The 72,089-nt window shown below is 40.4% G+C and overlaps 1 protein-coding gene across 2 annotated transcripts; it reads right to left on the reverse strand.

Annotated features, from left to right (window-relative positions):
- Positions 1 to 23,069: 23,069 nt before the first annotated feature.
- Positions 23,070 to 41,995, reverse strand: hs2st1b (heparan sulfate 2-O-sulfotransferase 1b). 2 transcript variants are annotated; one of them, XM_061737544.1, is made up of 8 exons: positions 41,819 to 41,995; positions 40,685 to 40,906; positions 33,995 to 34,236; positions 29,549 to 29,634; positions 29,207 to 29,345; positions 29,017 to 29,114; positions 26,934 to 27,091; positions 23,070 to 24,193 (listed from the first exon to the last, which is right to left on the reverse strand). In XM_061737544.1, exons 2-8 carry the CDS (start codon positions 40,806 to 40,808, stop codon positions 23,967 to 23,969), a joined length of 1,074 nt encoding a protein of 357 aa, XP_061593528.1. In that variant the 5' UTR covers positions 40,809 to 40,906; positions 41,819 to 41,995; the 3' UTR covers positions 23,070 to 23,966. The 2 variants fall into 2 exon arrangements, with proteins under 2 accessions (XP_061593528.1, XP_061593527.1); XM_061737543.1 differs by having other exon boundaries at positions 41,805 to 41,995.
- Between the last annotated feature and the right edge of the window lie 30,094 nt (positions 41,996 to 72,089).

Below are 72,089 nucleotides of genomic sequence, written 5' to 3' on the forward strand. Positions count from 1 at the left end.
TTCCTCTTGAGCTGCCATTATTAATGCCCTCTGTGCTTTTAGACTAGCTTTTTCTAGCCACTGGTAGAACAGTAGCAGCCACTCCTTCAATCTGCCTGAGACATACAGCAGTTCATCACTGGGGCCCATCTTTCTCATGTACTCATGGATATTTCATTATCAAAGGTGGTTTCGATACTCACTAGGCCTTACTCTTTCTACTTGGTGTATAGGTGAGTGCTGGTCTTGAGAATGAAATTCATGGGTTCATCAATGACTTCCATCAGTTCCTGTGGCTAGATGTATGTCCGTATGAGATATTCAACTATTGGCAGAGGTTATGTGTTAATGGCTCAGACTTCCTCCAGTTGAGCTGGGTCCTCAGGAAATGGCCTTACTCTGTGTCAGTAGCTACTTGGTTGATGCTGCTTTCTTTGTGGTCTGCTCATCACGTAACAAAGTAATGTTATGCTAGTAAAATCTGTATGAATTCAAATGGATGTAACATGAATGCCTGTCATGTACTGAAACATTTTTGTAGACCGGCCACACCTCTCCATGTGGCAGCCATACTCAACTACAGTCACACTGCAACCCAAAAAGACCCCATAACCCAGAGAAGCCAGAGGATCTATGAGATATTCCTGGGACTATATACATAAAATACTGTGCAATTGTATCTTTAAAACTGTGTGGACACAAAAAGGCAGAAATGTGCATACGTTTAATTTATGTAAGAACTAAAGCTGTGTTTTTTGTTTTTTTTTCAATTATCTTGAAATGAAGCCCATGCACGGGCTAAATTGTAAGCCAATCTCCTTTGTTGTCATTTGTAGTAAGAACCCCGGCTCTCTAGCACTTTGCATTTATAATCAAGCAAAATTGAATCTGTTCCTTGTAATTTTCCACTTTCTTTCTGCTTTCATAAAAAATAATTTTATAAAAACGTCTTTGTTGCTGGGTGTTTCTCTTAATGAAGACGCATGCATATGTGATTGGCAAAGGGTAAAATCCAAAGCCCGACGGACTTACCACCATTGCTAAGCCATCTAGCAAATGATAGGTTGTGCAATGTCAGGATCATCTATTAAAATGGAAGTCCCGCTTTTTGTATGTGCTATCAAATCTAACATTAATCTATTCCTTCAGAAAAAAAAAAATCTGCTTATGAATTAAAAAGGCAGTCAGTGCCAGCCCATTCCTCATAATGTTTTATGCATTGGGAAGCTTATTTTTATGATTTATCTGTATGGATTTGGCTAATCTCCTCTGTCCAAATCAAGCTCGGTAGAAAATGGGAAAAAGGTCTGGATTTGGCTGGATAATGTTGTAGATGTATATCCACTTTGGCCACATATAATAAACTCTTGTGCATTAGAAGTCGAAGGTAAAGCCTAATACTTGAAATATCGGAAATCATATCTGCCGTCAAATTAATACGCCAAGCTTTGCGAATTAAAAACCTTTTAAACTTTCAGTATTTTGAGCCGTATACTTTTGTGGTGGTTCACACTGACCACATGCATGAAAAAGAAAGACTATGAAAGATGTCATGCTGCTTTCAGCTTAGCACAGGTTTGGTGTTGATGACGTGCAAAGAACAAAGCTGTAACATGTGCCGCATTAAGCACTAAATTAAAATGTCCTGTTACTTCCCTCAAAGATTTCACCTCAAAACTTTGATGTCTGACCTGTGAGTAAGGAGTGTAATGAAGCTGCACGCTTTGTGTTATTACAGCATGTGTGTGTGTGTAGGTGCATGTGTGTGTGTGTAGGTGCGTGTGTGTGGGTGTCTATGTGTGTGTGTAGTTATCTCATTAGAGAATTTTACCCATGCGAAAGATTTCACAATAAGGAAAACAAGGGTGATAAAGAAAATGAAAGAAGGGGAGAAAGCAGGAGGAAATCCAGAGGTTAAGAGAACTGGGGATATTGTAATTAGTTGCACCTGTTTCCTTTAACCCAGCTCCAATTTCCCCCTACAATCGCATGCAGATTATCCATCAAAGCCCCTCTTCACTGCCTCTGCTCAATGGATCCTTTGTTGCCAGTTGTCAGGGAGGCGGCCCACAAAAGTATGTAACACAAGCAGGCCACATTGCTCTGGAACTTACAGTACATGTAAGCCTCTGCCAGCCACGGCAGCGGCTACGGGGAGTGTTAGCAGACGTGAAGTCTGCAGCACTCCTGTTTGCATGCACTGGTGGTACTTTTTCAGGAAGATGTGACCACAACAGTTGCATCATCTGTCAACACTCTGAAATAGGCCTATATCTGCTTTGGTACACAACCAATGCCAGCAGTGGAAAGATGACTTTCCTGTTTGATTGCTCACTGAAACACATCAAATATACTATTATTATCACCAGCAGTGCACAAGGATGACCTTTGTTCCATAAATGCATATAAAACATTTTAATAAAGATATTGTGCCACTGTTGGTAAAATTTACTCCCAAACAGTCCAACTGAAACGTAAATATGATTCAGATGAACCGTGACGGAGGATTGGACTCTCGTTATTTTATAAAGAGATTTTACTTCTTTTTTCAACCAATTTATCAAAAAAGAGATAAAATCAAAATGTATTAAATCCAACCAAGATAGGAACAAGTAATTACACATGCATAATGTATCATACATCTATAATATTTATTTAAAACATGCTCTGTGTCAAATTATGAAAAATAAACATTACTTTTATACATCCATTATATATATATATATATATATATATATATATATATATATATATATATATATATATATATATATATATATTGTTAGCACTGTAAACGTCAAACAGCTCCAATAGAGCTGGAGAAAGTCAACAAAGGTCATAAATGACACAATCAGAACAGTATTTATGACAATCATGCAGAGCGGTGCTGGGTGACGGAGATGACCAGGTGTGTATCCGAGGGGAGTGAAGCAGACGGAGGGTAGAGCAGACTGGGATGCAGTGGTATGCTAAGACAACCTCGTCACAAGGCTTGTGACGGGACGGACAGGACTGAGTCTTGGAACTGGAGTTCCTGGTCAGAGAACAGAGGCTCTCAGCGATACTATTTCTGAGGCCAGAACAGAGACTAACTCAGCAGGAGACTTTACGATCCAGCGCCGGCTGGAAGTCTCACCGGAGTTCTTGTCGGCTGAGGTTGATTACCGGCTGAGGAGCAGGTGTGGAGTTGAGGCCCAGCCTCCAGCAGGCCGACGCCACAGTGCCATGACAGTATAAACTATACATACATACATATATACATATATATATACAGTATATAAAAATCATATATGAACATCTATACATATATAATCACCTATAGACAGTATATATAATCAGAAGTATCATCAGAAGTAGAGAAGAAATCAATCAGGCCCACTAGGTAGGGACTGTGGGCATTTCTTCAGCTTTAGCGACTTCCTTAGGCTCTGACTTGACTCTAGACTGTGTTGTTCCTGTAGACCTCCCTTAGCTGACCTCAGTTGTCAATAGAGCTTAAGCATCCACGTGTTTGTTAGACCCCATCGCTACTCGACTATTCAAAAAGGTTTTCTCTTAAGCCGGGCAGACACTGTGCGATTGTCGGCTTGTTTTGAACTGATTTTCCAGTCGTGCGACTATTTTGTGGATTGGGCCAGATTTCGACCCAATCGTGTGCTCGCAAGAAAATCAAACGTGTTTGAAATCCTGGTCACTCCTCGTAAAGGTATCGCACAGTTGATGCAGTGCTACGACCCGATTGGACTCATCTTTTGGCAGAGAGCATGTGCAATCTCTGATGTCACATCAAAAACTATTGTTTGTAGTTTAAAGTGTTGCAAATTCACATTACAAATCATGTTTTAATAGCAGAAAAAGAAGACAGCATTTCCCACGTCTGCCCAGCCAATTCCTTGTCCAATCATGACGTTGTCTAATCTTTTTTCATTTATCGCCACACAGAATGGCACAAATAGCTAAAGGCTGATTTATGGTTCCCCGTTACACCAACGCAGAGCTTACGGCGTAGGTTACGGCGTTGATTTAACGCAGAACCATAATTCAGGCTTAAGGCAGTGCGTTTGTTTTTGCTGAGCATCTTTGGTGTCTCCCACTTCGGGGCTCCTCCTCTTCCACTTCTTTTTGAAGTTGCAGTTCCAGTAACAGAAGTCCGACGTGAGGATTATGAACGTATAGTGTGAGCAGACGGAGCATCAGAGCATCGGGTCGCACAGTGAGACCATAAATTGTGGGCCGTGAACTTTTGAACTCAGCGATCTAGTCGTGCAGTGTGAGATGGGGCTGAATCAAACCATTTAAAATATCGCACAGTGCATGCCCAGCTTTATTGGTACGACAATATTGGACCAGATGAACTTATCCCTAAACTTAGGATGTGTACCACAGGTTTTCAAAGTTGCAGTAATTAAACCTTTACTTGAAAAACCTTCTCTTGACCCATACATTTCAGCTAATTACAGAACAATTTCCAAACTTCTAATTGTATCTAAAATTCTGGAAAAGGCAGTTTCAAGCCAGCTATGTGACCATTTGTATAGAAATGACCTGTTTGAAGTTTTTAAAGTCAGGGTTCAGAATGCATCATAACACAGAGACAGCACTGGTTCGAGTCACGAATGACCTTCTTATGGCCTCAGATAAGGGATTAGTGTCCATACTGGTTCTACTGGACTTCAGATAAGGGATTAGTGTCCATACTGGTTCTACTGGACCTCAGTGCTGCTTTTGACACTGTAGATCAGCATTTTCTATCATCTATCTGACATATTCCAGTTTGTTCATGTACATGAGGTTTCTTCAGAACAGTCAAGGGTCTGTTATGGTGTTCCGCAGGGTTCAGTGCTCTTGAATCTTGTTCAGTTTATACATGCAGCCCTTGGGAAGTATAATCCAGAATCACGGCATACACTTTCATTGCTATGCTGATGATACGCAGCTCTATTTGTCTATGAAGCCGGATGAGACAGAACCCTTAGCTAAACTTCAGACGTGTCTTAGGGACGTCAAGGCCTGGATGTCCATTAACCTTTTTCTGGTAAATTCTGATAAAACCGAGGTTATTGTCTTTGGTCCCAAACACCTTAGAAGGAGATGATGTTGCAAATGCCTCCAGTACTGTGCGAAACCTTGGGGTTGTTTTCGATCAGGATTTGTCGTTTAAACAGCATATTAATCTGGTTTGTAAAACAGCATTTTTCCATCTCCGTAATATCGCAAAGATTAGGAACATCCTCTTGCAGAGTGATGTGGAAAAACTAATTTGTGCGTTTGTATCTTCTAGACTAGATTACTGTAATGTGTTATTAGCAGGATGTCCAAGTAATTCTCTGAATATCCTCCAACTGATCCAAAATGTAGCAGCACGAACACTTACAGAAATCAACAAGAGAGACCATGTCTCTCCTGTGTTAGCTTCGCTCCATTAGCTCCCTGTAAAACTAAGAATCCAATTGAAAAATCTTATTTCTTGCGTATAAAGCCCAAAACGGCCTAGCTCTGCGATACTTGCAAGACTTGATAGTGCCTTATGTTCCTGTCAGAGCTCTCCGTTCTCAGAGTGCAGGTTTACTCATAGTTCCTAGAGTATCCAAATGTAGATTTGGAGGGCGGGCCTTCTGCTATCAGGAAGCGTTACTATGGAACCTTCCAATCTGAGTTAAGGAGGCTGGCACCACCTCCACCTTTAAAACCAAACGTAAAACCTTTCTGTTCAGTAAAGCCTATAATTAGTGTTTATTAAACCTCTAGTTAGTGTAAACTCTCATGTGTTAGGGCCAATAGTCATAGCTGCAGCTGCAGGACCAGACTAGAGCAGCTGGTCTGAAACAGCTTCATCCTAGATATGCTGCTATAGAGCTACGCTGCAGGGAGGACACAACATGATCCACTGAACGCTGCCCCTCACCCCTTTTGCTCTCCTCTCCTCTCCCTTTCTTCAGCTCAGTCCACAGTTATTAATTAGAAGTATCTCGTTAGCATAATTGCGCTCCATTGTTCTTGTTTGTTGTGCTGGTCTGCCCCCCCTTCCTTTTATCTTCTGTGCATGTTTGCAGGCCAGAGCTTCAGGAGCTGCATGCCCTCTGATCACCTCTGCTGTCTACATCTGTTTATATCAGGTATTATAACCAGGTATCAGTCATATGTACATAGAACTCTTAGTTCTCCAGTTAACAAATCATTAATAGTAATATATAATTTTGTTTGTACCATTGACAATATATCTACACCTCTCCTCTCTATGTTCTTCATTCTCCCTGTATGTTATCTCTTTTCCTGCTCTGCCCAGCTGGCCTCCGGCAGGAGGTTCCCCCCTTATGATCCAGGTCCTGCTCAAGGTTTCTTCCCTCCTATAGGGGAAGTTTTCTTGCCACTATTTGCCATGAGGTTTTTCTCCCACTAAAAGAGTTTTTATCTGCCATTGTTTATGCAATAATTGGTCAGGTTTCATGTTCTGGGTCTCTGGAAAGTGCTCATATACATGGCTCTTCTCCGATGAAAGATATTGTTGCATCTTAAACAGGTTGCCAATGAATTGCAGGGTGTCTTTTACCAACCTTTTTTGCTAAAATAAAAAAAACAGTTTTCATTTCAGCTGCACAATTACCTCATTTTCATTCAGCAACACTATTACAATATACTTTTCAAGTTGCTTTAATTTTCATTTCAACTTTTTTTTGTAGGATGTTTATAATACTGATAACTTCTCATTCCAAATCAATTCACCTTGTGGTGCACTTCTTTTCCCTTTGCTGAAACTTAACTGCCGTTCTATATAGATGAAGGTACTGGATCGACGGTTTCATTTTCCCATTTTCAAAATAGATGTGCATGATGGTCTTCATTATCACTAATATGTGTACATTTGTCCATTATCCCATGCGTACACCACATAATTGAAAACATCTTGTGGAGTGACACATTGGTTAGTGGCTCTAATCCCAGTTCAGCAAATCCTTTGCACAGCTGCTGCAGTCTAATTTCTTTCTTTAAAGAACTCATCCTTGATTAGATTATTATCAAGATCATTTAGCATTTCAATGAGAGGAGCAAAGGTGGGCGTGACGTTGCTGCGATGGCACGGTGGTATTTTCTGCCACTGAATGTCATGCTCGTAGGTTCACATGCTCATCTCATGGAATGCATTAGACAATGAACAGCAGCATGGAGGCAGGCCGTAAAGAGAGGAGAGACCGTTCTGCATTCAAGCACTAATTAGAAAAATTAGATCTATGAAAGGCAGCGAGTGATCTAGGCCTCCAACCTATGTCTGTGTACCGCTGCAGCTGCACAAAGAAGAGGCAACAATGAGCACAGGGGAGGAGGAGGGGGGGATAAATAATTTAATCCATTATCTACTCTGCAAAGCTCATCAGCACTGCTACACAATGGCCACGATTGAATTGCTGATTGCATTTCTCTCCTACCCTCCAGGAGAAAATGCCCATGCTCCACTATGTTCTCTCGGCCTGCCAGCACAACCAAGAGCGAGAGAAAGACCGAACGGGAGGGAGGGAGAGACAGAGGAGTGTAGAGTGTCTTCCACCAAGGTCAAACTACAATACAGCAATCTAATTAAGAGTATCAGAGAGTTTCCTGTACGGGGTCAACCTCCCTGTTGTGCTCACAAGCACATATTGGCCATTATGTATTACACTGTGTACTTTTACATGTACATGATGGGCGTGAAGCTAATTCAATCTTTGTATTTCATCTTCATGCTAATATTTGTCTAAATGATCTATAAAAAGAAAATAGCATTATCGTTATACCATAGTTTAGCGAGATTACCACTCAGATGAAGAGTTCCAGAGCGAAATTCATCCAAAACTTTAGTGTGAAATTACCATGGAATTAGTTTTCAGATATTCATCATCCCCACTGGATGAATCCTTTTCAGCCTACTTGGCTGATTCCTCTATTGCTAATATAGGTCAATATTTTTTCCTTGACTCTTTAAGTAATTGTTTGTTAAATCTGTTTTAAATTGTGTAGCAAATTATTCTGTAGTTTGTTTCTTATTCTGTTAAACATCTGGAGAGACGCGGATGGTGTGAGGAAGATGAATCCTACTAATTTAGCATATGTCCTTAAATCATCTTTGTGTTTTTGCCATTTCGGAAACATGTGTAGCAAATTTTTACGTGCACTTCAGCAGTCAAGAAAATGTTGGTTGTGTGAAACTTTTTGAAGGTACGAACAAAATCTACTCCTGTGTCCGACCAGACGGGGAGCTTCTGTAAATAAGAAGTACACATAATTAATGCTCATCATTATCAGACTTTACAACATTAATGCCTTTTATAAATAAATGTATATATATATATATATATATATATATATATATATATATATATATATATATATATATATATATATATATATATATATATATACATATATATACATACAAATATACACATATATATATTAGGACTGTCCAACGATTAATTTTTTAAATCGCGATTAATCGCATGTTGTCCATAGTTAACTCGCGATTAATTGCACATTTATTCACACATTTTATGCTGTTCTAAATTACCTTCAGGTATTTTAAAAATGTTTTTAATACTGTCAACAACATGAAATATGCTTGCTTTATGCAAAAAAAGCTTTTGACCTGAATGTAACATTCCTTCATAAATACAAAGACAATGTAGTCCCAACTTTACACTTGTAAAGACTAACTTAAGATTCCTTGTTTTTTTAAGCAGCTCAATGTAAAACAATGAACCATATGCATCACAAACATTGTACAAGAAGTGCATTGGTCAGTTCAATTTTCCATGTACCGTAATTACGTCTAACCTCATATGGAGGAAAATAAAAGGCTCAAAAAATATTTGATCTCCTAAGTGGGATCAAAACAGGGTGACAAAGAATAAATCAAAAACAAATAAAGTGCAGATGTAACAGCAGGGAGTAACTCAACCTATAAAGTGCAGTTGGGCTATAATTAGCTAATACTTCAGATGTTTTGCTCATCTAATGTAATCAGGTGAGGAACCTCCTTCCCTTATATCTATCCAGCGTTGTCTGCTTTTGACGGGGGACGGGGGAGCAGTGCCGCACTCTCTGATATTTGAGACGCGACGTACTTCGATGGTAATTCATTTCACATCGTCAGTACATGCAAATAACTTTAGTCTTGTCCAGCAAACCATCTGGCATCTTTTTGAAAGTGAACTAGCCGTTCAAAAGTCCCTTTTCATTCTCCTTCTTTCATTTCACCAAACTTTTCCTCCAACTACGGGTGCCGTCGAGTGCCAGACCTTATATAATGCGCCTTTTTTTTAAATTTTATCCTGCACGTTAATTGTGCGTTAAAAAAATTGGCGGCGTTAAGAGGACGTTAAGTTAACGCACTGTAAACGCTGTATATAATATATATATATATATATATATATAAATATAAATATCAAATCACATTTTAAACACGACAATACATTTGAAAAACATACACACGTTTATTTTATTGATGGGAATCTCGCATAGTTGAGGAGTAGCAATGGGGGAGCACACGCCAGCAGATACAGGAATTACTTACCTAAAATAAGTGAATAAATGAGCCAACAAATGAATTATTAAAATTGTCTTTTGAAAGTCCACTTTGTCTGTAGATTGATTTTTTGGCAGTTACAAAAAGAGTACAACGTTTGTGGGCCAACAAACTTTAAGTAACCTACAATTACAGAAATGATTGCATAGCAAGTAAGTAAGTTTGACGTAACATAACAAGAACTGTATGACCTGAACTTCAGAGTCTATGTTTTACTGCTGCGGAGGCATACGTTTCCCTTAGATGTTTTCCTAATAAAGAAGTCTCCCTCATTATAGAGCGAAAACACTTTTTTTGGCATCCATCTTTATATCAATCTATTTATGCTTCACCTCTTGGATGCTCCATTGGACAGGAGACATGGCATTAAAGGAATAAATCACCTTTTCTGACCCATACTTTGCAGATCGGTGTCATACACATACTAACAAAGCAAAATAAAATATTATTTTCTTGCTCCACTTCAGTTACAGTTACCTCTATTGCAACATCTGAAATGTTTTCTCTTGAGACAGGCAGGGTCAGGCTGCACCTCATGGTCCTTATGTGGGCGTCCCTGGGCAGGGATTTACTGTATGCTCAGTGGGTGTGTCCTGCCAATCTGAGAGCAACTCCCATTTACAAAGATACACATGTTCTCAGATCTGACTTTCATGCTGCGTTCATGACTCCAGAGTGGGTTTTTAGAAAGGAGGTGATTTCTGTGCAAACCTACTCACTGATTTATGTTTTACAGGATAGAGTAGACGCACTGCTACGACAAACACTGAAGGCTGTGGAGTCTGTGACAGGCACGACAGTTTTTATGTGCTTTTTATGAACTATTTAGAAAAAAACAACTTCATTTCAAATTGGAACAGTTATTTGGGAACTAACCAAACATTAAACTTTTAAAAGAGTAGGCTTTTCCAAGCAGGGCATTTAGTCCTGATTTTAAACCCCACACATGAAGAATACAGTCCTGGCTCAAACTGAGGTCAGCAAACTTCCAGTCCTTGTAACAGCTCAGACGACAAAGATGACTATTTATACAGAAAAATAAAGAGACGTTACTTTTGAGACAGTAAGATACAGTACACAACTATCTCAGATAATCTTGAAAAGCCCAGATCTATGATTTATTAGTGTTGGGATGATATTTCTGTGTGGATTATCCTTAATGTTCCTGCTTTCTGTAGTGTCACCTGCCATGTGGCATTTAGAGTTTGCAATAAAGGGACTAACATAGTTAAACACCATGCATTACCTTTCTAAACATCAACACTGTGAATTTTAAATTGAAGGCATTTATCAGCAATGAGCTCCAGGCAGTGATGTTCCAGTTTCATTGGTTTCCATTTCTTTTATTACCGTCACATTTGAGCCACAACCCTTTTCTCTAAAAAGAAACAAGAAAAGACTACCAACTTTTTACCCATCTTTAAAATGTATGCGGCTTTCAGTCAATTTTCAGTCAATCAAATCCCCAAACTGGCTGCACGTCTCATTTCTTGACTCAGTTATTTGAGCAAATTGAGTCCATGCTCATCATGTGAAATGTGCTTTATAAATAAATTTGCCTTTCCTTGCCTTGACTGAAATCTCACAATAATATTCCATACGTCGAGCATTAACACTTCCATCCAGGTGAATATTATATCGCTAGGGTCTCTTGCTGTGTCTAATTTCAGCTAAATTCACGTGGTCAGTTGTGTAACACTAAAAATGTTTACGATGATGTAATGCTTCCTTAAATCAATCATACTGTTGGAAAGATGACACTCTTTCATACAACATGCAACATCAGTGCCTGTTTAAAATTAGCTACTGTTTCCTGGCTAGCTTCAGTAGTTCACACTCATCCACTCAAAGAAGCAGGAATAACAATAACTGTGTGATTTAAGACACAGTAATTGTCGTTCTTATATCATATATATATGTCTGACATATATATATATGATATAAGAATGAAAATATCATGTCAGATCTCAGAACATGACAGCCCAGAAGGCAAGGCAGCATGAAGATTCTGAACATGCTTTTTTTGGGATTATGGGGACTAATTTCTCCTCTTAGCTGCAGTCCATCATCTGCACCAGGTACCAGAAATACAAGAATACCAAGGACACTTGAGTTTTTCTTGGCACAGTGCCTCGGACACGCTGAGTTAATTTTACCTTCCATTTCGTTGTGGCGCATTTACATAAAACATGGAAGTAAGTAGTACACATAATGGTCCCCTTTGGCCAAGCGCTTGAAGGTCCTGTCCACGGTCCCAGTGAGGGGCAGTCAAGCTGCCTCTGCTCTGCTCTGTTTGTTTTATGGAGCAGTAGTGAAACCACTTAGAGGTCAAAAAACTGTGCTGGGTCTCCTACGATCTGCTGAAAAACTTCCATTGACAAAAAGAAAGTCATTATTCTGCAGTAAGGGGATCAACCCGGATGTAAAGCAGATATTTGACTTATGTTATAGCAGCTGATAAGAGTTCTCTTGCTAAGGTGGTGCCCGCAAGAGAGATATAAAAAAGCCGAAAATGTTTCCTTTCACAACATGTAGCCTCATACACACACCCTGAATTCACTTAAGTGCTGTCATTATGCACGTACGGCACAAATTGTCCAGACCAAGTTAAGCTATTTGCAGCTATCGCAGGGCCTGAGAGCCAAGTGTGCCTAATGGTGTAATTTGTATTGTTAATGGTAATGCACTGTTAATTTGTTCCATTTGGCTTTACACAGGTGCATTAATGGGAGCCTTGCGAGGCATTTCAATCACTCCAAGCACCCACACGGCTAAATGGCGTCTTTCAGCGGGGCCGTGGCTCCCTCTAGAGGAGCGGGACGCTCCAAACGCAGGCTGGAGTCAAGGTTAGGGAAGGTGCAGGCAACGTTTTGCATTTTGCTGAGAAAAGACGATTAAAGTCATTTTACTGTGTCAGGAAGACCTGAACTGAAGCAAAAAAAAAAACAACAAATACAAGTCAATAACAAACAGCTCTTGTAACAGATGCATGGACTTTTGAAGTATTGTGTTTCCTAATTAACCTTCAAGCTCATCAGCCACAGTCAATATAGAATGTAGGCTCTTTTTTTTAATTGAGATGAAGTAATTATCAGACTGTATTCATCTCATTAATGAAACAATGTTCCAATATGCCTACAGCAAAACTGTTAATTGAGTTCTATTTTCTGAGACAGGAAGCCTCTCCTTGTGTCTATGGTCACAAAGCGTCAAATGTGGGTTGGGGGCCTTTGTGCTCGTCTCTGTGTGGACAGAAGAACAGGCTGTGGACTGGTGGAGCGTGTTAGTGCTCTTTCCCCCTCAGACAGACCCGCCCACACACACACACACACTCACACACACACACACACACACACACACACACACTCCATCTATTCCCCCTCAGACGGGAGGGGAGAGCTGGTAATGCAGCTGACTTCAGCAGATCATTTCCATCCCAGCCTGTTATTTCACAGTTTCATTGGTTAAGTACTCACTGTTGAGTAAGACATAGTGAGGCAATTAGTTGGTAATTATAAAGCCAAAAGATGAGAAAAGGGGTCAAGAATTACCAAGGTCATATAATCCGCTGTAAGACATCCACAGAAAGTGTAAAACCAGGGCGTTTGCACACAGGCATGTGTGGCAGAATAGTTTCTTCGCTTCTTTTTATTGGGACGGTTAAAGACAGAAACAACGTGACTAAATTAGTGCCGTGTAAATGCGGCCCATTTGATATTTGCTCAAAGCAGTGAACAGAGGTAAGTGTCACAGGGCAATAGTCATTAAGACAAGACACGTCGGACTTTGAAGGAACAAAGAAAATGATAAGAAATATCAGTAACATCAGCCGGCTGATGGGCATGTTTGTAGTACACAGACACAAATGCTTTGCTCATATTCACTGATAGTGGCAGATCAACCGGTAACTGGTTGTTATGTTGAGACCAAAGCAGTATATCCAAAATGGAGGGATGATCCTTCTTTCATAGCATATGCTGCATTATCCAATATTTCTGCTATTACTAGTCTTTTTCCAGTTTCTGTTGATTTCTCTGCTTTGGATCCTTGATGCTGGCTTGTTCTAAAAGACAGCAATATAGCACTACTAGAATATATTGCATACATAAAAAGCTGTGTGAAAAAAGAAGGCACACACTCTTACAATTCTGTCGTCTTAGCAGAAATGATAAGAATTAAAGCAGTAAGCAGCATCATGGGGCCGTCGGTCTCGCATACTTAAGCTCCAGTGTTTGACCAGCATCACACCCTCCTGACCACACGAGGAGCAACATTAACCAATGACATTAATACATGCATAGGCAGAAATTCTACCTTTTATGCACATCAGCAATATCGTTAAGGTCTATTTGTAACTGCAATACTTTTATGTGTCTTAGAGCTGCATGGATTGTTTAGGGAAATGTAGAAAGATTGGACAGTAAAAAAGCAGATTAGCAGTCAGAAAAAGCACTGGATTTTCTTTTGCAATGTTGGTTGTGACCACTAGGGGGCATCAAAGCCCATGCAAGTACAAAGGAAGTACTTTCTCACAATAAATCACTTCTAATTACCACAAAATGGTGCTGGGAGTATATGTCTGATCCTCATGACACATCCAGAAGGGAAGCAGATCACTTCAATCTACCACAAGGTGGTGCTATGAGTGAGACAAATATGAGTATTTAGATCTGTTTGTGATGTAGAGGCTAGCATTGTTGCCTCACAGCGAAAATGTTCGTGGTTCCACTTCCGGGTCCTGCAGGAGTCTTTAGGTGTGGAGTTTGCATGTTCCTCCCGTGCATGTGTGGGTTTTCTCTAGGTACATAAGGCACACCGGGTTATAAGGCTTTAATGTGTCAGCTGAATGGTGCGACAATCAATCAAGATGAGCGGCTTTGTCGCTACCAAAGTCGCACTAAAACATTTTGATAGATTTCTGACTGCAGTCTACCACATAAAACTGGTTTGACGTCAGTAAGTACAACACAATTCATACATAAGGCGCCCCTAATTAAAGGTTGCACCACCGATTTTTGAGAAAAATTAAGGATTTTGAGTGCGGCATATAGCGCGGAAAATATGGTATGTTAGGTCGACTGATGATTCTAAATTGCCCATGAGTGTGAGTAGTTGTTTGTCAATATGTGGCCCTGCAATGGACCTATCCATGGTGTTCTCCTGCAGTGCACCGGGATACGCTCCTGCTGATCCTGCGCTGAAATAAGTGGGTACAAAAAATGGATGGATCTGTTTGGGAGGGGACTGGTCATATACAGGAAACCTTAGGGAAACCTTATGGATTAACTACAGACGCTGATGCTGTGGGGTTCATCCAAGATCATCCAACACAATTACTCAGAGTGGAATCGTCATCAGACATAGTTTGGCCCAGATTGGACAGCACATGTGAAAGTTAGAACAACTTTTCCATTCATCATGATAGAGCATCACCACAGGCTGGTCCCTTTACGAAAACTCAATTTTGTCATTTGATTAGCTTTATCGACTGCTTAATCATGAATTTGAGCAGGTATGACATCTCTGTGACCATCATGTCAGAACAACCGCATCACAGTGCCGAGTGAGGCAAGTCCTATCGCCACGAGGGGACACTATGGGTGTGACAAGATATGAGTTTATGTTCACAGTGGGACTCCTGCATAGGAAGTTTGAGGGCTCTGGTACTTTGGGAGAATGCATGACAGAGTGAGAGATTACATTTCCATGATAAAATGTGCCACAACACTATGGGCAGGTCCACTGATGAAAACTCAACCATTTAAGAATTTAAGCCCAAAAAAGGCAGATTACTCACCTACCAAATATGACATTGATCTGATGAAATCTCTGAAAGGGATTGTTTCAAATGCAAAGCCTTCAGGTCAAAAAAAAAAAGAAATTCAATTCAAATTGGTGGACTTCCTGTACATTTTAGAGTATGGGCTCTTGTGTGTGTCAGGAGTCTGCATAAACCTATACATTTCCATGCATATAAGAGAACCTCATATGAGGGCTCAATGTTCGAAATTTTGAAGGTGCTGCCATTGAGCCATTTTTCCATGCCCATATGTGGCACCCTTAAAATACATACATTTCCTCCAGGCCTGATAAAGTCTGGTGAGTTTAGGGCAAATGGAAATGTAATTTGGTCGGGTTTACCCGCTTCTAACTTACCCTCTTCGACACGACCACATAGGGATTTACATCAGAGCCTGGGACTCCAATGCAACCCTGGTTCTTTGTATACCAGGGTTTTGAGCAGAGTTAAAAACAAGACAAAGCATACAATTTACAAATGTATTCAATATTTAAAAAGGGCTGCCAACAACCCCAACTCCATTTGATTTCTTTCATCAGTCCTAAATCCATTGGCTTCAATTCCTCCGTCTCAGGAATTCCTTAGGGGACCATAATAGGCAGTGAATAAAACTATTGCACTCAGATGGTTACACAGACAGTTGCTGGCAGTAAGGCCCTGTCATTAGATCACATCAGACATTACACCGTGTATTTACTTAATACACCACATTGTGCACTACTTAACATGCAATTAAGACCCTGAAAGTACTACGAGTAGTAAGGTCCTTGTGACTATTCAATATCCTTAAAGCCCCCGCATAAAATCTTGGACAGCTAGGATAGAGGATTGGTTTACTTGGCTAAAGTGGACAATAAATAAATCGTTCAACACAGTATAAAACACATCTAAAACAGCCGATAAAGTAAATAAAATAGAATTAAAGAAATGCAGCCATCATCAATGTTCACACAAAAAGAGAGAAACAGTGCTTATCTGATAAGAGGGCCATGTCATGACCCCATCCATCTGCCGCTGCCGGTTGGCTTCCCCTCACTGTCGGCCGGACTCCTCGGCTCTCATACATTCTTTGTTGGACTGCAGCCTCACCCCGATCTGGCTGGTATCTTTCTGATACCAGCCAGATCCTGTACCTTTCTGAGGTGGATGGGTTCTGTATCTACTCAGACTTGAGTTGCAGAGCCAAAGAGACTACGCTCCTGACTGACATCCTGGGTTCATCTGGTTGGCTCCGAGCTGCTACCTGTTCCGACTGTCTCTTTTCCATTGTCCAGCCTGTTCGTTCTGTTCTTCTCTCTCTCTGTCTGTTTGTTTTTCCCATTGTCTTGTGTCTTCTGCTTCCTCAGATGTGTGTTTACTTCCTATTGTGCTTGTCACAGGTGTAGCGAGTTCTCCTTATTACATTGCAGGCAAAAGGCCTCCAGAGATGTCATCCATAACAGAAACATAAATAAATGACGCCGTCACAATCCCCCATGACTTAAGGTTAGCAGTTCTCGCGACATTATCCTCCATAAAGAGCTAGCGGGACTCCTCGGATCGACCTGAATAACTGCAGCAGTTGCTCCTCTGGCTGCATGGCCATGTCCAGGGTTGGGATGCAATAGAACCTGGGGGTATTTATGAATGTCTTTTAGAGACTTGTTGGGCCATTGGTGGTTGCAATGGGGACCCCACACGGAGTTTAAGGGAATTCCTATGTAGGACTTTCTCACTCCCTCCCCTCTCTGCTCTCACCCAATACACCAAACCTGTGTCCTCAACACTCTCAAGCTCAAGGTAAGGGTCTGGGTCCCATCACCCATTAAACTTCTCTTGCCCCTGCCTGGTCCTATCACAAACCCAGACACATCTGCCAATAAACTAGGGGGTTGTGTAAGCCTTTTGGTAATAGCAGAGTTTAGTTTGTTTGACAGCTTTCAACGCCTTTTGCTGGCCAAATCTATGGGTGCATCAGCCTTTGATAGCGCTCTCGAAACCAACCAGTCAAATCACAACTTGGCTCACCCTGTTCAACTCACAGTCCAACATCGGCTGGGAGTTTCAGGTTCCAACTGAACATCAGGTAAGGCATTATGCACTGTAATGTTTGCTAGTAAAGTCTTGGTAAGTGCTGGTGCCTTGAGATTGTGCTCTGTCCTTCTGCAGGCTGCACACAACAGCCAGGCTGGAAACCCCTTACCTCTCGTTCAATGTCGAACCGAAAGAGGCTACATCGCATTTAGGCAAGATTCCTTGCAGCTCTTTTGGGAGGCTGCAGCCTCATGATGTTGTCTCACATCTCTTGATGCTTAGAGACTGGACACACAATCTGGAACAGCTATTAGTGGGTCTTAGAGTCAATGATTTGGCTCCAGAGATACAAAGCCTCTTAAATTGCCTCAGCGGTTTAACCGTACCTCAAGGCAGTTTTGCATATTCCATCTCAACAGGGCATAAGCCCTGTTCCAGGTATTTTTTTTACAGTTTGAATATCTAGGTCATATCTGAAAAACCGATCAACCATTCTACTCAACAGAATTCTCTTCCGGTTCCACTGCTGCCGACGTGATGCCATTTGTAGAGATGGTTTTACCTCACTGCTCAGGTTGGGTCCTAACTGCGGGGAACCAAGTGAGAGCATCTATATTTACTTAAAAGTCCAATGATGCCAGCTGGGCCACGGATATAACAAACTTGGCCCCAGTCAAATAATCCCTACATTTTTAAGTAATGTCCCACTTAAGATCTAACTTAAAAGAACTATAATTGGCATCATTGCACTCTATGGGATGTGAACTTCTGCTAGCTTAAGCAATTTTATCATCCTTACCATCCTGCACTTCAGGGGACAATATGGTCATATGGTGGGGTATTCTGTACCCCAACTAGGAGAGCATTTAGGTAGGTAGGTAGGTAGGTAGGTAGGTAGGTAGGTAGGTAGGTAGGTAGGTAGGTACCTTTAGCAAAACCAAGAACTAACTGCTTGTAATACCCAGCCAGGTCAAGAAAAGTCTTCCGTTCTTTGGCTGTTGGGGGGGTTTTGGCCAATCAACAACGGCAAATATCTTGCCAGGGTCTGGTCTCACTCCCTACTGGTCAACAAGTCCCAGGAATATCACCTCTTTCTGGAAAAATTTTCAGGTTGTAATTTTAGGCCATGTTTTTCTAGGAACTCAAACCCTGCCCTTAGGTGTTTTAGACTAGTGTAGAAACCCCATGAAGGACACCATCAGAGCGCTGGAGAGCTCTTTCAGCAACAGGCTCCTTCACCCTAAATGTGTGAAGGAGCGTTACAGAAGGTCCTTCCTCCCTTCAGCTGTGAGACTACACAACCAGCCCTGCTCACAGTAGACCACATACATAACAACCTGACAATAAATGTACATACTGGAAAATAATGTGCAATATAATTCACTGCAACGTGCAATTATGTAAATATCCATCTGTAAATATCCGTCTGTTATTTTTTATATACCAGTATTTCTTATTATTTATTTTTCTTATTATTATTATTGTATATACCAGTTTACTGTTTATAGTGTGTCATACTCTGATATTATTACTGTGTTATTACTATTTCTATAGACCCCTTTCCGTGTTTGTAAACAAGTATGACGTAGGCAAGCTGCGCGCGCATTGTTGCGGCAGAAAGACGGAGTTCATGACAGTTTACACCAGCCGATTGACGGAAAAAGATCGTGGAAATTACGTTACTAAACTAACTTTGTCGGATGGAAAGCAACTTCCTTCCCGGAGGAAGATATCACAAAGTGGCCCGATGTCCAATGGCCGGATATTCATCTGTATTTGGTTGAGAAACCTAGTGTTTACTCGGGAGAAGCTGCGACACTGTCAGCAGCTGTCACAGCTGAAGTTTATAAAGAATTATGACAACTGAATGTTTTGTATACACTAGACATTTTAAGTTATTTTATTATTTCATATTTATTTAATTTATCTTATTATTTTTGTTAATTTACCGTGTCCCCTTTGTTTCTTAATGAGTTTCATTAAGCATTGCCTTTGAATGAAAGCCATGTCATGTGTACCTTTGTCTGTGCTGGCTGAATGAAGTTGATAGTTATTTTTAAAAAAATTAAAAATTAAAAATTATATGAGCTTTATTGTCCATCCTGCATCTCACATTATCACCATTAATTTACAGAAACATATTCCCACTAATATGATAAAAAGAAAAACATTAAAAGGCATATAATGCAAAATACTGTTTTTTAAAACTTAGTTAATTATTTTTAGGTAAATTCATTATTTTTATTTGACGGTTTGTGGGGATTAATATATCTATAATATACCTGAGTTTGATAAACAACACATATAGTGAATATATGTATATTTGTGCAGCATATTTACAGCTGTAGAAGTTGGATGTTTGTAGCTTTAAAAAGAGAAAATAATCAATACATTTACACAATCAGCAAGAAAAAACAAATAACTCCGGTAGTTTATTAACAAAATTTTAAGTCAAGTAAATCATTAATGGCTGATATTCAATTCATAGTCACAGCTCCAAATCACTGATGAGAAAATAAAAAAATGTCAAGACTTGATGTTATTATTCAGAACCCTTATTTCTTAGATTTTTTCGGAACAACACTTTTACTAAGGTTTGTGAGACTAGCACACACAATAACCATATCATCATTATTCCTCTGGGAATTGCAAAAAATGTATGTTCCTCAGGATTTCGATTTGTACACCCGTACACACAACAGCTGGTGGGCATGTTGTTATTCTATAACGTTACTGCAACTCCAAAAACGCAATTTAAGAAACAAATCTTCCCTCGCTCTATTCAAACTCATGCAACTTCTGCCGCTCTTCTGCCGCAACAATGCGCGCGCATCCTGTGATGACGTAGGCTGGAAAGGGGTCTATATATGCCTCTTGTTTTGCACTATCCCCTTTGCGGCTGTAAACTGCAAATTTCCCTCTGTGGGACTATTAAAGGATTATCTTATCTTTTCTTAAATCAGGGGCATAAATATCTAAATAGACCAATAGGGAATCAGAAATTCGACTAGTAGGACACTGATGTATTAAGCGCTAAAATATTGCAAGTGCATTGCAGGAGCCAAAGGGCATATGCTGGAACTCCTACAAGCACAGAGGGGTCATAAAGGTAGTCTTTTTCCCCAGTCTTTTGTGTCCACTTCTGTTTGCCAGTAATAACTGTCAAGATCCAATTTAGAGAATCACTGTGCCTTGGTCATTGAAGACTCTTCAACCCTAGGGAGAAGGAAAGCATGCTTATGATTTACTAGCCTCAACTTTCTGTAATGTACGCAAAATCTCCAGCTACCACCATTCTTTCTCACCATAACAATAGACATAGCCCAAGGGCTTGTACTCTGTTATGACGGCTGAAATGCTCTCTTATGGGTACTAGGTATTTAGCAAAATCTTCTTCATGAGCAGAGATCTTTCCCCATCTGCACAACAAGTCTGTAACTGATCCTACTCCTCCAGGGTAAAGTCTGGTTGCTTAGCCAGCTTGCCTATAACACCAAGTCCTGCTCCATCTCACCACAGGCAACAGCATTCACCGCTTTCACCGCTTCACTGTCATCCCCCATGGATTTCAACTTCATCAACCTGGAACAGCCTGCCCAATTCGGTGTAACAGCCTTAGGGGACAGGGACATGTGATTCTGGACTTATTGAGCTTTATTGGTAAATTTTGATTTTGAGATTTTGGTTTTGTTACCTTTGGGTTGGCTCGACTACTAGGTTCAGATGGGCAGGGCCATCAATTTTGGGTTTGTACATGAACATGAGGGATCAGGTGTGCAGTTCTGACTGGCTCTGCTAACTCTTTGTGCCTGTTACCCTGCATTTGGTGGTTAGTGGAACTTTTTTTTGTTTTAAAATAACTCAGAGCTCTGAATAAACCACTGTCTTTAGGTCATATCAGCAGCTTTTTTTTCCATCTGCTGTACATCTCCATATGTCCATCCTGTTTGAAGGGCCTCCAACAACTTCAATTTGCACACAATATACATTGATTTGGACAGTTTAGCTGCACATCAGCCACTTCAGTGGACATTAAGGAGTCTTCCCATATCTGCTTAATGAATTGGAGTGAACATATTTATCAAAGTTTTATTTTCCTCTGTTATTGAAAGCAAATCAAAAACTGAAACATATATGCTAAAGGCCATGCAAAACAATCTTAAACTCCTTTGGGTTTGTTGTCATTAATTGGTGAAAGGATTACATCTTGAAGTACCGTATGTTTTCCAAAAGCTGAATATTCAGTTGAACAGCAGTTTTTGTGTCATATTAGTAGTGTTTTCACATGACACTACTTGACTATTAACAAGTTCGATCATATGCATGTTCAAAATAACACAAATAATAAAGTTTCGATAAAGATAATGTTTTAAGGAAGGGTTTTAAGGTAGCTTCAGGTTGTTTGAGTTCAGTACCCAGAAAACTCCACAATGGGAGCTCCAATGAAAAAAATGACACCATTTAACACAAACTGTGACCTGGGTTAGCAGGACACTGTCTGCTGTAAATGGAAAGGCCTGATATTTATTGAAGGCTATCGAGTTGAGCAATGCATTTAAAAAAAACGTCACAATATCTCAGGGAGACGAGCATAGGGGCGATGTGTTTGTACTTTTTTTTTTTTGTCTAGGTAATTAGTGTAGATATGGTGGAAGGATTCCTGACTTACATCCAAGTATTTTGGATTACACTAGCCAAGGCAAGAACAGACAAAAGTATACATAACTCTAATGTCAATTAAATATTGACATAAATCGCACCATTTCTGGGTCTGCCTTAGTCAGGCCAAACAAGACTGAATCAAATCAAATGAAATCAGACTGGCATATTTAACCTTGACTCATGGATAAAACTATTTGATAGACTGCCAGATTAAACAAAAAGGTCTGACAAAAATGTATTACAAAATAGAATAACCTCCAACTTTTGGATAATTGCAGTCATTTGGTTTTTCAATGTTAGAACAAGCTGTGGGATTCCCAAGGTTGCCAAGATCTGAGTTTTATCAGCCTCTACAATTGACCACACTGCAGCTCAGTGGTGACGGTAAGGAGCTGGTCTGAAGGTCACATGTAAATAGAGGGGAAAAGGCAGCGGGCTGGGACTGAAAAGGGAGGCCACGCCGCAACTCTGCCATTGAGGAAGTAAAGTTAATCTGATAGTTATAGCAAGTTGGAAAGGTACGACGCTCACACCAGATTCCCTAAATCCCACCCGGGGCCCTAAGCATCATGGGAGGGGGCTGCAATTTACAGCATCAATCCCTTCAATTTAAGAAGAACTTAAAAAGAGCAGAAGCTTTTATCGGCAACCCAACAGACTCATTAGTCACATTAACCAGCGACACCGTCAGTGAGGTTCTGGAGTTTGTGAATCTGCTTCCATGTTTCTATTTATTTTATCTATTGTCTCTTTGCTTTGTTCTGCTCTTTTACTTATTTTTTCTTTTTCTATACTAATTTTTATGTACTATTCCATGAACCTGCCCAGGGACTGCAGGTGGAAAATAGCAAGCTGCTACAACCTGGCACAATGCATATTCTCTTGTACAAGATTAATGTCTTATTATGCGCTCTCCCTGTTTTGACATAAATAAAATAAAAAAACAAGTGCAAATGCTACAAATATACACTGGAATATCTGTTAAAAACACAATTCATACATGGTGAAGACGCAGTTTGGAGTTCAGTTCAGAGTGATTAAAAGGTAAGTAGTCCAAAACAGATTTAAAGAATACAGATTTATTGAGAAATTGAGGGGTAATGAAACCACGCAATCTGCAGTTATGCTTTTATGTTCACACTTTTGGCATTGTCAGTGTAAACAGACAGACAGACAGATTACACCCCAAAAAAAAAATGACGGTGGGATTACTGGAGAGTGAATACTATAAATGTCCTAAAGGCACTGTCATCTCTTTCTGCCAAAAATAACCCTGTAGTCACACAGCATTCATTTTTGATTAGCTTTTCTCTCCAGCTCACCGTCCCTTTATGCTATTCCTTATTAAAATATGCACATGACTCTCTGTGTTATGAAATACTGGTACAATGCATTAAACATATATTTAAAAAAAATCCCACAACCCAAAAATAAACAATACTTTCTTCGTGGCCTAAATAATCCAAAGGATGCAGTGGTGCAATCTCTTTTCCTTTAGTTAGCATTTGGTCCAAAAACACTCACTGCATGTTAATACATAAAGACATGCAGCCTCGACAGCTAGGGATTTGTAAACAAGTAGTGGTGGAATTTAGTGTGCAATTAGTAATAATACATAAACCTGATGAGTTAACTTTTCTCTCTCCAGAAAGATCACAGTCAAACAGCTTTTTTAAATGACTGCCTTTCTTTCCATTTTCTTTCCTGTGGTCAAATCTAAACTTTAGAAGAACAGGAGAAACTTTCTTTTTCTTTTCACAGTACAGATTGGCGGTGTAGTTTTCTCAACAGCAGTTACTAAAATAATAATCTTTCCTCTTAGAAACCCAACTGTACAATGTGCAGCGGACCCAAACATCCATCAGAGTGTTCCCTGTTCTCCCAGTGTGTACAGCTTTCATTAGAGTTCTTGTAAAACCTCCGTGCAACTCTTCCCTCCGAGCTCTGGCTAAACTTTCAGTTGGCTTTGGGGTAGATCTTTTCATAGAAGAAATTCTGGGCCAAGGCGTAAAGTTGTCCGTCCTTTTCCCTGAGCGCGTGAGCGCGCACGAACTGGAAATGTTCGAGGGCAAACTCGTAAAACTCATTCTCGATTTTCCAGATGTTGGACTGCTGCAGCTTGGCTATTGTCTCTTTGGTGGGGGTCTTCTTCTCAGTGGTCTTCCTCAGATGAGACTTCTTTCCTGGAGCAACATGAGAGACGTTTTAATGACTCGGCCAGGCTTGAAAACACACGGTTACCAGGGCACTTCCTGGGATAAAAGCTGAGGCCCCTATTAACTTCAACTGACCTTTATTACAAAATGATCACTAGTATCAGTATAACTTGACATATTTTTCTACATTTGCTTATTTTCATACTTACATTTGGAACAGTGTACATAGATGATGAATACTATTCATTCCTGAGTACATTTATGACTTCTTACTTACTTTTGTCACAAAATATTACCTTCTGTATTTGATTTTGAATTCAAAACACTTTATTAATCCCCCAGGGAAATAAATTGATTAAATTGATGAATTTTTCAAGTAATGCACTTTCAATGGCGATGTTTGGATAATGACTAGTAACTAGTAACTTGACAGCCCAACTTTGGTGATCAGTCAACTGTATTTGGGTTCCATCCATCCATCCATCCATCCATCCATCCATCCATCCATCCAAGTTGTGCTCATAATTTGTTTGCAGAATTTGTTAACTCTTTTAAACTCTTAAAATCACAATGACATCAGAAACTACTCAAATCACCTTAATAAGAAGTTTACATGACATAATTCTTAAAACCATGTATTAAGAACCATTTAACATCCCCTTTTTAACCTTAACGACAGCTTGAAGACTTTTGCGGTAGTTGTGGACGAGGCACTTTATTTCCTCAGATCGTAAAACTGCCCCTTATTTTTGGCAACAAGCCTTCAGTTCCTGTGAATTGTTGGGATGCGTTTCATGAACTGCAGGTCTGAGATTTTCTCATAGTGGCTCGTTGGTATCGAGGTCAGGAGATCTGCCATTTGTGCTGTAGCCAGTGAGGGGTCGACTTTGTTCTGGGCAGGTTGGAACGTCCAAGTCTCCCTTGAACTGATGAGTGCAAACGTTCCTCGAGTATATTCTGGTAACATGCTGCATTCATCTTACCATTAAGTTTATCCAATCATCATGTCTTTATAGCTCCACATCCCCAAACCATCAGCCATCCACCACCATATTTCACAGATGAAATGGTGTACTCCTCATCAAAGGAACTGCTGACTCCTTTCCAGAAGCAGCGTTTATGCTTGTGCTCATAAAGTTCAATTTTGGTCTCATAGCTCTAGAAACCTCAACCATGCAGCTCATTTCTTTGCATCCTGAACCATTTTCCTGGCAGTTGTAGCTGAGCGTTTTGTTGGTCTACATGGCCTGGTTTCAGCACAATCCCTCTTTTTCCACTTCTTAATTTGAGTTTGAATAGGAACACTAATTGGCATTCTCAATTCCTCGGATAGCTTTTTATATCCTTTTACTGTTTTCTAACTTTCTGCTACCTTCTGCAGATCCTTTGATAATTCTTTTGCTTTCGCCACAGCTCAGAAGGCCGGTGCAGCCCTGGATGAAACATGCAGGGGTCTGGCAAGGGCACACAACCTCACTGAGGTTTTACATGCTCAAACGCACACACACACCAACTGGTTTCTCATCACTAACCATGAGTGAAAGAGAAGTTTTTGTGTTATTTTGTTTTGTATTATTCATATTCTCTGAAAAATACCTCCATCCATTCATATCATGTAAACCTACGAGTATTACTATATATACATATTATTCAGCTGGTGGGAAGCTCAAACTTCTTCCATCAAAATCTTTTATCTTTATCTTTTCTTTTACTTTCATCAGGCAGAACGACCAAATTCTTCTGCAGTTATTTTATGTCAGTAACCCTGTGTAGGAAACTGTTACCCTGGATTCACACTGAAACACAAGCCTCCGGTTGCCATTCATTTTCTATGAAAGTGCGCTGCAAGAGGCGTCGGAGGCCACAGAGGCATTTGAGGCATCAGGAGCATCAATTTGAAGTTGAAAAATCTCAACTTTACGCAAATGAGCAGCGGTGACCCCGAGGCAGCGTCCAATCACAGCCCGGGATTCCCGAAGCAAGAAGCCTCAATGCTGATTGTACTTTCATGTACTCACAAACGTACACTCATCATTCACATGCGTACATGAGCAGAGCTGTCACTAACAAACTTATTTTATCAGGAATGAATATATTTCATCCAGCAAAATGACATTTTGGCTGATCTGACTGCCGTTTTTACCTGAACTAAATATTTTTACCTGAACTGCTCATGTGAAACACGTACTGATGGTTGGGGAGCTGGATTGTCCGAACGATTTTATTTGCTACATTGATCCAACGCGAAATAATTAAAAACCGTGCTTATTAATAACAAAACACAGTTTAAACAATATGACCAAATCCGCTCCGACCCGGTGTGTCAGTGTTCACCACAGACAGACTGCAGCTTCACCGGGACCAACGATGATGGTTGATTTTGATCCAGGACCGACCTGGTTAAGGATCATCAAACTCACTCTTATCTACGCGGAAATAACGCCGAAATATAAAGAAGGCTTTCCAAAGTTTGATCTATTTTGAAATGTAGGAAACTGAAGATGTGCAGCTATATATAGATATATGTAGGTTATATGCACTTGTTCCCTCCAGTTCTGCAGCTTTAGCCCCGCCCACTGCAGGCGTCGGCAGGTTCTGGCCAGCAGCGATGCAGGAGTCCTGAGCCTCCACAGGACATTTTTGACGCTTTCAGTGTGAATCCAGGGTTAGGCTGCTGTTATAGGACTTGAAATGGAAACGCAGGTCTGACGGGAGTTTCATGTTGGCGCTGCGGGTCATGCGGTCTAAAACGCTGTCGTGTTGCTACCTGTTCTGTAGAGATCCGTGGCTCCCTTGAAGAAGCGCGGCAGCGTCGCCTCCAGGATCATGATGAAGTCCTCCAGCTCCTCCGTTACTCCCACCAGCAGGTACTCGTTCAGCAGGTTGTATTTGGCCTGTTCAAGGGCCCAGCGACTGCCTGCATTCCTGCACAACAATGGTGCAAAAATACCAGATGATATATAAAACCAAATAAAAACAACATACATTTCAGGATTGTCACATTTTTAGTGTAAACTTCCAACACGGAAACATCCAGGGAGAAAATAAATATTAATCAGGGACTTTTTTTGTTCTGAAAACAAACAAAAAAGGACAATAGTCCAGTTACATAAATCTGCATAAGCTTTTAGTCTTTGGTTCAATCCGATTCGATTCCGATATCGATTTGGGTTAGTGTTATTAAAACTGTTTTTTGAGCTGTTGCATGAATTATATGACCGTGTAGTTATGCAACATATTAATACCAGTATCATATTGAGATTCAACAGCAAAAGTATTGCAGCTAATGATGCTGTAAGGACCAATCAGCTCCCAGAATGCTGATAGAACTGCTTTCAGAAACATCGTGGGTCAGAATTACCAAACAGATCCAGGGCAGCAAACAGAAGACGTATGAAATTGGTTTTATTTTTTTCCCACATTCTGTTTCTATTTTTTCCATTTTCTGTGTTTTTCGGGTTTTTAATTTTTGAGAATTTAGTTTTTAGCATTGTATGCTAATGTAACCCCCAGACAGTATATAAATTAATGAAATATAGACAATTTATGCAATTATAACTGAAAACTAATGTTTTCATACCTTTAAACCTATTTAAAGGCAAAACATCATGTCCTACAAAACATCCTTTTTTGGGCATAAACACAAAAAGACCAAAATTTGTAATGTAATGATGAAAAAAAGAAATAAATCGATCTTAAGACATACAAATCGATTTTTAGGAATTTATATGAGAATCGATTTAAAATTGGAAAATCGATTTTTTTCAACACAGGCCTAATTTGCTCGAATGTTTGTGTTTATCCTCCTGAGAGTCACGGGCTACAAAGAGTTGCTGAGGAAGCTGCAAGGCTTTTGAATAGACTGAATGTACCAGAGAACTCTGTCAAAACCACATCAGGACGACAGGTGACTGACGACCCTAACGCTGGGCAGACACTGTGCAATATTTTAAATCGTTTGATTCAGCCCCATCTCAAACTGCACGACTAGGTCGCTGAGTTCAAAAGTTCACAGCCCACGATTTATGATCTCACACTGTACGACCCGATGCTCTGATGCTCCGTCTGCTCACACTATACGATCATAATCCTCACGTCAGACTTCTGTTACTGGAACTGCAACTTCAAAAAGAAGTGGAAGAGGAGGAACCCCGAAGTGGGAGACACCGAAGATGCTCAGCAAAAACAAACGCGCTGCCTTAAACCTGAATCATGGTTCTGCGTTAAATCGACGGCGTAGGCTTGCGTTGGTGTAACGCGGAACCATAAATCAGCCTTTAGCAATTTGTGCCATTCTGTGTGGCGATAAATAAAAAAAGATTAGACAACGTCGTGATTGGACAAGGAATTGGCTGTGCAGACGTAGGAAATGCTGTCTTTTTTTTCTGCTATTAAAACATGATTTCTAATGTGAAATTTGCAACACTTTAAACTACAAATAATAGTTTTTTAAGTGACATCAGAGATTGCGCATGCTCTCTGTGAAAGGATCCAATCGGGTCGTAGCTGCTTCAACTGTGCGATTCCTTCACGAAGAGCGACCAGGATTTCAAACACGCTTGATTTTCTTGCGAGCACAAGATTTGTGATCGGTGTTAATCTCTCGTCGTGAGGTGTTACGCTCTCGTCGTGAGGTGTTAATCTCTCGTCGTTACCCCACGTTTACTGCACGAGGCATGACCAACGATTGGGTTGAAATCTGGCCTGATCCAAAAAATAGTCTCACGACTGGAAAATCGGCTCAAAACGAGCCGACAATCGCACAGTGTCTGCCCGGCTTAATGCAAGATCAGGACGACTGTCCAAAGGTGATGAGGGGACAGAGAGAGGGGGGGGGGGGATCTGCTCACCAGCATTCTGAATGGTGGCCACAGAAGAAGGGGATCTGCATCCAGAGTTTCTCAGGAGCGCAGTCCGACCCCCCTGACGACACGCACTCATCAAAAGTCTGAAACACAACAGATGCAAAGTAAACTGTGACATCCACATGAAAATAGGAAGATATTATTTCAAAGGAATGGGGGGGCTGTACGAGCAGACCTTCTTGTCCCCCTGTTTCCTCCGTTTAAGGCCCGGCCTGTAGTCGTCTCCGAAGCGGAGGAAGTAGTAGTAGGACACGAGGCGCTCTATAGGATCCCGGACCACGTTTATGTACATGGGCTTCCCTTTCACGCCATATCTAAGACGGAGGGAGAAAAAGCAAAGATATTACCATTTCTGTCATTGAGAAACACCTAGACTGGTGGAATAGTTGCATGAGATAAGGACAACAATGCTATTAACACTAAAACACAAGCTACAGATCAATACGTGACCTCCTTTCATCTGCTTCCCAGCTACGTGTAACTCATTAATGGGATCACAGGAAATGAAGGGCTTTACTTTGAGAAGTCCAGATAAGCTACGTGGCCGTGGTAGAAGCCAGGTTTCATCTCTCTCCACGTGGTGACGTTCCGAACAAAGCGCACCTGCAGATTCAGATAATGGGAATTAATCATGGGACGGCAGGGAAGCACAGCAACAACAACATGTTTAAGATGTGCAATGTTCGATAAAAGACTGAATCCTTGCAACATTTCAAAGAAATTGAGTCCAAACATACTCTGGTGTTAGATTCCTGGATACAAACGTGAATGTGGCAAACTGAACTGTTAGATGTGACTGTGTACCAGATCTTTCTGCTCATCTCTGAGCACGTGGACGGCGTGTTTGAGGCGAGATAGCCGACAGGATATTAACCTTGGCGCTGGCAGCCAGACGTAACAATAGTATAGCTCAGGAGTGTTAACGTGAAGACCAGAGCTGCACGCAGTCAGAGCAACAGACAGTAAATATCATCAGGTTTTATTGTGTTAAGTGTGGAAACAAACACTGAGGAGATGGTACTGACACTAAACAGCTGCAGCAGAAAATAAATCATGTGAAGTGATGCAGTTTCCTACGGAAGAGTATTAGGGCCACGCAGGAGAAAAAATATTTGAGAGGGGAAGATTTTTTTTTATTGTGCACGAAATGTTGAGATTAATGTTGAAATACAATTTCAAGAAAATAAAGTTGAAATTTCGTGAATAAAGTTGAAATTTCGTGAATAAAGTTGAAATACAATTTCGAGAATAAAGTGGAAATGTCTCCTCTGGCCCATCAAATCCAGTTAGAGAGACTGACGGCTGCAGCAGCAGCCGTAACTAACTAACTAACTAACTAACTAACTAACTAACTAACATCCTTGGAGTGGAACGTTAAGGGTACGTTTCTTAAGTTATGCAAATGTGTTTCAAATCAATATCGTAAAGCCGATTTTCAACATTTCAACTTTTTTCTCGAAATTGTACTTCAAACTTAATCTCGACATTTCAACTTTTTTCTCGACATTTCAACTTTTTTCTCGACATTTCAACTTTTTTTTCGACGTGCATAATGAAAACAAAATCTTCCTCCTCTAAAATATTATTTTTTCTCCTGCCTGGCCCTAATACTCTTTCGTAGTTTCCTGATAATGTGTGCTGGTAACGGGCCAAAACAAAAACAAAAAACAACATTGTGTCACAAAAGCAGGGAATGAGAAGCACAGGAGGCCCTTGATGTGATCCTTCAAGATCAGGAAGCAGATAGCGGCTTGTTAGAGGATGTGTCAGAGCAGGAAGACTTGAACTGAAACCACTCCAGCAGGCAGCGAGGGAGACATTTACGTCGGAAAACAATTGCTATCAGTCGGTCCTCACTTCCAAGTCAAGCTGCAGGCAGGATGGCTGTGGAAAATGTTGTTGGAATGACTCCGGGATCCACGAGACCCGCTACCTCTGGGGCATCTGACTTTTTGCCAACATTCCAGCTCTTCCTCCCTCCAGCCGAACAAAACTGTCATTGAAATGACAAATATGGATGGGATTAAGCGATATCCGCCTGACCTACATGGGGCTTCTAGTCCTGGCTGGCGTGTACAGGTCCCGAGGGCGAGGCTGCTCCTACTCCGTTCTGAGACTGGAAGAGCAATATTTAACACCACCACGACCCTGGAAAGGACCATCGTACCACTGTTCGGTACCATTTCGCTGGTGCTCAGACTCGGGAATCGGGAAACAAGAACTGTGCACCGCCTCAGGGGAAAACTGGTAGCAATCAGTGTCATTTCTCATACTCGTCTATTCAGGAAGAGTGAGATCATGTTCCCGCTGGAAAACACATCCCGGGGAAAACACCTATCAAACGGTAAATAAATGGTGAGCCTCTGTGACACGTTCTTCACCTCTCAAAAGGCCTGAGCGGCTCCTGAAGAAGAAAAGTCACGATGAGTGGCCCTGTGGGACGAAACAAGCCTGAGCTTCCACCTGCTTTGATTACAACGGGGGGAAAGAGACCCTTCCTTCCTTCCTTCCTTCCAAGTTTGCTTTCACTCCTGACAAGACAGTCGTCTCATCTGTGCACTAGAACAACAGGAAGGTCATTCCTAAGAGCACATAACATGAGGCTCAAGAGACAGCAAAGCAGCCATCATCCATGACAACAATACTAACAAAAGGAGAAGTGGACAACGTAAAAGTAATGGTACTTTTCCACTAGCACCTACTCGGCTCTACTCATCTCAGCTCGTCTCAACTCGGCCTGGTTTCTTTTCCATAACAATTCAGCGCCTGGAGCAGAAGTAGGAGGTCGGACTGAAGCTGCTGTGACGTATTTGATTGTGTGATCTAAACGAAGAGCGGCAACGCTTTTTAATTTTGTTAGTTTGTCTCTGTGCTGCTGAAAAGTCAGCTGGAGCCGCGAGCAGCTATGAAGTGACAGAGCTCCTGGTAGATCTGGTCGTTCCTTATCGCCTCTAGATCCCTTTTTAATTCTCTCCTCAGCACCAGGTTTATGAACATCTGCACCTCAGAGTTGGATCAGCAAACAGACTTTTGCTGCAGTTGCTGGTTGAATAAAATGAACAAGAAGTCGTGTCAGAGTCTCTTTCTCTGATTTCCTCCTCCTGACTTAGACGTCTGACTCCAACCCCCCGACCAATCGGTGGCCTGTAGTGTGATGATGTCAGATACAGCCGACTCAGCCGCTTAGAACCTCAGCAGAATAGTAACAGAAAAAGTATCTACTCGGCATGTTAGACCCCGACTGGAAAAGCACCAAACTGAGTAGAGGCGAGTCGAGCCGTGCTGAATAGGTAGTAGTAGAAAAACGCCATAACAGGCACATAAACCTGCAAGAGGAGAGCCGTCCACTCTTGCAGTTTCCCACAATATCCCTGACACGTCGACCTACAGTACGATGCCCTTGCTTACGTGGAGTGAGCTGAATCTGGGCTGGAGGACAAGCAAGAGGAACTGGAGGAGCATCTTGAAGAACGTGGAAAGATGCGCCTCCCTGCATGCTTAAGGGCGTCTTCAGCACTACCAGTAAGGGCAGCGCAGCGATTTGAGCCTCGCCCTGATCGAAAAGTCACACAAGAACCCCATCCAAGGGGAAAGGGGGGGAATTAACTTCTGCTGTGCAAGAAAAAAAAGTCTGTGTTAAACAAGACCGGCCGGCTGCTACCGGTAATCTGGGAAACTCGTGTGCAAGGTTTGCTGCCAGCAGTTCTTTGTTTGGTGTTCTGAGTGGTAATTATTGTATTAATGGTTCTGTAATGGTGGAAGCATCACAAAAAGAAACAATATTGCTACCACATTCATCATAAAAACAACATCGCCAGTCCACTTGAACCGCGCCTACACTGATTTATTCACTTGGGGGAGTCACCTGAATGTATGTATGAATGTACTGGTGCATGAGACGTACACCGTTGAAGTATGATAATCCTGGCAAAAGCAGAGAGAATGATTATGTACAGACCACGCACTGAGCCAGAACAGCGACCTATGGCAGAGTTCCTCTGCATGGAACTACAAGTCCCATTTAGTTGGCAGTGAGTAAAATCGCCAAGAACTATGTGCTGAACATGTGGCCAATCAGTTTGGTGACTTTTCTTTCAGCCAGGTACTGTACTATGTTTGTGCAGCTTCATCCAGTTACTCCACCCAGCAGCAATGGATGCACGAACAAAAGAAGAAAAAATGTCCTTCAAGCAAAAGAAAAAAAAAGAAAAGGCAAGGACGACATGACCGCACAGTGTTAAGCATTACCAGGGATTTGAATCCATGTTTTTGGTAAGAAAGAAATCTGCAATATATATATATATATATACACAAATTCAGAGATTTCGTGAGATTCTTACTGTAAGAAGCTACACACCCTAAATAAGTATGCGTGTGTGTGTGTGTGTGTGTGTGTGTATATATATATATATATATATATATATATATATATATATATATATAAATAATAAACAGTGTGTATATATATATAATATTAAACTTTTTTTTAAAATGAGAACGGGTTTGACAGCAGAGCATTCGGCCTTAAACAGTCATATCCATGAGCATCACCAAACGGTGACTGCATGTTTCCACAAGTTTTGGTCTCTGTATTAATGGCAGCAGCAGCAAACCTGTGGGTGCTTTAAAGTGTGCAGCCTTCATCAGCGAGCACAAAGGATTACACCAGGGAGTGGCACACGTGGGAACCAAAGCAAAATGCTCTTGAACTTGAAAAAACTGTTGCCATTTTGGTTCCTCATTTCTTTGAAGGAAAAACAAAAATATGACCAGGACCTACAGTATGGGTTATACTAAAGACGCATCATTCAATACAATTCCTGTTTTATCTAACCAAGTATTAAAATTATGTGTGTGTTGAGTCTTTATGTAAGTAAAGCCGTCAAATAAAAGGTGAGTGAATGAAAAGGTTTGAAACCTCCTAGTTTTCATGTCTTGGTCTCAGTAACAGCGAACGTCTTACCTGGTCCTGCAGAGACATGACTGGGTTGTTTTTGGTCGTGTTGATGTGCAGGACATGGAAACGATTCTTCCCGCAGAGGTCGTAGGCGATGTTAGTGAAGGATGTGCTGGCCGTCTTGGGCACCCTGTTGTAGATGATGACCATGTCGTCGTTGGCAGGGAGTGGCGGCAGCTCCCTCCCCCCGCCATCCTCGCTGTGATGTAGCTGCACTTCCGTCACCTCGTGTCTGGCAATGGTGCGTTCTGAGACACAAACACGATACATGATTCAGATGTTGCTTGTTACAGCTTTGTGATGCATATTTCTGAACTGAACCAAAGTAGCGGAATGTTTTCATTGAACACTTGATGACTGAGTGCATCTTTTATATACAATCTTTGACATGGCAACATTTTTCTTAATATTTAACCCACATTTGGACCAAAAGAAAACAATACTTTAATGCCCTGGGGCCTCATTTATCAACCGTTCGTATGCGGAGATCTGTGCGTAAAGCGTGCATACGAGCATTCCCACACAAGGTATGGAATTTATCAACATGTACCTGTGCGCAAAAACACGTGTAAATGTAATCACAACTCCGACCATGCGTACACACAAAACCTATTGGTAGAACAGTGAAACTACAAATAGAACCCATTAAAAGAGTCACAGTGTTCAGCGATCTCAAACTTCACAGATGTTCCCCGTTTCCTCCAATTAATAAAAATTCTCCATTAGTAATTTAGACATTTTGAATAATTGGTGTGACAAGCTATAAAAGACAGCTTTGGCAGGACGACCTGAAAAGAAAATACAAGTACCATGGCTTATCTTGCAGTGTTGGAGGATTTGGAGAACCTGCGCTCCAAGGGAGCGCGTTTTCAAAGAGCGCGCTGATCTGTTGATCTGTGAGAGCACGGAGCGGCTGCTCAGCAGGTACCGCTTCCCCAAAAACATTCTGATGGATCTATGCCGTGATTTAACCTACTGTATGTTGGAGTGAGAGACAAAACGCATCCCAGTCACATCCAGCTCCGTCCACCCTGGGATTTTTTGCCACCCGAACATTTTTGGAGACATATGCGACATTTCGCAGCCGACACTAAGCAAAATCATGCCGGCAGTGTTGGATGCAATAATTTCTCTGGCCCTAATTTACACCCAGTTTCCATAAACACATCACCAAGTCGAAATTAAACGAGGATTTCACGCCATCGACGGATTCCCAAACATAATTGGAGCTAGATTGCACCCACAGCCATAAAAGCACCATCACATAATGAATTCAGTTACGTGAACATGAAAGGATTTCATTCAATCAATGCACAAATAATCTGCGATGCAACTATGGCTACGTTCACACTGCAGTTCCCAAGTGACCCAAATCCGATTTTTTGCTCATATGAGACTCAGATCTGATTTGTTTATGACAGTGTGAACAGCACAAGTCACATGGAATCTGATCTTTTCAAATCAGATTCAGGTCGCTTCCATATGTGGTTCTAAATCGGATACAGGTCTGATGTTTTGCAATGCGACCTCAGTGTGAACAGGCAGGTCGGAATGAATGCGACTTTGACGTCACACGCAGGGCCCCGAGCCGCGGGGGAGACACGGGAGACGGCGGGGGTCCCTACGGGCCGCCTCCGCCTCCCCTCCTCTCCTCACCTCTTTATACGACCTCAGATCAGACGAGACAACCTGCTGAATTAAAGCATATTACTAAATAAAGAAGCTAAGGATTCAAATCAGCGAAGCGGTCGTGGTCGCATAACCTGCCCGTTTTACAACGAGCTGGACCGTGTGTTAGGTGATAAACCCAGCTGAACGCCGGAGAGCAGAGCTGACACTCCGGGGAGCGGAGCTAGAGCCCTGCTATAGCGGGACTGTTTTCTTCATCCCGCTCCCGCTGCATTTCTGACCATTACCGCCCGCACCCGCAACGTGTGTGTTCCACTTCCGCCCGTGCCCGCAGTGTTTACATCCGCTCCCGCAAAACTCTGAGAATTCATGCCCGCATAATGATAGAGATGCAAGAGAAACGTCCTTGACAAATCTATCTGATTTAATGTTAACATGATAATTGTGGAGCTTGATGGATAATTGGCAGTTCACAGGCACCTGTTGGATGCAAACCCATCATTGTCATCATCACACGCCTCTGCGCATGCGGGTCAGTTTTGGGCCGCGATGCGTTCACACTCGAGTCGGATATAGGACACATTTTAAAGGTATTGTGACATCATTTTTAACATGCTTTTAACACTATTAAAAGTCTTGGCCAACATCCCTCAAATGTGTCTAAAAGAGTGTAACAAGAAAAACTTCACTCTAGTACTCCATTCCTGGCTTTTTATTACAGTGTTTTTTTGCGCCGTGAAAAACGCTTCCTTTCCCCCCTTTCCTGTCAATCATTGCTCCGCTCCTCCTCCAAACCTCCTCCTCCTCCTCCAGCCATACGCTCACAGCGGCGTCGGAGAGTTAAGCCGAGAGCGACAGGCGAAGCATGCACGGAAAAGCAGGAGGGCGAACCACAGCAAACAATCATAAAAATAAAGGCATGCAAGCAGCACTGTCCCCTTGTCTTAAGTCCAGTCAGTGGCCGCGGGTCTTCTTAGCAGTTTTCCTCCGGTGATTAGAACAAAAGAGGCTCTAAACAGCTCCGTGTTAAGCCTGATTTATGGTTCCGTGTTAAATCGACGCAGAGCCTACGCCGTAGGGTTCAGCGTACGGTGCGCGTCTCCGCGTAACCCTACGCCGTAGGCTCTGCGTCGGTGTAACGCGGAACCATAAATCAGCCTTTATGGTGCGCTGGAGAGGAGAGGAGACAGGGAGCTGGGTGGAGGGGGCGGTGATTTAGCGGGCCCTGACGTCACGGCCCGCCACCAAACCACATGCGCCGTTTTTGCACAGTTATGCGGAAAATCCCAGAAAGCACACAATACACTGAATGTTAAAAGTTCGTTGTTTTTTGGGTGTAATTGATGTCAAGACACCCAACAAAACACAAAAAAATCAAGAAAAATGTGTTTTTCATGTCACAATACCTTTAAAAGATAATGTGAACAGCCCAGCCCCCGGGTCTGGCACTCAGAAGGCGCGCCGATTTTTTCCAGTGGCCAACCGCGGTACTGCAACCAAAAATCCCATGCGGCCCAGAAAGCTTTTTTCCCATAGACCGCAATAGTAAAAGAGAAGCCTCTAAAACTGTTCACAGGACACCTCCAGCTGTAATCACCGGCAATTACTAATCTTTGTATTCTATATTTTTAAGTCATGGACTTTATATCCGTCAAAAATGTTTTATAACGGCCAGAAAACCAAAAGAAAAGTCTCTTTCTGGGTGTGACGTCACGGCTGACGTCACAGCCGTGTCCGTGCATTCCACGGATGTTTTATATTAATATATATTATATAATTATATTATATTAATACATTAATAATATATGTAATGCTATACATGTAATAATATACATTAATTAAGATATTATATTAATACATATTATATTAATACTCGCGTCATTCCCCCGGGGCATGATGGGAGGCCCCAGAGCATCATGGGAGGTGACTCAACTGCGCATGCTCTATGGGCCAGTGTATGCGAAAGTAAACCCGGAAGTCAGAGATTTTTTCGGCTTATGCGCTGGCTGAGCAGAATGCATTGAAATGAATGGGCGGCCATTTTTAGTCTCCAATCCAGTTTCTATAATACATCCATGGAACAGCCACACAAAAAAATCGGATATGGGAAAAAATCGGAATTGAGCATTAAGGACTGCAGTGTGAACGTAGCCTAAGTCTCTGTCAAACGTTGTTGCCCGGTGGCCTGAGGAACGCACGACTAATTTATTCTGCAGAACAGCTCTGTTGGTGTTTGCACCTCCAAGCAGGAGCTTTTGACTCCAACCAAATCTTAATTTATATGGATAATTTCCAAGAAATATATCAAACATGGTCAACATAATTATCTTACTAGGTAAATATCACATACATAAATGCAAATGGAATAACAGCAAACCCTCCATTGCACATCTGAAAAATGAATGTAAACTGTACTTAGCGTCTCTAAAACTGATGCGTGAAAAAAACGATATTGCCAAAAGCTTATATGAAACGATGTCTTTGTTTCTTAATTTTTATTAATACACTTCCCATAGCTTGTCAGTAAATGTATTTTTTTATTTTTTTTGCTCTCAACCCCCCCAAATGTTGAATATCTGTAGATAATTGATTATTTTGTTTCATTTGCCTTTTGTTGTAAACCCTACAGAATTTTGTTCAATAAAGTTTAATAACCTCCCACCGGGGGAGCTGTTGTTGCTCCATATATAGTCAATTGGAGGCGTTTCTGAATGTAAATGACGGTAACCATGCACGAGCACGGCAGTTAAGAACAGGTGGGATTTATCATCACTGATGTGTGTACGACCAGCGTCCGCACGTTTGATAAATCCGGATTTTTTTGTACTTACACACATTCTAAATTTCATTCCTACGACAGAATTTAGAAGCTTTTTTTACGAACGGTTGATAAATGAGGCCCGTGGTGTGTACAGACAGAGAAGTGACAGGAGGAAGTGTGCTTAAATGGAATTCGCTTAAACTGGCAGGACATCTGTGGTCATTTTGAAGGCAGATGTCAACTAATTATTTTTCCTGTTGTCAAAGAGAGCTGCCAGATCTTGCAGGAAAAATAAGCAAACAGGACTCCAAAGACAAAATAAGTTACTCTAAACCATTAAAGAGAAAAAAAAAGATGTTTGTGTAATTTGGTGAATTACCTACATTATTTATTGCAACTGTTATTATGCCACAATGGCAAGTATGAAACATGAAGGCCTGTCACTGACTTACAGTCTCAAATATGGCAACCCAAACAGAACTCCATGTCTCGGATATAAAGGAGAGAAATGAACTGCAAGTACATGACTTTGTTATATAGATATATCAATTGTGCAGCTGAATTTCAAGCCCAAGCTTGCAGTCAGACTGCACAGTACAGCGCTGTCATCAGGAACAAGATTACAGGTGAAGGAATCCTGCAGCAGATGGTCTGCTCCCACTGAGACACGATCTTTACCAGATTAGTCACTGCAGAGTTTTTGCAAACAACTTCACTTCACCTAATACAGACATCAACTAAAAGGGCTATGCAATTCCAAATAAGGAGGAAATGTTGGAAAACTGTCAAAGTTTTAGCTTGTTTATTATGTGCTGACACACTAAATGCATAGTGAATTGATCTGAAACCTCTGACACCTCTTAATGCCTGAACAGACTGTTTAGAGCAGTTTGTTTAGTTTATTGTTTTGCACAGTGTTAAAAGTATACAAGAAAATATCAAAGATAAATACGGTGCAGGAAGAGGCAAAAAACCCAATGGGCTTATTTGAAGCCTCCACTGAAGTTATTAAAATTTCACATGTTATAAAGAACACAAGATTAACATACAAAAACAAAAAGTATAACTACACAAAAGTGATGGCAAACTAATAATGCAATATACAGATAATAATAAAGAATAAAGACAAAAAAATAAGTGTGTGTGAGTGTGCATGGGATATTGTTTTTACAACTTGTATTGACTCCTGAGCAAATAAGACTAACGGTAGAAAGGATCATGTCACTATGAGTGAAACACGAAAAAACAAACAAACAGATACATGTACAACAATACATTGGGAAAGCAGTTACAAAACGGTCAAGTGGTCCTTCAAACGTCTTTTATAACATTTCAAAGAGGAAGAGCTCTTTGCCAGGTGGGAAAAATCATTCCACAATTTAGTGCCCCTAAATCTCATCAAAAATTGACCTCTGCAAGTGAGAAATTTTAGCTGCATTTCCACCCAAATGTAGCATTCTGGCTCCATTTTCCCAACTTAGTCCATGGGCCAAACCAGATATCAGCACCACTCAAGGTGACAAAACTTACTTATGATTTTCGAAAAGATCCATGTCTATAGATGATATTTTGGTATGATAACCCTTCCTGAGTGGCAGCTGTATCATAGTTATCAGCTCGTGAAGTCACCAGCCTCTTCAGAAAATTAAATTTTAGATGCTGCTGCATATCCTGGTTTAGACTCATGTACAGGATATCTGTCAATGTTTCACAATATTGTCTTTGGTATCATTTTAAAGGGGACCTTTTTAAGCATTCATTCAAGCTAAGATGTGAATCTTTCTGACCAACATAGAGGTCACTGCAGCTCTTTAAACTATAAACAACACACATTTTTACACCATTTTCGCATAAATGATATACTATCTTTTATCCCTGTGTCATCTAGGAACAACAGAGACACAAAATACAAAAACTGGAATACTCACAGGACCATAAGGATTCAGGAAATATATCACATCTTAGCTTGAATTAATGCTTAAAAAGGTCCCTTTTAAAATGATACCAAAGACAATCTAGTGAAACATTGACAGATATCCTGTATGAGTGTAAACCAGAATATGCACCAGCATCTAAAATGTAATTTTTTGAAGGGGGTTTTAACTTCATGAGCTGATAACTATGATCCAGCTGCCACTCAGGAAGGTTATCATACCAAAATATAATCTACAGACATGGATATTTTCAAAAATCATAAGTACATTTTGTCACCTTGAGTGGTACTGACAAGTGAAATGTTGGGCTCTGGCCCCTGGACTAACTTTGCCACCACCCCGGCTTCAGTGCCACATGGATCCGTGTCTTACCGAGTTTGGCTCTGGACTGGTCCAGTCTCTGGATCTGGTTCTCGATCAGCAGCATCGTGATGCCGAACAGCAGGACGAACACCAGCTGGACCTTGGGCAGCATCGCGAGTCTGAGCAGCCCCATCAGCAGACCGCATCCCGGGGGGAGCCGGGCTAAGACCCGGGGGGTTACAGCTGCTGCTCAACTAACCCGCTCCAGTTTTTTCTCTTTATGACTTCAATCTGCATGAGTTGAAACAAAATAATAATATTTATTACGGACTCAGAAGGTCCACACACATCCAACATATACAAACACACAACCATTAAATACTTAAAAAAAAACATTTCATCACTGTACAGAAAAAAGGTGCAAGCTATCATGCCAGTGCTTTCGGTGTGAACCGATAGCCTATCATAGGTCTGGTTAAGGCCATAATGATGCTATTTTCTGGCACATCCAGTCGACACATAAAATTAAACATTAGCTTTCGTAACAGTGCCTGACATGTTGGTACATAGGACACAACCTCACGACCATGACCTTACTTTTTTGGCGTTATAGTTTCAAATTTCCTGCCATACTGTGCATATTCTTAACAGTTAATAATAATAATAAACTTTATTTCTATTGCACCTTTCATACGAAAATCGCAGCTCAAAGTGCTTCACAGTAACACTACAAACATGTCAAGAACAATGAGAAATAGAGAAACAAACAACAGCAAATAAAACAAAAAACACAAATATTTAAGTGCAGTAATATAATATAATATATAACCCTGACAAGATTCAGTTCCAAATTCCTCCACAGAACTACTAAGATAGGATAAAGCAATGTTGAATATAAAAAGGTAAAAATACTGCACTGAGTCGTAGGCAAATGCAAAATAAAAAGATAAAAATATCAACAAATAAGAGTACAAGATAAAAATGATCATATAAAAACATTTAAAAGTAATGCAGACAGTAAAAATCAATGACAGTTGTTGTAACCCAGCAGTATATGGACAGATTACAACCTAAACTCACCCACGTTAGCAGTTCAACGTCATTCACTAATAAACAGCCTCAAGATTATCTAGTCGTTAATAAAGACAAAAACAAAACATTTACCATAAAAAACTCAAGCAACGCTCACCTATCTTTACAAACCTAGACGGTAGTCCAGCCCGCACGTTTATTCCGGGTTTACTTTCCTTTAAAGCCCAAGGAATGCATGCTAAAAGTACGTACTTGTTTCGAGTCAACTTTGGAACTAATAAGACGGTAAAGTAGGAAAGTGTTCCCGTCTGTGTAGCTTGTAGCAGCTACAGCAGCGTCTTCTTCGTCTCCTCTGTTCACCACACTGTTCACCACCACCCATGAAGGAGCATGTCGCCCCCTGCTGGAGGACACGTGTAACTGCTACAGCCCCACCTCGCTGCTTTAGAAAAAGAGTAGGCTGTTATTGTATAACTATGGTGCCATTATAAAGAAGGACAAAATGTATTTTATTTAATTTAATTTTAATATGTTAGTTTTTGCCTGAACAAATGCCAAAAAGTTATTTAAATGCCAAAATTTGTCTTAGTACAAAGTGTTTAGTTAGGAAGTTTCACAATCTTTTATGAATCAAATCTACGTGTATGACTTCAAAATACTCCCCGTGCTTGTGTGGGTTCCCTCCGGGTACTCCGGCTTCCTCCCACAGTCCAAAAACATGCATAGTAGATTAATTGATGATTCTAAATTGCCCGTAGTTTTGAGTGTGTCTGGTTTTTTGTATATACAGTATGTGGCCCTGCGATGGACTGGCAACCTGTCCAGGGTGTAACCCCTGCCTCTCTCTTGTAATGAGCTGGGATAGGCTCCAGCAGACCCCTGTGACCCTGCACAGGATAAAGCAGGTATAGATAATGGATGGATGGACTTCAAAATATCATATCCACATAAAATGTTATACATTTCGAGGCGCAGTGATGGCAGCCCACCCAGGGCTTCTCTGCCTCTTACCCACGGATAACTGACAGGATCCAGCAGACTCCACAGGAACTGAATGAAATTGAAGCGGGTGTATGTAATGGAAAGTCTGGAGGCTACAACTCCAAAAAAGAAATATCAGCCACATTAGGTTATAATGGCCCTTATTTCACAAACCTAAGTCAGAAAAATAAGGACTACTTGGAATATGTAAGAAAAAGTAACATCAACATGATTTGTAAAGTGTGAAAGACAAATAAATGTTCAAAATTCATGTTCTTCTAAATGCTTAATACACTATGTGGCAACAATTTCAAAACAAGCTACAAAAAAAATACTTCAGATAGGCTGACCAAACGTCCTCTTTTCCCCGGACATGTCCACTTTTTACGTCCTGTCCGGGGGGGTTTATAAATTGATGATAATGTCCGGTTTTCCTTGTGTGTATATCGGCTGACCATATTTTGATTTTCAAAAAAGAGGACACTCGGCCTGGCCACGAGATAGCCTACCTAAATGATACTCGCAGTTTACTCAAAGATTCCTTATATTCCTTTATAAGATAAATCTTGTCCCACTGGCAGATCTTTCTACTTATTTCAAGTTAAAGTTTATTTGAAACAGGTGAAAATTGTCAAATAAATTATTTTTCTGTTGTTATTTTTCTGGTGATGACTCTAAATGTTGAAATATCAGTAAAACCTCATTCATTGATGAAATGACATAAGGGATGGAAAGAGGGGATGGCAGTTTTACAGGGGGATGATTTGGACCGTTTTTATTTCAGGGGGGATGCCACCCCTCATCCCCCCTCAACTCCAGTACTGGTTACAGTAACTGTTGTGGTGGTTTTTCACAGTATGAAATGCCAATGCACCCTCCGCTGTAAATGCAGCGGAGGGTGCATTGGCATTTCATCACCAGAAAAATAACACCAGAAAAATAACTTATTTGACAATTTTCCCCTGTCTCAAATAAACTTTAACTTGAAATAAGTAGTCAAATCTGCCAGTGGGACAAGATTTATCTTCTCATTACAAGCAAAGAAATCTTGTTCCACTGGCAGATTTTTCTACTTATTTCAAGTGAAAATCTACTTGAAACAGGTGAAAATTGTTTGTTTTTTTTCCAGTGATGAGTCTTGTTTTAAGTGTAATGAGATTTTTTTACTAAAATGAGACATTTTAACTAGAAATAAGAGTTTTTGCAGTGATCCATTTTACTTATCCTGTGAAGGACAGAGTCATATTGATAAGTTCAGAAAAGTGTTTTTTATTGTTGTGTTTTGATGTATTTGATGTAAGCCCAGTGGATATTTAAAGCTTACAGAAGGCTGCATTTAACTGCTGCTATGTCATTCCTGCAGTATTTCTGCAGGTGTTTTGGTCACTGCTATTATTTGTAATATATTATATTATTTGTAATCAGCACAAATTATCTGTCCCCATATGATAAAATCCACCATCCCCCCTGATTTTTTTCTACAATTTGAGTACTGACTGTAACTGTTATTATTTTATCCATCCATTATCTATACCCGCTTTATCCTTTGCAGGGTCACGGGGGCTATCCCAGCTCATTTCAGGTGAGAGGCAGGGGTTACACCCCGGACAGGACAGGTCACCAGTCCATCACAGGGCCACATATAAACACACAAACCATGCTCACAACCACACTCACGCTCACACCTACAGGCAATTTAGAATCATCAATTAACCTAATATGCATGTTTTTGGACTGTGGGAGGAAGCCGGAGTAACCGGAGAGAACCCACGCAAGCACGGGGAGAACATGCAAACTCCACACAGAAAGACCCTGCTGGGCCTGGGAGTTCAACCAAGAACCTTTTTGCTGTGAAGCAACAGTGCTAACCACTAAGCCACCGGGCTGCCCTGTTATTATTTTAGACATAATAAAAAAGTTGAGTAACTTCTGAGAAGCCTATCTGAATTTCCGTCTTTGAGAGATATTATTTTGTAATATAACTGAATATTATATCCATACATATAAACTTTAAATATATTAAAATTATAAGGAATCTTTGAGTAAACTGCGAGTATCATTTAGGTAGGCTATCTCGTGGCCGGGCCGAGTGTCCTCTTTTTTGAAAATCAAAATATGGTCAGCCTAACTTCAGATATCAACCTTATGAAGCTGGATGAGAGGGCAGAGTATGCAAAACTGTCACTCAAACATATTCTGTATCTAAAATGTGACACATGGCAATGGTCCTGCCTCACAGCAAGATTCAACAAGGCTGCTGAACTTGCACACCTGCATAGAGTATTTGAACTGAGTCTGAGCAACTTTTGCTGCTATGACTATAAACACTTTATTAGAAAAGAACAATAACCGCACATAGTCATGCCCAAGAACTCTTTTGTCCCTCTGGCCATACGACTGGACAACATCTCAGTGTCACGGCAGGGGAAAAGCACACAGTGACCCCTGGATTCATCTTTCACTTTTCTTTGTTCTCACGTCTCTTTTGCACTGCTGTCCTAAGAGTCAGCCCTAGTTGGACACTTTTATCTGACAATCACCTTATTTTTCCACCTTATTTTACTTCTGCACCTTTCAAATCAAATCAAATCAAATCAAACTTTATTTATATAGCACTTCTCATACAAATAATGCAACACAAAGTGCTTCAACAAAAAACAAATAAACATAAAACGTATTAATGCCCTGCCCCCCTCCCCGCAGACACAAGCACACTACAATTGACTTAGGTTATACACACAGACACACGGTGCAGACATGGCTAGGCACAGAGGATCCAGGTGACGAAACTGTAATAGGGAGCCGTCCACGCCAGGAGGTCTCATAGCCTGCAGCTACAAGGGGGGGGCCCACAGAGACCATCCCGGCCCGGACGGATAGAGGAGTCCACACCACAGCGGTGAAGCCGTGGTGCAGAGCTCCACAACCATCCAGGCCAGAACTACCCCCAGGACGACCCCCTGCAGGCCAGAGTCACTCCCAGCATGGAGGCTCCCCATGAGGAAACACTGGAGCTAAAAGCTGCAAGAAAGCAGGATAAAATACAGTAAAAGAGTTTAAAAAAGTATAGCATAACATAAAATCCTAAAAGTATGTCTAGAAAGCAAGACATTAAAAACTAAAAGAATAAGACAGTAGAATGTATAAAATAGACCATAATAACGACTAAAATATTTAGATAAAACATGAAATTAAACAAAAATAAAATATGATAAAAAAGGATAAACTAAATATAAAACAGAGCAGTAAGATCCAATAAAAATAAGGGTGAGCATAAGAAATTTAAAAGAGTTAAATGAGTCAGTTAAAAGCCTGATTAAAGAGATGGGTCTTGAGCCTCTTTTTAAAAACATCAACAGTCTCTGCGGCCCTGAGGTTCTCCGGGAGGCTGTTCCACAATCGGGGACCATAAAAACTGAATTAACCTCCCCGTGTGTCCTGGTTCTAACTCTTGGTATGGTTAAAAGGCCAGCACCGGAGGACCTCAGGGTCCGTGATGGTCCATAGGGTAAAAGTAGTGCAGACAAATAAGAAGGCCCAAGACCATTAAGACACTTAAAAACCAGTAAAAGAACCTTAAAATCGATCCTGAAGCGGACGGGGAGCCAATGCAGCGATTTTCAAACAGGTGTAATGTGTCTGGTCCTCGTCAGCACGCGTGCGGCTGAATTCTGTAATAATTGTAGGTTCTTAATACTCTTTTTAGGAAGACCAGAGAGCAGGGCGTTACAATAATCTAAACGACATGAGATAAAAGCATGCATTAGCACCTCTGTACTAGCCTGAGAGAGAAACGGGCGGACTCTGGCTATGTTCTTAAGATGGTAAAAACCGATCTTTGTTATGTTTTTAATATGAGGAATAAAAGTGAGCTCAGAGTCAAAAATCACGCCCAGATTTTTAACTGATTTTGAGGGTTTAAAATCCTGTAACTTCGGTAAAAGTTTCTCTCTCTGGCCTTCGGGACCGATGAGTAAAACCTCTGTTTTGCCCTGGTTGAGCTGTAGGAAGTTTGCTGCCATCCATGACTTGATGTCTTAGACTTGATGTCTAAAATACAGTTAAAAAGGGCATCAATTGGCCCAGTGACCTTTAATGTTATAACTAATGTCATGTGTGAGTGCCAGAGGTGTCAAGTAACGAAGTACAAATACTTCGTTACCTTACTTAAGTAGAAATTTTGGTTATCTATACTTCACTGGAGTAATTATTTTTCAGACGACTTTTTACTTTTACTCCTTACATTTTCACGCAATTATCTGTACTTTTTACTCCTTACATTTTAAAAACAGCCTCGTTACTCTATTTCATTTCGCCCTTAAAAAAAACTATCCAGTTAAATTGCTCCATCCGGATAGAGTGAATTTGGTTGTGGTTGTTTCAGATGTTCTTGTCCAGTTTTGTTCTTACATCCGTTCCCTCAGATTCCTGCAACTAAACTTGGATGTACATTCCAATAAAGGTTAGGGTAAATGATAACATGCCTCTGAAGTTTGACTTTTTGCACCATTACGATACTTATATGCAACTAGTAATCATATCTTCTGCTCTCTGAAACACATGTTAATGCTCAATAGTACACATATATGCTTCTTTAATATATTTGCATTATACTAAGATACATTCATTTTCAATGACTTTTGTCCTTAGTGGCTTTTTCCCCCTTACATTACTTTTACTTTTATACTTTAAGTAGTTTTGAAACCAGTACTTTTATACTTTTACTTGAGTAAAAAACTTGAGTTGATACTTCAACTTCTACAAGAGTATTTTTAAACTCTAGTATCTATACTTCTACCTGAGTAATGAATGTGAATACTTTTGACACCTCTGGTGAGTGCTACTGGATGCCTTGATCTCTCTCTATATATATATCTCTCTATCTCTCTATCTATCTATCTGCTTCCTAACCGCTATCCACTAAGCCACCGCGCTGCCTACCACAAAAACAACATAAGTCAATTACAACCTCAGACGAACAAGATCTTATAACCTTTTTTTAGTATATCAACACCACATTGACCAAAGTCCAAAGTCCTGTGGTCTTTTGTTCATTCCTGGCATTTTTTGTGCTTGTTGTTTTCCAGTTATCTTTGCAGAATATCCACCAGAGAGGATGGATTCCAGCAATCTAAGTAAGTAAAGTTTAAACAAGGAGACTTTTAAACGGTTCACAGATGTGGGACAACCAGAGGTAGCTGCTCGGATTCTGAATTAAGACTTCATTAACAGATGTGTGATGCACATTTCTACCAGGAGGTGGCGGCACAGCTCCAAGAATGAGCCACGGCTTATCAAACCATGGTTTATCAAACCATGGTCCAACCTTTGAAATGTGCTTTTGTGTGTAGCTGCTGTACCAGAGGTTAAGATATCCTCAGCTGTATCATAAACAGAAGTGAGCCACATATACATTTATACAATGCAGATGTTATCCTATTCTTTACTGCAAATGACAGGTGATTTATGTAACAGCTGATCGATGATGTTTAAACAGACCAGAGCTTACAGAAAAATGGTCACTATTATTAACTGAGCTCAAACAAACATATCTAGATAGCTTTTTTGTCTGAATATCAAGAACACCCTGTTTTGTTATTAATATTTTGATAAAATCAGGAATAGTAGCAAACATTTTTGCTATTATTGTTTTTCGTCAGCCAACTATTTAAGCTCAAGTGTATGGACTTTACTGGTTGGTGTCTGGATGTCTAGAGAAAAAAAATATTCAAACATGTATCTTAAAAATCATCAGTTATATGGTTTAAATGACATTTTGTGTGCATGTAAGCCTAGGAAGGTCTTTTACATCTCATCTGCTCCTATCTTATTATTAGACTGACCTTATTGACCTTTCTCCATTGATTTCTTCATCACTGGTGTTTTCACACACTGTCAAACCCAACTCAATGTAATTGTGATGACACTACTCTAATCTTATCTCCATCCGGTGTTCCTCAGACTCCTTATGTGCAGACATCCTCCTCCCTGTCTCCTCCTCCTCATTGGTACCTGAAGAGTCCCACCAGAAGTTTCATCCATCCTCTACCTCTACTCATCCTCCACCGCTACAATCTAGACCTATATCATATCAATGCTTCGCTGCAATGATCCATTGCGTTATTTAAATGTACTTTCGATGCATCAATAAATTTATTCCACTGTATGTTGAATATACAACAATCCAGTCAGGTTAGGAATGAAAACACCAGCTTCGTTACCTGATAGGGTTTCACTGGAACTGAAGAAAAAGAGGACAGAGAGCGAGAGAAGGCCTGTCAGGACACAGTGAGAGATGAGAAAAAGCCATGTAGGAGGAAGAGTTAAACTTTTACATTTTGGGCACAATGAAAAGAAAGGTAGGGACTGACTTATATGATGTAGAGAGGTGGGGAAGGGTGAGGAGGATGCAAACTGCCATACCAACCAGTAGATGGGAAAAGAAATAATGTAGGGGTGATATTGACGGAAGTATCTGTTGATGAGCATGAAAACAGAAACTGAACAGGTGATTATTTTAGTTATCTGCACTCATAGCCCCACAAGTTGCAATTGGTTGTTACTTGGAAGAGAAAAATCCTTTCTGGAGCGAGTTAGATGAAGTGATGAAGACCAGTGATGAGAGAATAATGTTTGGAGCACACTTTAGGCAAGGCAAGTTTATTTGTATAGCACAATTCAACACAAGGTAATTCAAAGTGCTTTACATCAACATTAAAAGCGACAAGACACAATTAAACAGTAAATAAAAAATACAATGAAATAAAATGATAAGAAAAGAGGTAAAATAATAAAAAGCACAAGTTGTTAAAAAGTAAGGGCAGTAGAGTACAGCAGGTACATCTCATTCTTACAATGGCAAGAATTATGTTTCTATACGGTCAAAACGTACAAAGACCGGGTCAAATACAGTATTACAAAAGTAATCTGTAACAATTCGTACGGTGAATTAAACCAATTTGACAATTCTACGCCACAATTCCTGTTTCCAGGTCTTATTTCACACAACTGAGGAGAATTACGTTTCTATACGGTCAAAAAGTACAAAGACCGGGTCAAATACAGTATTACAAAAGTAATCTGGTAATTACTGGTAATGTTGGTGATGATGAGGTAATGGATCCGTGTGGTGTTGACATTCACATGTAAAATTACTGTATTGTTATAAATTCACCGTAAATCCCAAGTATGTGGACGGAGTCACTGACACACTGATTTGTTGTGTGAGTGTGGGACTAGTTCAACCAGAGCTGCAGAGACAGGACTCTAAAGATTCAGAATAAAGTCATCTTTATTCTTTGGTCCATCCATTCGTGGACATCCCACGTTTATTCACGTTTGTGACACTATATTCCTTTTTTTAAACTTTGTCTTTAATTTCAAGAAGAGGGAGGAGCACAGGGGGACATGAAAGCAGCGCTAGGAACGTGCAGGGGAAAGCATAGCTAAATAGTATAGCAAAGTAATGCAATATGACGCTTATGGACTATAATGAACCAAAAGCAAAGGGAAAATAAAAAAATGAAGTGGTGGAAGATGAAGAAGAAGGGCTACTGTGTGAAGTTGAAACAGCTGAGACAGGCTGTATGTGTCAGGCAGGAGCTGTCGGACGACTGGGCAGCTACAGCGAATGTTATGAGAGACACTAGTAGGAGGGTACTTGTGTCCTCTGAACAGAAAGAGGAAACTGGAAAATGAGGAGACTTTGTGGTGAGGAGGTTTGGAAGAGTATAAGCAGGAAAATGTTAGCAAAGAAGAGGTGGGCTTGCAAGAGAGATGAAAGCAACCAGGAGCACAAAGAGATGCAAAGTAAGGCAAAGCGTGTTGTAGCAAAGGCCTAGCGGAAGGTTTATTATGGGTTGGTCGAGAGGCTGGACACTAAGGACGGAGAGAAGGATTTGTACCCGTGCTTAGGATGGGAAGGATGTGCAACATGTTTGGGTGATTAAAGGAACATTAACTGAGGTCTATGCTTCCACAGAGATGGATCAGTACGAAGATATTTGTGCCAAATTAGGCAAGTGTTAAAAACAGAGGCCATAAACTCTTTTCCTTTTGTGTCTATTGACAGCGATCGACATCGGTAGTCAATTTGTATGGCCTTGCAACAAGATAGCCCCGACAAGGCGGAGATGGCTGTACAAGCAACCCTTTTTACAATTTGTGTACACAAGGTGAAAATGAACTTGGATCTTCTTTAGAGATTCTATCCAGACTGTCACTTAAGTGGAATTGCCTTTTTGAGTCTCGTCAGAGGCTTAAAATAGCAATTTATTTTGATTCAGCTCCATTGCCCCAATTGCTAACATTAAAGGTATAGTCTGTGATCATATTCAAAAACATTTATTGTTATACTGGGTGAAATGGTCCTTCCATCCTGAGAGTAGCCAGTGAATAATGTGTCCAGAAAAAGGAAAGAAAAAAATCCGACCTCTCTGACAGCTTTAGGGGGGGTGGGGCTTAGAGGAGGTGCCACTTTCAAATCTTGCTAGCTCTCCAACATCACGGACTATACCTTTAATTGCCGTTCTGCTGCCAATACATATCTGTTCTCACTCAAAACTGCGTGTCACGTCGCTTTGGTCCCTAAGTAAAGTTTTTACTGCTTACCATGTCATATTATACCTTGTTTTTAGATTATTAGGTTGTTTCAATTCCAGAATGTTCCTTTCAGAATAAAGATCAGAGAACTGATGAATAAAGAGAAAATGAGAGGAAGAGAAGGGTGGTAATCTGCAAATCAAAACGTGTCACAAATCAGTAAGGTTGAAGTGAGAGCAACTCTGAAAGGGATGCAGAATGGAGAGTCGTTTTTTTTTCCTGGTTACATACCAGTGTTGTTGTAGAAGTGTCTGTGAGAAAAGGGAAAGAAGATTGATCAACAACATCTTGGACAGTAAATGAACGGCAGAAGAATGGAAGAAAAGCCTTCGAGTGCTGATTTTCAAGACCAGAGGTCATTTCCAGAGCTGGAGCAACTACGGAGTTATAAAAGTGATGAACCACACAATGAAGATCTGGGAAAGATCTGAGCACCAGTATGGCTTCATGCCAAGAAGGAACAATAGAGATGCACTGTTTGCTTTGAAAATGCTGATGGAAAAGTACAGGGAAGGTCAAAAGTAGTGGCGCTGTGTCCGAATAGATTCAGCTGAAGTGTGTGGCTGAGTGCCAAAGTACGCATTTAGTATTGAATGAGGGAGTGAGTGATGCTGAACACATGTGGGGGCAGCATGACAGCGGTGAGGTAAAAGATTAGTTTCAGGTGGAAGTGGAACTGCATCAAGGATCAAGTCTGACCTCAACTACTATCAATAAACGTATTTGTAAAGTCCTTTACAGAGACCAGTGAGTGTTCAAAGTTCTGTTTTTTTCCCCTAAGTTCTTCTCTTTCTTTTTACTCTTTGAGTATCTATTGTTCTGCAATTGCTTCTGGGATTGTGGTCTGGTTTTTGTTTACCATCATCTTATCTCCTGTTTTACTTTGAAAGTCTTCCCATTTCCTTTGACTTCCTGTTGTTCTTGGTCCGTCTTAATCCTCCCCACCTGTTTCTCATTGGTCCTCGTGTATGTATTTGTAGGCCCTGTCTCTATCCCTTTCCTTCTTGTCCGTTTATCTCTGCCTATCCATCTGCCCAACTCTGCCTGTCGTCTGTTATTCCTTGTGTTGCCTACCAGTTTGCCTTTGGTTTCTGATTTATACTTATCCTACTTCAGCAGTCTACATTTGGGTCCATCGTTCCCTTAATCACTACAGCAAGGACTAGCCAGACGTGGATAGACTTTTAACCTTGGGGGGGGGGGGGGGGGGGGGGGGGGGGCAGAGGGGGGCCAAGGTTATTTCAGGGGGTCAACAGACTATGACAATTAATTCGTTTCTCGAACAACCAGTCTCTAAATGTATTGAGCACAGGAGATAAGATTTGTGTAAAATTTAAGTTTATTCACACTGTACAAAATGTAAAAAAACAACAACTTTGTAACAATTTTTTTACAAAAATGGTAAATGCACACACACCTACACCTTTCAGTTACTCACTCACAAAGTTACTCACTCAAAAACAGAAACACATAAATATAAGCGGCAATCCGAATTAAATGTAGACGTTAATGTGGAGCGGCCGTTGGAAATTGACAGTGGTGATCTATAGACGCCATGAGATGTAACGTTAACATTAGCTTGATACCCATGGCTTGTAGCAAAACGATCTCCTATCTGAACACAAAAGTGATTTTAGCCGTTTTTAAGTTCAAATTTGGCTCCAGGCACTCCAGCAAAGATAACGTCTGACACTAATTCAAATTTTCCATTTCTTCTGTGGCGATTCTTCCTCTTCTCCTAATAAGGTGGATTACAACTCTTTGTGGTACATAGCACCAACTACTGTACAGGAGGGACATAGCAGTCAGGAGTCACTGATTTCAAAACGCAACTGGCTCTTTCGACAGGACGTGCGTGGTGCCCTGATATGTCAATCATCTGGGGTGGCACTTAGGGGGATCAATCAGATTTCAGGGGGGTCCAGTGCTACCTCCCCTCTAGCTCCGCCACTGCAGAGGAGATGGCAACTGTCTTTGATTTTCTCCTGGAGGGAAGCAGGAAAGAATATGTGGTGGACTAATGTGCTGACTGAGGCGAGTCCCCATGCAGCCGCCTCACTGCAGCTGCCACCAGCGACCCCTCACCTGTAGATGCCACCACCGACACCTCACCTGTAGATGCCACCAGCCAGGTGTTCACCGCAGCCCTCATCAATGACCAAGCCAAGGTCTTTGTTGCTACGTTGTCTCAGAACTAAGTCTTTGCTGGCCACTCTGGTTGGGTCTTTGCCACGGCCCATGCCCTTGACCAGGTTGCCATGGCCCTTGGTCCACATTGCTGCAGCAGTACACACACGTTTTCAGCGCTGCCTATCCCAAGGCATCTGGAGAAGTAGGTGGAGTTGGAGCGAAGCTGCCGTGATGTATTTGATTGTGTGACCTAAACGAAGAAGACAAAAACACTAAAGATGTAGAACCTGGAGGAGATGATAAATGTGCTGCTGGGTCTGTGGCTTGTGTTCAATATCAAGTTAAAAAATTAGATTGAAAGAAGCTTCAAGCGGCAACTTCTTTTTTGTTCGCAAGCAGCTATGAAGTGACAGAGCTCCTGGTAGATCTTGTCGTTCCTTATCGCCCGTCTGGATCCCTTTTTAATTCTCTCCTCAGCCACCAGGTTTATGAACATCTGCACCTCAGAGTTGGATCACCAAACAGACTTTTGCGCTGCCATTGCTGGTCGAATAAAATGAACAAGAATCCGTCAGAGTCTCTTTCGCTGATTTCCGCCTCCTGACTCAGACGTCTGACTCCAACCCCCTGACCAATCGGTGGTCTGTAGTGTGATGACGTCAGATACAGCCCGATACAGCCGATACAGTTATGTTAGAACCTCGGCAGAGTAGTTACAGAAAAAGAATCTACTCTGCACGTTAGACCCCTAGTGGAAAGGTGCCAAACCGAGGCGAGGCGAGTCGTGTAGGTACTAGTGGAAAAGCGCCATTACATGCTTCAATCCCTGCCCCTGCTGCAGCCTACGGCTTTGTGTCTGATCTAGACCTGACCTACACTCCAGTCCCTGTGCTCGACCAACAGCACAAATCCTAGCTCCCCTCCTTGTTCCCAACCCCTGCTAAGCTTTAGTCCCAGCCACAAACCCACTGCCTGTGCCTGACTTTCTCCTATCCTGCCAGCCATCAGACCCTCCTCTGGAGTGACTGCTCCTGTCCTGGCAGCCCCCCCTCGTCTGCATTGCTTCCCTCTTGGGTTCTGTCTGGTAAGCAAATCAATGCAAAACCCATTGACATGTTTAAAACTAGTGATCCTTGAGGAACGATTGGAAGGGATTTGCATATGTCTCCTTCTATAATACATAATGTCAATAAAGGATTCAAGGATTTCAGTGCATACAGACAATAAATCTAAGGTGCACCCTTGTGTTCTCCAGGCCTTCTCATGGTACTGTATCAAAAGCCATCATTCTTCAATTGCTGATGTAATCATGAGTATGGGTAAGGGATTACTTTGAGAAACCTTTTTAAATCTACAGAACTCCAGTCACAAAGGCCACCTAAAACGTTGTCGTGCAGAAAAACAGCTGTGACAACAACTGCAACTTTAATGTTGTCTTCCATGTTTCTTATTTTCAAGGACTTTAGTGCACATGCAGTAATCAGAAAGTCAATACCTCCAAGCACAATGCCAACAATCACCAAGGCCTTAAGAGCTTGGGGAAGGGCTAAAAGTCAGAGCAGTTCAGAAAGTTTTCACCACTACTTAATCAAGACCTTTGTATTGCATAATCACAGGAACATAAATCTATTACAAGGTGTTGTCCTTATATTTTTCTATTTGTTTTCCTGTATGTTGTCACAGTAGGTTACAAATACATATTTCTGTAAAAATACATGTCAAAGAAAACAGTTATGTTAGGGCAAAAGGTTTGGAAATACAACTGAAATGGTTGGGTGTAAGCCATTGACAGGGTTTTCTGCACATGTGCTTGAACATTTTACAGGGATGGGCTCAACTCAGACACAATTCAGTTCCATGTAAAGAAGAAAAGACAAAATAAAAGAACATTTCATGAAAAATAACTTTCTCCTGGTGCTATTTTCCAGCAGCACTGATATAAAATATCATAAATCAAACCATCATGCGGTGGTAAATTTTGAACTAAATACCATTTTCCAGCGTCGCAAGATACTGTAACTGTATTATTCTAGATTTAAGCCTGTAATACCTGATATACAATATGCTCTACACTACATTCAGCTGTTAAGCACAGAGTGTGGAAATGTATTTTACATTGTGTGACACTAGTAAAGCTTGTGCTTGCTCAGCTAAGCTTTGGATGTCTCATCAAATTTCCATTTGATTGTGAAGAGCAACCATCTTTTCTGCAGTTGACTGCATTTTTACATGACGGGGGGTGGAGGCAGAAATGAAGAAAATCTGCCCTGAAACCCTTCAAATATCCCAAAGTATCCTCCAAAATACTTTGGAAAATGTTCCCCTTAATCCGACATGTGGAGAAATACTTGATAAATGTCCTTTTCATCTGAGCGTAATTCTCTTGCCTGGCAGTTCCAGTCTGGAGAAATGAGGCTCCTGGTTCGGGAGGCTGTCCCTGCACACAATCTCCATAAACCAGGAAAAAGGTGTAAATATTTGGCACCGCTGTAAAAAATGGTCTTGTACGCCCTTGCGGGTCTATTACAGTTGTAGCTCATGTTAAGAATTGTGAAATATCCCAACGTTAATCCTATAAACTAAATTATTGAGGAAGTCGTTTTTAATCATTTTGCTCAAAGTTAAAACCAATGTCCCAGTCATGAAAGGCCGTTTCTTTTTGTCTATGATTAAAAGACTTGGGGCTTTATCAAAAATGTATCTACCAGTTTCAAGGGGCAGCGCTTACAACAATTCTCCCTTCTTCACAAGAGAATGCCTAATCTGACTTTTTACTATTTCCCCAGTGCTGAGGAAACTCAGACTTGATGTATTGAAACCTGTATTATGTTTTTAATAATTCCAACAATAATGATAATTGAATAAATAAATAGGAATAAAACAAATGAAGGGAATTTTAGGCCATCCATCTTGCTTGCCTGATAAGTAAAAGCATATCTGGCAAGGCCAGAAAATAATGAAAAAGAAAAAAACAATATTTAACAAATCCATGAAGAACCATTATCTGTTATTAAAAAGCCAAGATTCAAGAATTTTAATCGTCATTATGTTTCAGGAGCATAACAAAATTGCAGTGGTGCTCTCATTCAGAAAGATGAAAAACTAGAAAGCATAAAAAAATAAAGGCTTCCGGTTTTACAAAACCTGAAGGAATATGGAACTACGTCACACAAGGCAAGAAAGGGCAGGGCATTAAAACTCTGAGGGAGCCGATTGGAGAGTCTCTAGGTCTAATAAACACAGGCTTTATTGAAGTTAGAAAGAGAATACTGTTTAAAAGCAATGTTTGGAGTTTGCCAAAAGGGATCTGCAAAGCATGTGGAAGAAAACACTGGTCAGATGAAACTAACTGATGAAGGAAAACTACATGCAGTGTGCAAATGGCTCTCATCATGGCAACAACAAGTAAGGGACGCTTGTCAGCATCGTGGTGTTAAACACAAAGATTGTCATTTTTCTGCATGGTTGGATTGGAGTGGACCACTTCACTCCAAACAACATAAACTCAATACAATTATTTTTCTTTTATGTTGCAGACAGTACTGATATTGCGTTGGTCATCAAATAGACAATCCACAGAAATACCAACAGTAGTTTGTAATTTTCAAGAAAAAACTCACAAAGTCAAATAATACAATTTTAATGATTGACTCAAAATAAACATGATGCATTCTCTAGTTGTTGGCAGATGTCGAGTTCACATTTGGGATAACGCAGTGTAGTCCCTACACTACTTTTCTCCTTTTAAAGGTCTGTGCAAAATGAACCCACAAACTCTGGTAGTTCTGGTAAAAACAGAACCACCAGACTGAAACCATTAAATTTGTGTCAAAAATGAAGAAAATTTCCCCACGGAGGATGCAGTGAAATTCAGCTTCGAGTTATTCAGCTTCGATGTTTATCACTACTAAACTTCAAATCCGTCTGCATCTGCAGCCGAGGCAGTGCCTCCAAACCGGCTGCTTTAAACAGATGTGGACATTTAGGATTAAAGGAGGTGACTTCATATTATATCCCTGTGTTATTTTACCAAAAACATGTCAGACATTTTATGAAGATCTCAGGGAATCTTGTCAAATTAAGAAAATAAAGTATCATACTCCTTCATTTAAAATGATAACTGTATATTCTAGAGGAAACTATATCAAAGTTATAAAGCTTCATCCCTGGAGATGATAAATGTTTCTTAATGAAACCTAACTTTAAAACGCTTCCTGGTGATTTCTTTGTGGTGCAATCTCATAAACAGCACATACAGAAGGATGTGTACTATTATCTGCTGCTGTCATTTTCTCTGAGTTTTTGTGAAAAAAAAAGAAAAAAAAGATGAAGTTTGGGTGACAGACCTTGAAAGAAAATATCCACACCAGCTTCTATTTTGAACTCCAGTCAAGAGCTCCATTACTGCTCAAGCTACAATACGAAAACACTAGAAAAAGATGTGCTGAAATGATCAAAGCCTGTCCCAGGAAATGGTAGAAAAATGGCCCATTTACTTTCGTCCACCTTTTGGGAGTGTAAATGGATTTGATTGTGCGGCGGATGCACTACCGCCTGACGCACACTAGAGAGCAGAGTGAGTGCGTGGAAAACAAGCAGCCGAGACAGCGGGGAGCAAACTTGCCAAGGCTGTGATAAGGAGGCCTTTCAGATGAGAGAGGGGCCTGGAGTAAATGTGCTGCTTCTCTCAGGGCATCGGCAACTTTTGTAATATATAAGCAGGTCAGGAAGAGGACAATCAGGACTTCAGGTTATATTTGCTTGTGGTGAATGACATGGCTCACGGGAAAAAATGAGTTTGGATTATAGTACGATGCACCATCTCACCATTTGGTTGGGTTAAATACATATGAATGTTTTAGCAGTGGTAAATGAGTCACGCTCCCATCCGATTCAAACCTGAACAATGAACACTACCTGGACAGCTGGAGAGACAGCTCCCACAAATCTGCTGCATTTGAAGAATGAGAGAAAACTTCCAAAAATCCCAAGGCAATTAACCAATCACGGTCCGACAGGACGGTGTGACAGAGTGCACACATCATTGGTCGACAGGCTCACATCCGTTATGCTTTCAGTGGGGCGAGATCTAAATTAGAGAGCCAATTAACTCTGCTAATAGCCCTCTCCTATTTAATCTGGAAGACAATGGGGATTGAAGAGGAAGCTTTTACAATATCCTCTTTCTGCCACCATTCTGAGGGTCTGCGTTTGCCTCCTTGTTTTCACTTCAATTAGCCCAGTGCTTTCTATGATTAAGCACCTGTAATTATTTTTCAATTAAGGCTTTGATCTGCTGTGTACTGTATACAGCTCTTTAGCGTGCCTGAAAGAATGAGGATGAACTAGTAAATTTGTTCCCTTCTGTGTCGTGCTGACGAGGGTGCAAGCTAGATTAAGCTGGCTGTGCTGCTGGGAGAGCAGCTGCAGCCACAAAACCTGATCAAAATACTTCCTAACGTTTAACTCTCATGGAAATAAAAAGATTTCTGCAACAATGGATGTATTTATTTCCCCAGAGAAATATTTCTATTGTTATAAGTTTCTGCTCACCTGCTGCATTCATAGTGGAAAAGACACTCATACCAAGAATGTAATTTTTAATATGTTACCATTGAGACGTTTTATGGTGGTGCTTGTAGCTTTTAAATGCAAGTGTTTTTTTCTTGTTATTTTTATTATATGCTTCTTTTTTTCAATCTGGATCCCAAGCAGCAGCAAACAACACCCCCACTGGAATAAATATAGATATTTCAAAGTGATCTATTCTGCTGTAGTTTAATTAAGCTAAATTAGATCAAAATTTTTTTTTTAATGGCATGTTCGATAGATATTGTAAAAGCTGTAACTTCAATGTTTTATGATACAACTGAATGAACAAGAAGATATTCGTATGTTTTATCTGAAGGTCAAATGCAGTTATTGAGTCTCCACCATCTATTCAAATGAACTCTGATCATTTCAGTCAGCCAGGAAAACAAATATGTGATAGGTTCAAAAAATAACAAACTGTATCCTTGGACTGTACTGTGCACGCTGAGGAGGAACTTTCAACTCTTACACACACAGACCAACGGCCGTATTCTGACTCCAACCACCCACTGCAACACAAACTGTCTATCATCAGTAGTCTCCACCATTGAACTGAGACTCTGCCCAGTGACACACAGGGGGAAAAAGAACACATGAAGAAAGTCAAGCCGGCGAATCTCCAAACTCCGCGCCACAGCATCAGTGAGGAAAAGATAAACAGGCATAAAAATATTGTCAGGAATGTCTAAGAAACTAAGAAGAGTATTCTCTCCCAACGCAACTTCCTAACAACACCCTCATTTAAAACCACTTCACCTTACTAGCAACACACAAACAGAAACTGAACAGTATTGTAAATGCAGAAGAGTCTAAACAACAACCCCACAAACACGCGACACAAGACAGCAGCAGTCTCCTCAGGTCAGGACTCAGGGATCCTCCTGCATCTCAACGATAAGGAAAACTCTTCTGAGGACAGGAAAGTCCATATTCTGGACAGAAAAGCCAAGGTCTGAAAGAGGAGCGGATGAATCCATCGATGTTAAATCGAGAAAAAACAGCATTAAACAGCTGAGGTGTTCACAAGTTTAACTTATTCGACACTTGAAATGCAGCCTTCACTCTCTGCCCCACACCATTTCACAAGCAGTCACAGTTTGACTCATGCGAACAAAACATCTCGTGCTTAGCAGGTAATGTGTACGGTTGAGAGAATAACCATAATAACCCACAGGGAGGAGGGGCAGATTGATAATTAACATGTGACCTAAACGTCATACAAGTAACAGTTTATAAAGTAGTGACTCCACACAGTCAGTTAAAAGTGAATAAGCCTTATTTTAACAAGAGGTAAAGTGTCTTCAAGAAATATAGAACATTTCCCTTCTATTTAGGCGTTTTAGGAAGAAAAAAGAAGAAAAAAAACCCCAACTATGATAAATAGGTAGGACAGAGATTAGAAATTTATATAAATTAAGAAAAAACTATTTCTGCAAGAAACATGTAGTGAGAGCAGACACTTCAAAGTCCCTATGTTATGCATTTCCTGACTTTTAAGGGATAATAATTGAATTAAACAGTAATTTACTCAGTTTCCAGCCCATCTAGCTGTCATTTAAAGAGGTTCATGATTGATTTAAGCAGTAAATAATTCTTTCTTTTGAAAAAAGTGTACCAAAATATTTGATGTATAATATATTTGATGTATAATATTTACTACTAGTACTTTTTTATTTTTTCCAAAACCACTTTCTGCACCCACAGGCTGAATTTGCATATGCAGATTGGTTCTTTAATCTCCAAGCGCAGATCAACCCAGCTCATGCATCTATCTGCACTGTAGGGTCAGCCCTGCCCCCCTCAGACGGATCCACTTCACAAAGAAGCATCCTCTAATTGTCTTAGCCGTGTCATGTGACTGGTAGTAATGTACCTGATTGGTTTAGGAAGGCGACTAATACAAGCAGATTAAGCAGGGAGCTGATGGAGGAAGAGGCCAAACATGGTGCTCACCGCGTCACACAGGAAACAGGTTTTAGGCTGACCAATCCAGCACACCCAAAGAGTTGAGGAGCCATAAGTTAAACAACTCTATTGTGGTGCTTGATTACTATGAACAATCATAAAAAGGGCAACCTTAAACTGCCCCCCCAAAACTAACATTGTTGGTCTACTGCAGTGGTTCCCAACCTTTTTTCCTTGTTCCCCCCAACTTGTGTCTAAGACCAGCCGGGCCCCCCGACCCATACGTACTAGCACCAAAATAGTGTTTAATTGAAAAAATGAACATTAATTATGTTTTTTTGATACATTTCTCTTTGGTTTACTCTGTATACATATGACTTTGTTTTTCTCCAATGTCACCAATGTATAAAATACGCACAACAGGACATAAAAGGAAATAAAAATATTTCTGAAAAATGTCTCTTTTAATATGAGACCAACATTTTTAACATTTTTCCTTTAAAAACCTGTCAGAGTAAATTAAATGTTGAGTAATGATATAATAAGGAATGAAATCATTTCCTGTGTTTGTCACCAGTGTATAAAAAACACAAAAAATATTCAAGACATTCATAAATTATTCCTAAAAATGTCTTATGAATGACTCATTCGCAAATATAATTTTTACAACTGCATAATTTAAACGCAGAAAAAGTTTCACGTCCCCCTAGAGATCTCTGGCGCCCCCTAGGGGGGGCCCGGACCCCAGGTTGGGAACCACTGGTCTACTGTACCGACGGCTGTTTCGTCCTGCAGTCAACAGAACATTAGCCATGATTTCTTCTCCTGAGCTCAGACATTTTAGAGTTAGCAGAATAGAATTACCATCATGACTAAAGAATAGTGTGAAAGGTAAAATAAAACAACACTTTCCACATCACATTCTTCATTTCATCTTGCTTTGGAGGCTTTTTGTCAACATATTTCAGTCTAGTTAGTAGATCATTATCTCATGGACAGTCCTTTGAGACAAAACAAACACAAAAACAAAGTAAAATGGGATCTCTATCTAATGTTGAAGTCATTTGTCCTGCCTGGAACTTATTTATATATATATATATATATATATATATATATATATATATATATATATATATATATATATATATATATATATATATATATATATATATATATATATATATATATATATATATATATATATATACATATATATATATATATATACTTCATTATGTAGATGCTAAGGACAATAATTTGCGAGTAAATTGCGTAAAATGCTGTGTTGCTGTTTGAAAAATATTTTCCTCTGGATTATGAGTGGACGGCAGCATTAATTCTGTCACACTGATAGTTGAGTTAAAGGTGCTGAAAAAGCTCCTAAACTGTCATGTAATGTACGGATGGTACACATATCAACTTTGGTTCCCTTACTCTTCTCTTAAACCGTAGCACTCTTAGATGTTTCCCCTCAAAGTTCCAGCTGCTAATAACACAAACAAAACAAGCTACTTAATAGCATTTATTATAATTCCTCTGCTTACCTATTGCTACCTGACCTGACAGATAAAAAGTGCCATAATGTGCAGTGGAAAATGACAGACTGGGTTAATTACCTGCAAAGTTGCAGGGATTAGAGCACTCCCAGTATACAACCCAGGTAGAAATGAAGCGGTAAAACATGTTGGAGCACGAAGATCTTAAAATAACACACATAGACGCTATGAAATGTAGATCTAAGTGGGCCTGCAATAAAACTTCCTTGGACATAGGAAAGAAGTTCTTTAATCTTGATCTTACAGGTGCAATATTAAACCATGTCATGATAGCTGATGAAATTCTTTAATCTTTTATTATTATACGAGTCTCAAAAGCACATCCGTGTAAGAAAAGAAACCTTGTGCCCTATTTTTCTTACAGCATTTCGGGAGGTGCTAAAAGAATATCAGTGCTGAATTTAGGGAAAAAATACCACATGGACTCCCTTTTAGTCTTTGGTTTTAGAACTGATAGGGCCATCAGAGACGATCCTCTAAACCTAGGTCTGTGATGTCACATTACTCAGCAAATCTGAGCTGCTCACTGATTGGCTGAATGAATATTTTCTGTTTCAAGCTTCCCGAAACAAAATGACAGGCTTGGACCATGTTGGAATGTTTTGAGCTGGTCACCCAAGAATATACAATCAATCACAAAAAATATATATTTTTCTTTAAATTTCATTGATCTCATTTCATCTCATGTGAAATCTTCCAAAAACTCAAAAGTTGCAGTTAAGAACCTCATGTTGACTTCATTAAAACTGCCGCCAAACACTGCAAACAAAACATCCTTCAACTGAGTTCACTGCTTCAGGGCAAACCCTGCAGACGAACCCTGTTATACAGAATATGACTGTTAAAAACTTAAATCACATCATTTGCCTCTATCAAACTCATTATGGTACTTACTTATTGTCTGACAGGTTAAGAGAGCAAAAATTATGAATTTTTGCAGGCTGTCACATACCTGAAACTGTCCTAGAACATCAGAAAACACTGGAATTTAATTGAATATATTATTCACGTTTTAAGTCTAACAAGAGCTGTGAATTAAAATGAGTAAAAATACACACAATACTCTCAAATACTGTTATTGATCCAAAGATAATTTCTTTCATCTGAATTACTAATAAAGAAAAACGATTGTGCAAACTCTTCATGCATTTTTTTCAAATCACTCCCTAAGCTACCAGAACACAGAATAATCATCAGAGGGGACTTAGGTTTAGTTAGCAGTCCTACTTAAAGAAGGTCCCCAATGCCAGTTACACCCACAAACTGGTACAGAAATGTTAAAAGAATACATGAATAATTTTAGACCTAGCAACAGTTGGTGATTAGAAAACCCCTGAACCAGACAATATACATGTACAGTATATAATCTTGAATCATCGTAGTTTTCCCATGTTGGTTTCTTTCTCATCAGCAGTTCTATCAAACCTGTTAGTGGCACACAAAAAAATCCATCCTCTGATAATTTGTGAGCTTGCCCCTGTTTCATTGTGCCTGAACATAAAACATAGGGAAATACCATTCATTACCTGGAGATTCAACATTTCCAAGATCCTGATTCTTCAAAAAGAAAGGCTGTACTCAGGGAAAGAACTATTTTGTTTGCCACCAACAATAACAACTTACTGAAGAAAAAAATAGAACCATATCGGAATTCAATATGGAAGGGTTAACAGAGAAAACTGTGATAGAACAAATGGACATGAAAACACAGCTCACAAATCATGCAAATAAAAACACCTCGTTTCTAATACAAATATTTAGGGTCACTTTTAGCACAGCAACGAATCAGGTTAAATGTCTGGAAAGCAGTCCTTTCACTCATTTATCCAGACCAAACTAGCTTTATCAAAGGGAGCCAAATTATCTGACAACTGTTCAACCACTAGACAATTGACTGCTAGCAATAGGGAAAAATAAAAGGAATCAAAAACTATTTTTTTTCCAAGATCATCCTATATGCAGATGACCTACTGCTCTACCTTCAAGAACAATCACATTCTCTACAGAAACTATGTGTCTCACTGATTCATTGTCTTGTTCACTTCTCTTTGACGAGTGAACAAGTGCCACAATTCAAAATTCTTAACTGGCTGATTAGCAACGGTTAAAATGACCGTCCTACCAGAAATCACCTGTCTATGATTCCAGTACAGCAAATCACTACCTGGTTCAATTCTCTGAACTTAAGTTCAACTTAATCAGTTCAATACTAAATATATAGAGAAATGATGGTAGTAAAAAAACACGCGGTGGGAGAAAAAGCTTGAAGCCGAACAGTGGCAAAGAAACCTTGAGCAGGAACTGGATCATAAGGGGAGAACCTCCGGCCAACTTCAGCTTCACAATAACAAAGTTCATCTGGAAGAATAAAACACCACAAATCAAATTGACAACCTTGCAGGACAAAACTAAATGATGTCTAGAGGCCCCAAACTTCTTAAACCACTTCCTGGCAAACCAGCTTCAGCATGCCTCAAACTGGATTATGTGGAATTAACAAAATTGTCTTTTTAGAAACTGAATAAGCAGTAAGGAGATATAATTTTCTGATTTAATGATATCTCATGGAAATGTTGAATCTCCATCTAATGAATGGTATTTCCCTATGTTTTGTGTTCAGGCACAATGAAACAGGGGCTGACAAATTATGAGAGAATACCTCTATAGCTGCATTAATAACACCATAATATCAGCCGCTCTGACAGTTCGGTGGAAACTACATCAAATCTTCAAATCTACAATAGAACCCTGTTAAGTACACATTTGCACAATCCCAACTTTCTACTAAACAAGAAACTTGTAATCTTGGAAATGAAACAGCATTACACACTGTCAGTCCTTTTTCCAGAGCAATAACTTTGTAACCTTTCAAAAGCTTCTTCAAAAATACATGACTGATAAAAAAAATATCTTCATGCCTCAATTTTAGATTCAAAAACAGGTCTGTTTTTGAATCTAAAATTGATTTAATTAATTACCACCACCCCTATTTACTAAAAAGAAAAAAAAAAATGGAACAAAACCTAAATCGAAGGATATACTATCAAGATTTTATCAAAAAAGATATCTACTGAAGACTCACTCAAAGAATGAGAAAAAGATACCAATGATACTAAATTCTGGCACTAAAGCTATTTACTTCATTATGACTATACCAATCTCCAGCTAATACAATATAAGATGATCCGAAGAGCCCACATATCCAAACAAAGAGTATATTTAAATGCCCCTCAAAGACACAAATATGCATGCCCAAATTGTTTGCTAAACACTCCGGATAGCTATTCCCGCTCCACGTGGCTCCACGTGGCTCCTAGCACCACCATGCCATTTTAAGATTTCTATACTGATCTTATGAACAATCGCCAAGAAAAACAAGAACAACACTTAGCATCAAATATCTAAACTAATGGTATATGTTTTCCTAAAAGTAACAATTCTTAAAAGGTACAAAAATGTAATTCAGTGACAACCTGCCCAATTTAAAAAAAAATTAGGCCCATTTATCAAAGGATTAGAACTACTTAATCTACCTCTCAATTAATCTGTTCCTCTTAGGTAGAGCAACATGAGCTCGTTTCTTAAGGGAAGGGAACTAAAACTAGTGATGGAAAAATGTTGTCTGTAGCAAAGTCACTGTTCTTTCTGTGGTACGGCAAACCATTGTGTGTGTGTGTGTGTGTGTGTGTGTGTGTGTGGGGTATTATTATTATCATTATTATCATTATGATCATTATTGTCAGCGGGAGGGAAAATGGAAAGATTTGATTTGTCCTCCGAGGTGACGAGGATGGTGGAAGGCCACAGAACGACATCAAATCATTAAAGTTGTGCTGTAACAGCTTCACATGCCACAAGACACCACTAAAAAACTATGAACCAACTGATGTAATAGTTACAATAAGCCAGGGAAAAGGTTTCTGCCCTCTTCTTCTTCTGGAAAATGCAACACTGGTACATTTAGTGCCTAAATCAGTGACACAACAGCTACAGAAAACTATGATAAAAAGTGTATTCGCTGGAGCTGGATGTCTCTCACTAAAAGATTACTAGCTATCTTTAACTATAACGTATACTCCTTATGACCTGTGCTTTTATTTTATCTCTTTTTCTCTTGAAAATACCATTTACATGCACACAAACATACTGTACAGCGATGCAGTCCTTACATTTATGAGCACGTTGGTTAAATCTTTCCTGATATTTAAGCCCTCTCTCCACGTGTCTAACTCCTCCTCCTGCTGAGGAAGAGAAACTGAAATCCTCAGAGAGACCAGTTATTAACTCCTTTACAGTAATTAAAACACTTAAGTCTCCAAAGGGTGTCAGACTCCTAATGAGTTGTGACATTTTAGAAGCTCGCTGCACCCAAAACTGCACATCTGTCACCGTGCGCAAAAGGTAGAACTCAATGGCTAGGAGGGAAGGAAAGAAGAAAAAAAAAACCAGGACGATGGGATGCTTTTATTCTCCTCGACGGGAAATAATGAAATATCAGGGCTTTGTGAAAAATAGAAAAATAAAAAAGGGAGGGGCAGGTAGTGAGGAGGAGGAGGAGGGTGGTTTGGAATTGTGTCTGAAATATTTTGTATGACCTCCTCCCTCGCCCATCCATCAGGCAGGCTGGCTCATTATTCTAACTAGCCAGTTCTTTTCTTCTGTAGCAGGACACCATCAGCTGCAATCTGCATGCCAATTATCGGCCAGACCCCCTGATACCCCGGCATGGAAAATGATCTGTCAAGGAAAAAAAAAAAAAAAAAGAAAGAAACGAAAAAGCGAGAGGCTTGTGCACTGTAGCCCCAATCTTTCCACCTGCCCCCCACCACCCATTTCCCTCTTTTTACACTCTACTCTCTCTCTTTGCTTCCCTGAACAGCAATGACAGGGTTTCATAGAAAATTAATCTATGGAAAGAGAAGAAAAAAAATATATAAATGTAGCTATTCTTCCACTCTGGCCGCTCACTTCTTTGGGATCCGGAGGGCAGGCGAAGTGGAGTTTGTGATAATTGCCAGGGAAAGGGGGATGATAACAAAGGGACATTCTCCCCCTGAATGTTACACTAAGGGCAAGAGGAGCAGTCATAAAGCAACCATCATGCTTTTGATGCTCCCAGGTACGCTACCTTTTCTCCACTTTCATTCCCATTTCATCATCAAATTACAGATGAGATGAGCTGTCTTTTATGATTACTCTCTTGATCTCTTACACATGACAGATCAGCAGAACCGATGATAAGGACATTTGGTGTCAAAGAGTCGTGCATTAAAAACTAAAACTCTGACCTAGGACCATATACGTGTAAAAGATGTAAAGTCAGTGTTCTGCAAGTGCAGTAGCTCCACATGCACCTTTGTACTCGCATAGGCCACTTCAGAACAGCTGCATCTCAGTCCCTTTACTTTTATGCACAGTTTTATGTAGATTTTCTCTTCTGATTCAATATAAGTGTCTGAACTCAGTAATTATAACATTACCATGTCATTTTTGGGGGGACCGACCAGGTCTGAATGTTTGTTATTTAGAAAGCTATTCAGATCTGTAGCTAAATGTCACATCAAGCAGCTGGCTTTGAATCAGAATCAGGATCAGGATCAGAATCAGAATCAGAATCAGGATCAGGATCAGAATCAGAATCAGAATCGGAATCGGAATCGGAATCGGAATCAGGATCAGGATCCGAATCAGAATCAGAATCAGAATCCGAATCAGAATCAGGATCAGAATCAGAATCAGGATCAGAATCGGAATCGGGATCAGAATCAGGATCAGAATCGGGATCAGAATCAGAATCAGGATCAGAATCAGAATCAGGATCAGAATCAGAATCAGAATCAGGATCAGAATCAGGATCAGAATCAGAATCAGAATCAGAATCAGGATCAGAATCAGGATCAGAATCAGAATCAGAATCAGGATCAGAATCAGAATCAGGATCAGGATCAGAATCAGAATCGCTTTTATTGCCAGGTATTTCAGCACACATGAGGAGTTTGTCTTTGGTTCGCTTGGCTCTCTTAAGTGAAAAAAAAAGAATGGAAATATAAACATAAGCAAGAACAATAATACAATAAAAATAAATAAGATAATAAGATAAAACAAAATAAAATAGCTGTTTAACACAGACACAGCCTGAGGGAAGAAGCAGTCTTGGGTCTGGTTGTTTTGGTGTACAGAGTTCTGTTGCGCTGTCCAGAGGGGAGAAGTTCAAAAACCTGTGACCAGGGTGTGATGGGTCTGCAGAGATGTTACCTGCCCGTTTCCTGGCTCTTTGAGTAGAATTATTAATATTCTCCATCTCTATCTCCGACTTCAGAGGGTATCTTCTGGGAAAAACCTGCTAAAGTCTGACAGGTTTACTGTACTGAGGTACAGCAAACTTGCTGTACTGTAAACTTGCAGTGCCAGCACAGCAATTCTGACAAAATATTGTCAACAATACATATATACATATATAATTTTACAAATATTGCTAAAACAGCAGCAATTAGCGTAACTGACAAGTCTGAGAATCAACCTCATGACTATGACTTCATCAGTTTGGTTGTTTTTATACAGCTATCTTATGATCCCAGCAAAGCGCTTCAATACGGGCAACCTGTGTACTGCAAAATATCATGTGTGTTACAGCAGAGCGGCTTAGTGCCCCTCGGGGTGAGGGGGGTTTGGTCTCAGCTCGAAAATTAGAGAGAAGAATAGGAGTTGAAGAAGAGTTCATCAGTCAACGTGGGTTTTAGAAAACAAGGAGGGACTTAGATGACATTTTATGCTAAATGGGATGACATACTTGCAGGAAGAAAAGAACAAGTTGGAGGATTTTGTTGCAGCTGCAGAGCGGTATGAGGTATGAAAACCTGCAATACTGCAGCAAAGCCTTCTCGGTCCCTGAATGTTTTTAGCTTCTCAGCTGACCCAACAGTCATCAAATAAACAATAGGAGGTATTTCTCTTACTTTCTATAGGTCTGAAATACAACCATAGATGACTAGACTAAGCACTTCCTCACTGCTTCTCTAGGACATAAAGGGTTTGATGCTAATTTAATAATAATAATGAAATGAGGTATAATTCAGTTATTTTCTTTAGAAGATTCTCGGTAATTTCTTTTCACTGAAAACTGTTCAGCGCTCCGGTGCATATAGATGTTTTGTGTTTTAAACACTTCACCTTGAACTGAGAGCTCGTTTCCGAGCCAACAAGGTCAGGACAGGCAAGCCTTTCAAACCAGGTTGATTCGGTCTCAGCGTGTTCTCGTTAATTTAATTCCTCCACTGCAAAAGCGGACGGGCATTGAAAATAGGCTGGCGTTTAAAGGGTTAAGAACCGGTTTCCTTGAACTAAAGAGCAGGCACAGAGACACTTCATCATGTCAAAAGTACAGTGCTTATTCGCTGGAACAGCAGCTCCATCGGGGAGCGCTTTGGTTTGTTCCTTTGTTATTCAAGTGTTCAAGGCTAAGAGCTGGTTCTTTGGCTACCAAAATGTGAGGAACTTTGAAAATGTGAGGTTTGGCCTGAACTCCAAACCAGAACTGATAACGCCGTGGACATACATGTGAAACAATGTGTTTGTTTGAGTCGCAGAAGATAAACCAAGCCCCCGTCTGGAGGAAAAGCTCATTTAGCTCATGGTCAGTTCAGCTTTAGTCCTCCCTTTTCCAGTCACTTCTGAAGACATCTTAAAAAGAATAGCAACTTCTGAATATGACAAGCAATTAAACAATGGGCGGTGAAGTACAGTAATTCTAACAGCACAAAGTTTGTTGTCCTGTATTAAATCCCTTTGTTTCTTACTTCAGTGATGAGGCAATGAATCAGTAAGAATGAATGAGAGAGAAAACAACAACAACAAATACACAGCCGTGCAAAACAAAGCAGACCTGATCCTGACTTCTAGCTCCCAAGCCAGAAGAGAAAAAGAACAGTCACTCAGTGGAAGCAGCAGAGAATTGGGTTTGCTCTGTCTGCCTTTGTGGTGCATGTGTGTGAGCTTTGATTAAAGACAGAAGATTCTTTAAGCACATTAGGACCATTTTGTCCAATTGTTTCACAGCCGCTTCCATATCCACCCGCACAAAAGATACAGACTGCAGCACAAAGCGACGCTTACCCTCTTTCCTCTCCTCTATCACACTGAGCAGGCCCGGTGCAGGCACAAACAGGCAAGGGATGCTCTTGTGAAGCGCTGGTAACAGCACAAGCCTCAATTCTTATCGCTTTAAGGGCAGATGAAGTATTGACTTACACAGACAAGCAAAACAAAAGGTACTATTGCAGTTTTAAGTTTGGAGTCTGAAAAGTATATACTTGCAAATTACTGTCACCTATAAAAATATATGTATCTGCAAAAGAAAAAAAGAAATAAAAAAATCAAGGTACAGTTATAACATATTGGTAATAATGCCGGGTTGGAAAAGCAGTTCTGTAGCCTGCAGTACCTCCGTGTAAAAATACGTTTAGCATTAAAGTAACAGCACATGCATTTCACTTGCAATCATAACCCAAATTCAAAATCTCCTGGTTGGACGCGGGGATGCAATGAACAAAACTGCATTTCAATATTGCCAGAGTAGAAGAAAAAATGACTCTGTTAACGCACTCAGTGAGAGAGCTGAACCCGGGCCAGCCAGCCACCATACCCCAGAGTAATAATTAAGAATCCTGTCGCCGAGTTGTCAGTAGTCAATTACACCTCCTGTTCACTCAGGCGCCGATCTGACTGCGAGCAAAACCAAGACACTGGAGCCGTCATCAGAGATGGAGAAAGAAGGAAAATGACTGAAATGAAGATTACTGTGGAGTTGGGATTCTGAGTAGGGTTTAACAGTCTCTGTCACGAGGTGAGTGCTGAATGCGAGTGACCAAATGCCCTCCCAAACATGAAACCATTATTGCCGATTACACAGAACAGGGACTTTGGTGGTGCCTTAATTGAAGCTTTGCCACGCACCAGTTTCCAATTACTTTTATGCTAGCCTACGGTTAATGCAGTGACAATGGATGGTAGGAAAGACGCTTCACAGACAGAAAACTGGGTATAAAATAAGAGAGGTTCCCGCTGCCACTGTGTGTGAATGTAGCCAGACGTCTGAGGCAGGGAGGCCACGTTGCTGTTATGTGGCTGACAGCTATGAGAATATTCAGAATACGGAGATGGTTTAGGCCAAATAGCAAAAGCTAAATACACCTGCAGCTGAGGATGGCCCCCGTGCCACCTGCTACCACTTCACCAGACAGGTAGGGCCCTGGAAATGAGAAAGCGGCATATGCATGCAGGCAGAATGGTGGCCACTGCTGTGGGGTCATCAGCAAACCTCTTACAGTTACAGCCTTCAGATTAAACATTCCTGCTTTACTCAGACATTACGCACAAGCAAAGCTGACTGAGTCCTGAGCCTCTAAAACACGTAGTTACATTTCAGAGAGAAGTTCACATCAGACTTTTAGAGGATGAGCCTGTAAACAGTTTAGAAGTCACGAACTGGAAATAAAACTGCAAATAAGAAGTATCCAGATTAGGGCTGGGCGATATGGACCAAAAGTCATATCTCGATATTTTCCAGCTGAATGGCGATACTCGATATATATCGATATTTTTTCTGCGCCATAATTGGGGTTTCCCCCAAAGCATTATAGCATAGCATCTCTGTTAGCTTCATTTTTTTCTGAGGCAAA

The sequence above is a fragment of the Cololabis saira genome, chromosome 13, assembly GCF_033807715.1.
Source record: "Cololabis saira isolate AMF1-May2022 chromosome 13, fColSai1.1, whole genome shotgun sequence".
Lineage (NCBI taxonomy): Eukaryota > Metazoa > Chordata > Actinopteri > Beloniformes > Belonidae > Cololabis > Cololabis saira.

Coding starts and splice junctions, on each gene's coding strand:
- hs2st1b (XM_061737544.1), bottom strand. CDS start 40,808: ATGGGGCTGCTCAGACTCGCGATGCTGCCCAAGGTCCAGCTGGTGTTC. Junction 34,237..40,684: donor CCAGTCCAGAGCCAAACTCG/GTAAGACACGGA, acceptor TTTGTGTCTCAG/AACGCACCATTGCCAGACAC. Junction 24,194..26,933: donor CACGGATCTCTACAGAACAG/GTAGCAACACGA, acceptor ATGTTGCTCCAG/GAAAGAAGTCTCATCTGAGG.